A 64755-nucleotide genomic window follows, 5' to 3' on the forward strand; every position below is an offset into this window, starting at 1 on the left:
AAACTCAGGGATGCTCGGCGGATTGTTGAGGAGAGGAAGAGCAAGATTATGATTGATTATACTCTTGGTCCAGGAAGTTAAATCGACATTCCAAGGGAATCCATGGAAATCAGAAAAATTAAAGAAGAAAGTGTTGGAGTTGGAGGAGTCGAGGGAAACAGCCTCTGAAAACGCAGTTTAGGCGAAGTCATGAAAAGAAGACAAATGCAGCAGGTTGTAGGTAATGAGCTCTATTTCATTTCAGGAACTTAGGTTTATTTTATATATGATATTTAGCACTTGAAGGAAGTATTATGTTATTAGGGTTTTGGTACTGGCAATAGCCAGAGTTATGTTCGTTTCTGTTCAAGGGTTTTGTTACTGGCAATAGCCAGACTTATGTTCGTTTCGGTTCTATATTAGGGTTTTGTTATTGGCAATAGCCAGCGTTATGTTCGGTTTTGTTCTATCGAAGTTGTACGGATGATCCTCATGCTATCAATTTAATCTCTAATTATCTTAATTTGTCATCTCTGAAACAAGCTTTTGTTCTGCCAAGGCACAGTTTGGTAACATAAAAAACAAAACAAAAAAAGTTTACTCCGATCGGGTGGGGTCCGCAAGCTCATGTGGGTTTCGCCCAAGCCCACTACACTAGTCCATAAATTTGGACGTCGTACAGTAACATCTTCACTGCATCGTCTCCGTTTCCTTCACTGCTAAGTATTTCTTCTCTTTCATCCCTTCTTCTTCCCTCGTTACCAAAAAAAATGAAGAGCAATCTGTGGAAACTAGTTTTGCTGCGAGTTGGTGAGATAATGAGTGGAGTTACCCTTTCCTATGGTACCATCGAAGCAGCCTAGGTAACCTATCGTTTTCTGAGGGAACAAATCACCGGGGATGGAAAACTCAGGGATACTCGGCGGATGGTTGAAGAAAGGAAGTGCAAGAATATGATTGATTATGCTCTTGGTCCAGGAAGTTACATCGACATTCCGAGGGAATCCATGGAAACCAGAAAAATTGAAGAAGAAAGTGTTGGAGTTGGAGGAGTCGAGGGAAATAGCCTCTGAAAGCGCAGTTGAGGCGAAGCCATGAAAAGAAGACAAATGCAGCAGGTTGTAGGTAATGAGCTCTATTTCATTTCAGGAACTTAGGTTTATTTTATATATGATATTTAGCGTTTGAGGGAAGTATTATGTTATTAGGGTTTTGGTACTGGCAATAGCCAGAGTTATGTTCGTTTCTGTTCTAGGGTTTTGTTACTGGCAATAGCCAGACATATGTTCGTTTCTGTTCTATATTAGTGTTTTGTTACTAGCAATAGCCAGCATTATGTTCGGTTCTGTTCTATTGAAGTTGTACGGATGATCCTCATGCTATCAATTTAATCTCTAATTATCTTAATTTGTCATCTCTGAAACAAGCTTTTGTTCTGCCAAGGCACAGTTTGGTAACATAAAAAACAAAACAAAAAAAGTTTACTCCAATCGGGTGGGGTCCGCAAGCTCATGTAGGTTTCGCCTAAGCCCACTACCCAAGTCCATAAATTTGGACGTCGTACAGTAACATTTTCACTGCATCGTCTCCGTTTCCTTTGTTGCTGAGTATTTCTTCTCTATCATCCCATCTTCTTCCCTTGTTACCAAAAAAAATGAAGACCAATCTGTGGAAACTAGTTTTGTTGCAAGTTGGTGAGATAATGAGTGGAGTTACCCTTTCCTATGGTACCATCGAAGCAGCCTAGGTAACCTATCGTTTTCTGAGAGAACAAATCGCCGGGGATGGAAAACTCCGGGATACTCGGCAGATGGTTGAAGAAAGGAAGAGCAAGATTATTATTGATTATGCTCTTGGTCCAGGAAGTTACATCGACATTCCGAGGGAATCCATGGAAACCAGAAAAATTGAAGAAGAAAGTGTTGGAGTTGGAGGAGTCGAGGGAAACAGCCTCTGAATGTGCAGTTCAGGCGAAGCCATGAAAAGAAGAGAAATGCAGCAGGTTGTAGATAATGAGCTCTATTTCATTTCAGGAACTTAGGTTTATTTTATATATGATATTTAGCGTTTGAGGGAAGTATTATGTTATTAGGGTTTTGGTGCTGGCAATAGCCAGAGTTATGTTCGTTTCTGTTCTAGGGTTTTGTTACTGGCAATAGCCAGACTTATGTTCGTTTCTGTTCTATATTAGGGTTTTGTTACTGGCAATAGCCAGCATTATGTTCGGTTTTGTTCTATTGAAGTTGTACGGATGATCCTCATGCTGTCAATTTAATCCCTAATTATCTTAATTTGTCATCTCTGAAACAAGCTTTTGTTCTGCCAAGGCACTGTTTGGTAACATAAAAAATAAAAAGTAAAAGTTTACTCCGATCGGGTGGGGTCCGCAAGCTCATGTCGGTTTCGCCCATGCCCACTGCACTTGTCCTTAAATTCGGACATCGTACAGTTGCATCTTCACTGCATCGTCTCCGTCTCCTTCGCTTCTAAGTACTTCTTCTCCATCATCCCATCTTCTTCCCTCGTTAACAAAAAAAATGAAGACCAATCTGTGGAAACCAGTTTTGTTACGAGTTGGTGAGATAATGAGTGGAGTTACCATTTCCTATGGTAACATCGAAGCTGCCCAGGTAACCTATCATTTTCTGAGAGAACAAATTACCGGGATGGAAAACTTGGGGTTGCTCGGCTGATTGTTGAGGAGAGGAAGAGCAAGATTATGATTGATTTAGTGGCTGGTAATTGTCCATCCTTCATGCATAAAGAAAATAATAAAAAAATAATAGAAGTATCAAAGCTAATACATTAAAATACAAATTTGAAATACATTTCTCAGAAAATGACATGCCATGTTCAAGGCTGCTTTCCCTCAATCAAGCCATATTGAAGTTGCTGAAAACTTGGCCTCTTTTGCAGCCCTTTGTTCAACACTCAACTGAAGTCTAGGACTTTTCCTTTAAGGGTTGAAATTTAAACAAAACAAAAATTAAGAAAAAGAACAAATTTGAGTCATTTGACATATCATTCATTCATGCAAGTGCCCTTCTGTACGCCATTGCAATTTTTTGAATAATGAATTGGAATAAGAAATTAAGGATTACTAAATTTTATAGGAATATGAAAATGATTTTTTAATTTTAATTGTTTTTTTAAAAAAATTGTTCTACAAAATTCAATTTTGTAAACTTTTTTTTAAAAAAAATTATAGCCGTTAAGACGCTGTTTGTGTCAGCCAAATAGTGCCTTAATGGCCAAATGCATTGTTTGTGCAGAAATTTAAAATTTAAAACAAAACATTTTATTAAAAAAAAGGTTTTTTAATTTATTTTTGGCCTAAATAAATTTTTTTTAGGACAAACAGTTCCTAAACAATATGTTTTTTATTTAATGAATTTTATTTTATTTTTATTTTATAAAAAATAGCTCAAAATAACCTATGTTTAAGTTTTTGCCCAAAAAAAAAAAAAAAAGAAAAAAAAAAAAGAAAAAGAAAAAAAGCAGTTCTGCCAAGGCATTGTTTGGTAACATAAAAAACAAAAAAAAAAAAAGTTTACTCCGATCGAGTGGGGTCCGCAAGCTCATATGGGTTTCGCTCGGGCCCACTGCACTTGTCCATAAATTCGGACGTCATACAGTAGCATTTGCACTGTATCGTCTCCGTCTCCTTCGCTGCTGAGTACTTCTTCTCCATCATCCCATCTTCTTCCCTCGTTACTAAAAAATATGAAGGCCAATCTGTGGAAACCAGTTTTGTTGCGAGTTGGTGAGATAATGAGTGGAGTTACCCTTTCCTATGGTACCATCGAAGCAGCCCAGGTAACCTATCGTTTTCTAGGAGAACAAATCACCGGGGATGGAAAATTCAGGGATGCTCGGCGGATTGTTGAGGAGAGGAAGAGCAAGATTATGATTGATTATGCTCTTGGTCCAGGAAGCTACATCGACATTCTGAAGGAATCCATGGAAACCAGAAAAATTGAAGAAGAAAGTGTTGGAGTTGGAGGAGTCGAGGGAATCAGCCTCTAAAAGCGCAGTTCAGGTGAAGCCATGAAAAAAAGACAAATGCAGCAGGTTGTTGGTAATGAGCTCTATTTCATTTCAGGAACTTTGGTTTATTTTATATATTATATTCAGCATTTGGGGGAAGTATTATGTTATTAGGGTTTTGGTACTGGCAATAGCCAGAGTTATGTTCGTTTCTGTTATAGGTTTTTGTTACTGGCAATAGCCGGACTTATGTTCGTCTCTGTTCTATATTAGGGTTTTGTTGTTGGCAATAGCCAGCGTTATGTTTGGTTTTGTTCTATTGAAGTTGTACGGATGATCCTCATGCTATCAATTTAATCTCTAATTATCTTAATTTGTCATCTCTGAAACAAGCTTTTGTTTGATTGGTTTTGTGATTTTAATTTTCCTTTTGTTAGCTGGACTATTACAGTAGGGCATACATTGATTAGTTTGTTATACATTGATTGTGTTGCTTTTGTTATGTTCGATTGTGTCAATTGGGATTAATTTTTTTGTTAATAAAATGGGTTAGGAATCTTCGATTGTTGTGAGGAGGCCATTGCTTGTTTACTTGAGCTTAGAGAGGAGGATCATTCCGAGATGTTTGGCTTATCAGACACCTTAAACCAGGATTTTTAGTATCCATAAAGAGGAAAGCCCTATTTGTTGTATAAAATTAACTTCCACTGCTGGCAAGGCCTAAATGAGTTGGTTTTAGAATCCATGATTTTTTATATTTCTTTTTTATTTGAAAAGTTTCATACTCAATTTATTGATCATGAGTTGTACATTTTAAGTGGCTGGTAATTTTCCATGCTTCATGCATTAAGAAAATAATAAAAAAATAATAGAAGTATCAAAGCTAATACAGTAAAATACAAATTTGAAATACATTTCTAACAAAATGACAAGCCTTGTTCAAGGCTGTTTTCCGTTTTCCCTCAATCAAGCCATATTGAAGTTGCTGAAAACTTGGCGTCTTTTGCAGCCCTTTGTTCGACACTCAACCGAAGTCTAGGACTTTTCCTTTAAGGGTTGAAATTTAAACAAAACAAAAATTAAGAAAAAGAAAACAAATTTGAGTCATTTGACATATCATTCATTCATGTAAGTGCCCTTCTGTATGCCATTACAATTTTTTGAATAATGAATTGGAATAAGAAATTAAGGATTACAAAATTTTATGGGAATAAGAAAATGATTTTTTAATTTTAATTGTTTTTTTAAAAAATTGTTTTACAAAATTGAATTTTGTAAACTTTTTTTTTTAAAAAAAATTATAGCCGTTAAGACGCTGTTTGTGTCAGCCAAACAGTGCCTTAACGGCCAAATGCATTGTTTGTAGCAGAAATTTAAAATTTAAAGCAAAATTTTTTATTAAAAAAAAAGGTTTTTTAATTTATTTTTGGCCTAAATAAATTTTTTTTGGGACAAACAGTTCTTAAACAATATGTTTTTTATTTAATGAATTTTATTTTATTTTTATTTTATAAAAAATAGCTCAAAATAACATATGTTTAAGTTTTTCCCCAAAAAAAAAAAAAAAAAAAAGCCGTTCTGCCAAGGCACTGTTTGGTAACATAAAAAACAAAAAAAAGGTTTACTCCGATCGTGTGGGGTCCGCAAGCTCATGTGGGTTTCACCCAGGCCCACTGCACTTGTCCATAAATTCGGATGTCATACAGTAGAATCTTCACTGCATCGTCTCCGTCTCCTTCGTTGCTAAGTACTTCTTCTCCATCATCCTATCTTCTTCCCTCATTACCAAAATAAATGAAGACCAATCTGTGGAAACCAGTTTTGTTGCGAGTTGGTGAGACAATGAGTAGAGTTACCCTTTCCTATGGTACCATCGAAGCAGCTCTGGTAACCTATCGTTTTCTGAGAGAACAAATCAACGGGGATGGAAAACTCAGGGATGCTCGGCGGATTGTTGAGGAGAGGAAGAGCAAGATTATGATTGATTATGCTCTTGGTCCAAGAAGCTACATCGACATTCTGAGGGAATCCATGGAAACCAGAAAAATTGAAGAAGAAAGTGTTGGAGTTGGAGGAGTCGAGGGAAGCAACCTCTGAAAGCGCAGTTCAGGTGAAGCCATGAAAAGAAGAAAAATGTAGCAGGTTGTAGGTAATGAGCTCTATTTCATTTCAGGAACTTAGGTTTATTTTATATATGATATTTAGTGTTTGGGGGAAGTATTATGTTATTAGGGTTTTGGTACTGGCAATAGCCAGAGTTATGTTCGTTTCTATTCTAGGGTTTTGTTACTGGCATTAGCCAGACTTATGTTCGTTTCTGTTCTATATTAGGGTTTTGTTACTGGCAATAGCCAGCGTTATGTTCGGTTTTGTTCTATTGAAGTTGTACGGATGATCCTCATGCTATCAATTTAATCTCTAATTATCTTAATTTGTCATCTCTGAAACAAGCTTTTGTTCGATTGGTATTGTGATTTTAATTTTCCTTTTGTTTGCTGGACTATTACAATAGGGCATACATTGATTGGTTTGTTATACATTGATTGTGTTGCTTTTGTTATGTTTGATTGTGTCGATTATGATTAATTTTTTTGTTAATAAAATGGGTTGGGAGTCTTTGATTATTGCGAGGAGGCCACTGCTTGTTTGCTTGAGCTTAGAGAGGAGGATCATTCCGAGGTGTTTCGCTTATCAGACACCTCAACAACAAGTATAATTTACTTTTGTCTCTGCTCTGTTCAAGTTTGGTGGTTATGATTAGGGGTGCTTCAGTTCGGCTCGGTCCGGTCTGAACGGTTTCTTAAAAATGGAACCGGAACCGTAAGTAGTGGAACCGGACCGGAACCGAAAACGGTTTGGTTCGGTTCCGTTTCGGTTCCATGGAACCGTTGACCAAACTGAGACCAGAAGGTGAGGCTGAGACTGTGACAGTGAGACTGAGAGGAGGGGAGAGGCGAAGATCTGAGTAGAAGTGATTGAATCAGAGGCTGAGACAGAGACCGATCTGAGTAGAAGTGATAGAATCAAAAAAAGTCGTCGATTTCCGAGCACCGCCTCCATCTCCGATTGGCTCCAGTCGCCGATCATCGATCACAAACGCCGATGTTCTCACCAATTCTCTCGAACACTCTCTCCAGTCTCTACGTTCCGGACCTCATTTTTCCGGATCGAGTCTTCCCTCGCCAAAAATCGACAGAAAAGAGAAAACCCTCCTAAAATTAACTTAATTAAATCAAAGGTTGAGACAGAGACCGATCTAACCGTCCGACCGGTGATCTGAGAAGATAGAGACCAGTGAGAGGAGAGACAATTTGTTTTTGTTTTTGTTTTAATTTGATTTGATTTTTTTTTTTTTTTTTTTTTTTTTTGATTGAGTAATGCTTCTTCTAAAGCAAGAAAAAGTATTCATTAACCAACAAGAAAAAAAAAAAAAATGAATTTCGATGGAGTTTGACCACAGGTCAAAATACTGTATTACATCAAGAAAGGACAATTTTGTGACACGAATTATTTTTCACCACCATGATCCTTGCTAATGAATGTACTTCTTGTGTACATGTGTACAAACGATGGAGAAGTTGGCTGATAGAAGCATGACTATTGTAAAAGATGATGAAATTAAATAAAGGTGGATAAGTTATTTTGAGAAATTAGTAAATATAAATTATATAAGAAATTTAGATTTTGAAAAACTTTTTCTAACATATTTTTTTTCATAGGGTTAAAGAATGGAAGGTTAGAAATGCCTTGAGAAAAATGAAATCCAAAAGAGCTTCACAATCGAATGGCTTTCCTATCTAGGTCTAAAAATATAACATCACATTAACAGAAAATTTGGATAGGAGTATGCAGTTTACCTATTATTTTTTTCAAAAATAATTATTATAAACTACATGGTCTATAGTTATTATTATTATTAATTATTATTATTTTTTTAATAGAAAAATCAGATGCAAGTAGTAAAAGTGGGACTTGGGTAATGATAATTAATTATAATTTTGTGAAAATATTATATATGATGAGATGAAGATAACGAAAAGAAGATTGTCAGTGTGGTGTGCTCGGATAGTGTCTGATGAAAGAGGAAATTTGTGCGCCGTCTTAGTAATTTGTATCACTACGGTCCTTATCCTACCAATTTCATTATTTGTCTCACTACACAACACACAGTCACACACCTATCTCTCCCACACACATATCCACATAGGTAGATTAATAATTTGTTGACCCAAATCAATATTGATGAAACAATTCAAAGGTTGTTTTGGCGTTAAATAAAAAATAATAAAAAAATTGTTTTGAGACCTTATGGAATACATGTGGATCCCGCCAAGAACCATTTTTAAAGGTAACACCCTCCAGTGTGGCGTTTGGCTAATGGACTTACTTCTTTTTTTTTTTTTTTTTTTTCTAGTTATGATCTTTTGTTTCGAAAACTTATTTTAAAATAGAGTAAATTAAACATGTACTAAATAACACCGGCTTTCATTTTTATTATAAAATAATTGCCCTTACCTCTCTTCAAGAATATTCAAATAACATAAATATCTCTTGAGGTTTCAAAAATAACAATTGCATTTTTTTTAGTGTGAACTTTGATCAAAAAGTGATAAATAATTATTATATTCATGGTATTTTTATTTTCTTTTAATATAAAATATCACTTTTTAAAAAAAGATTAAGAGCATTCTGAAATTTTTAAATAAATATTAAAGAGTGTTAGATTTTATAACAGAAAAATCCGTATTATTTAAATAATTTTCAAATGATGTAAATGTAATAATCCCTTTATTAATTACAACTTTGGCGTTTTTTTACTTTTATACATTCCATATCAAATTGGTCCTTCCATACTAGAGTGATTAATTTCAATTTAGCAAAATTTTCATGGCTTGTTGTATTTGCATTTACATTTAGGCTCGTTGTTTCAACTTAAAATATTCTTTTTGATTTTTTTTTTTTTTGATAAAATATTCTTTTATTTTTACTTTGTCAAACACTGACAAAGGTTTACATATGAATAAGTTATTTTTGTTAAATTTTAATATATATTTTTTTGTAAGTATTTTACGACAACCAAACACCAGAAAATAAAAATATATATATATATATATATATATATATATATATATTTTCTGAAAAATATTTTACGTCTAAATAAACGTAGCCATAAAATTCTTAATCTAACTTTTTATTTTTATTTTTCATTTACACATTTAGATTGAAAATCCAACCAAGTACCTTGTAATCAATAAAAATAAATGTCGTGAATATATTATTGAAGTACAAGTTTAATCCAAATATAATTTGAAGAAAAAAATTTCAATACCACTAGAAAAGGTAAATTCACAAGTCTCTTGTCATTACAATGTTTAGAAAGGGTTCAATGCATCTGGTATTACCACTGTATGCCCTATTTTCTTATTTTATAAGATTCAGTTTTTTAGATCAAATCGAATTTGACACAAAAGAACTATTGAACCGACTTAGAGAATTACTTAGAAATTTGATGCGAAGTAATTCAACAAAAATAATACATTGATTGAATCTGAAAAGAAAAAAAGCAAAGTGACAAGTTTAAAGAGAAAGGGTAAAATGGTAATTAAAGGACTGGAGGGTTATGAATTTGAGGACAACGTGATCGGGTGGAAAGGAGTGGTAACACCTCATCCTTTCATTGGGTGCAGCAGCTGTTTAATCAAACCGACAAATTTCTCTCTCTAGCAGTAGTACCGTGTAGACCAACTTTCTCTCTCTAGGCAACATGTATCAAATATCCCAAACCCAAAGCTGACACGTATCTCAATTATGATTGGAGCAAACTCAATGACCCAATCATCCAAGGAGTTGCTAATTACGTATTGCTCATCAGATTGTCACAAAGCCCCTCTACCAGTATTGTGAAGATGGCAACACAATAGAAAGACACGTGTAGAAGATGGTATTTATGTATACATACATATATGTCATGTATATATAGAGAGAGAGAACTGACTGTGATTGAGGCTCTAAAACGAATGGTTCCGTGGTTTAAAATCATAACAGCAAAATTTTAATTCCAATTCTAATCAGCATAATAGAAAATTTAATGATTTGTCACAAGATTCAAAATAATGTGCTCGAATAATGTATCATTAAAAAACAATTAATTAATTAATTATTATATTTTTTTTTTCAGGCCGAAATGTTTTCTGGAGCTTTGAATTTTTGTTCAAACTATTTCTACCTTCCTAAAATTTGGAAGTACTAAAAAGTTCCCATTACAACAATTCCAGAAAATGTTAATTTTAGAAAACATTTAGGTCAATATTCTTTTTGCAAAATATATTTTTCTTTAGGTAAAATATTTTTTTATTTTTACTTTGTCTGTGTTTTGTAGAAGTTTACATCGAAGTTGAGGTCGAGTCCATCGAGTGGAGCATGTAAAATAACGAAAATTGATAAATAAGTTATTTTTGTTAAATTTTAATATTTTTTTCTTCGTAAATATTTTACTGACAACCAAATACCAGAAAATAAAAAAATATTTTCTAAAAAATATTTTACTTCCAAACAAACGAAGGTAACATTTTTTTTTTTCTTGCTGAATAATATAAAAAAAATAAAATAAAAAACTTCAATCATTTATACGAATCATACACAACTCACACACCTATTTTACGTTTTTGGAGGCTCGAACCCTGACTAAAGATAAAAGAAATACCACTTTACTTAATTAGTTAATTTCAAAAATATATATATATACTCAAAATATATATGTATATATATTCATAGCTACGTTATAACAATTTCAAATGGATATTTTGGACTGTGACCATTCAATCTTATTTGTTGATTAAAACTTTTCTGATAGAATTGGATGGAGGTGATCATCATATCATAGGTACATAAGGGGCATGGGTGGATTGTAATAATTTTAAACAAGGTAAATATATATATATATATATATATATATTTATTTATTTATTTATTCAATTCAAAATCAATGATTAATCAATGGATAAAACTGAAATTAGAATTCAATTACACTTTAATTCCAAAAGTTATCCAAACAGTGGATATGGAATTGGATTTGGTGGTATTGTAATACCATGAAATTACAATTCGAATGCAATCCAAATGTAATTTTAATTCGGCGCAACCAAAAGTAGCCTTAATAATTTCATTCAGGATTCAGACTTAAACTTCATTTTTGTTAAGCTGATGTGGTTCATTTTGAGTTATACATCTATGTAAAATGCCAAGAGTCAAACTCTCACCAATCAACTCACTATGTAGAGGAGAAACCATAATTTTGGGTCAAACATAGGGGAGGATGATAGTCAAAAGTTTGAGTAACACTTGCCTGCGTGTATCCTTCCTGCTGACGTGGTCCTCTAATATTAAGACACAAATCCAAAATTAAAAAATAATAAAAATATGAATAATGCCCATTTGTACGCGTTAAACCGTTTCTCCTTATCACTCCTCCCCCTCTCTCTCTCTCTCATTACCTGCGCAGGATGCAAGTATTATTCCAAAAGTTTTTGTTTGATTTCAGTCCTAAAGCCAACTTCTCAAACATTCCCAGCATCTATATGCATAAGCTCAAGTAGCAATTCCCACGAGTAATCAAACTCATAGTTTTTAAGTCAAATGGAGTACTAAGATAGGTAAGAGAAATCACCTATGCACCAGTCTTACGTCCACAATATTTACACAAAGTTTCCCGGTAGAAACTACATAAAAAAATGATCTTCACTTCCATTCCTACATAAAATTTCAAATTGAATTGTAACTGATTAAAATACATTGTGTTGCCACAAGACTATACAAGAGTAGTTAGCATTTAACATCCCAAATAAAGAGCATATATACCTCTTTGAAGAGCTTAGTAGCTTCATCGCATGCCCATATGTTAGTTTTCATAGTATAGTCATGGAAATTAGCATACTTTGAAGGACCTGCAAAGAGAGTTATCAGCCTGATATACACATGAATGAGAGAGCAACTCACAAAGAAAACATATGTAACCGCAGCCAAAAGAGAAAATGAAAAGGCCCAATGCAACAATTTTATATTGTTCTTGGATAATGACCCTAGCCTCCTCTAAGTTTTGTTATAATCGTCTGAGCCTTCCATTGTAGTTGCAGAAATAAACCTTACCTCCCTTGTCAAAGATAGTTTTCTAACTAAATCCCTCATTTGTCAACTGTCAGCCCAGTCTACAAAAGATTGCGTCGATGCCAGTAATTTCATAATGTGATTTGTACCATCAGATATCTAAGAAGCATGAATATGGATACGTGACGTTAAACAACATAGCATGGACACGGCAAACACTTGGCAAATAGTGTAAAAATAAAAATATACTTTTTTTTTATAATTTTTTTATAAAATGATAATATTACAAGAGTGATATATTTTTCATCAACTTTTTTTTTTCCTGATAAGTAGATTATTTTTATATCACCTAAGAATAAAAAAATTCCACAAATCACAATAACTATTGAACTACACCAACAATTCTCTCATTTAGGAAGAGAAAGAGAGAGACAGTGAGGACTTGAGTATAATATATAAACTTCCTTTGTAAAATTTGTTGAATCAAAAACCAAAACTAAACAAAATCTTACAAACAAAAACAGTTGTAGAACTTTTAAAGCCCTTGTAAAACTAGGCTTTGTTGCAGAAAAGGAAAGATGATTCTGCTAGGAGAAAGATAAAATAAAGAAAGAAGAAATAAGCAGAATAAAGATTACATTCCGGAAATGCTTTGTTGAAGCTGCAGAGGAATAAAGAGTTTTATGGGAACAGGACAAGAAAAGAGAGAGAGAGAGAGAGAGAATTTGTTGAAGAAGAAGAAAAAAGGCTTGCCAATAGTCAAGCTTTGATGATCGGTCATAGCAAGTTCAAACTTGCTTGCAAAAGAGAGCAATACTCTTGCCTTTCTTTTTCCTGTTTGTGATCTTTTACTCTTTAGACAATTAGAAATGATTGAGTAAATTAAACTTCTTGATATATTTCATTAAATAATAATAATAAAATTATTTTATGACCTCCATATAATTAAAAATTTCAAAGAATTCCACATATTTACATTTTGAACCATCTTTTCTTGAAGTTATTTAAAAATAAATAAATAATAATAATAATAATAATAAAAATCTATAATATACAAAAAAGGAAAATATTCAAGCATATTTTTTGACGTGTTCTATGCATTTTGGCCCATGTCTGACACGCGTCTGTGTTTGACACTTCAACCTTGTAGGCATGTCCATGCCTACTTACTAAGATAAAACATCTCCATCCCACATAAGTCTTATGAAATGATTTAATACCCTCATTTTGATTAAAACATATGGGGAAAAAAAAAAAAAAAAAAATTCCCTTAATTTTACCGTACAGATTATTTCCCTTTTTCCAACCCACTCTTGCATATCTCCTTCCTCACTTCTCCCCCACTAAAAAACCATATTATACATATACGCATATATAGAGATTCAAATATAATTTGTTGCCACCTAATACATATATATATATATATATGTACATATATATATATATATATTTTTTAATTGGTACTCACACACATATGCTTCTTCTGAGATTTGAATTCCTGACCTCCTTTTAGAAGGTAAGAGACTGATATGGCTAGGTCACTGACCCGTTAGTATATATATATATATATATATACATCTATATCGCTCGAGCATAATAACAGTAGGTTTAATTACAAAAATGGATTAAATACGAACTGGGATGCATCTTAGTAGTGTACATCATATGATTTACAAGGAGGAGGAGAGATCTGGCGGAGAGAAGAGCGAAGAAGTTTAATAAAAGGGGTATTATTGTAAAACCACATTTGATCTCTAATGAAATTTTGAAACGTTTCGTTTGCCAAATCGATGACAGTGACTATCAAGTACTGGTTTATTTTTTGAAAGGTACAAGGCTATGTTAGTGGTATCCAGAATTTAGTCGTGTCCTCTAGGCAGGTTCTTATCGCATGCTTGCTACGTATATATGTGTGTATATATATATACACACACTGGTTAAATAATTATTTGACGGAGTATAATTAGCAGTTATATATATTTATATATACTGATTAAATAGCACTTACAAATTTAAATGATTAAATGTCTTTAACAAATTGTAAACAAATTATTTGATGGAGTATAATTAGCAGTTATAATTAGGAGTTATTCATATGATTGTGTGTATAAATTTATGAAATAAATAATTTTTATAGCCAGTGACCAAAAATCTATTTTAGTGGGGACAACATACATTAACAATAAGAAATTTTGAACTAAAAAAATAAATAGTAAAAAAGGGGTTTTTTAAAATTTTGTGGGATCCACTAAGAATAAAATGACATGATTTTTTTTCAAATTTTGAAATTTTTGTTAGATAAATAAGTTGGAAAAATGAGTAGTGTTTTTAATTTTGACTTTTTAAAGACCTTTTGTGAAGTTTTGCGTACTGATCAACTTTTCAACCATTATAAAATGGAAATGTCTAAGACAAAGAGCTAGTAAACTCAAAATCATGAATTTTGCGATAATAAATGTCTGTTGGTTACATTAAGAGAGAGAGAGAGAGAGAAAAGCGGCTGATCGTATGATAATCGGGATGGCCCACCATCACCACTACAGTGGCACGTAGCATAGTGTTGGTGGGTCAAGAAACTTGCCACGTCCATTTTGATGTGTAATTGCACTTTTATGAGCATCACAATATTGCAGTGTGCAACGGACATTGGATCCCTTACTTGATCCACAAGTCGTTGGCTGTTTGACAGGGTCATTTTATTGTGACCTGGAGTCTTATGTTACTGTATACTATCAATGTAGAGAACCTTAAGACTATAGTAATTTTGAAACATTTCATAAATGGGCTAAAATCATAAAATCCCTTAACTTTTAATTTTTTATTATAAAATTTCAACTTGTTTCAAAAAACTCTAATATTATTACAAAGTTATCACACTGCCTCAATTATTATATTTGTTATTCAAAAAATACCCCTAAGTATGTTAAATAATAGAAGCCACCATTTACTCATCCACTGAAAATAATTGAATTTTAATATTTGAATTAAAATTTTAAATAATTTATGATTGGAGACATTAAAAGAATATTTAAAAAATTTGCCATCAAATTATGCATTTCTTTTTAAAACATAGATGAGGTCTTTCATTTAATTTATTTTTTAGAAATACAATAAATCTAACTTTAGAAATCTTCTTCCAATTGAGTTTTGAATCAATCATTTTTTTTTTATATATTATTTTTCAAAATAAGAATTAAACTTTTGTAATTAGAATTTTATTCAAAATTTAGTGGTTATCCAAAATCTATTAGTTTGTCATTTAAACAAATTTGAAAAAAATTATTAGCTATCCTAATTGTTGTCAATTTTTATATTTAAATTGTGTAGTAATTAATCAATTTTTTGAAGTATAAAAATGATTCAATTTTTAAAAAATATAAAATAAATAATGATATTTTTAATGACTTATTTATTTTTTTATTTACTAAATTGTATATTTTACAAAAGATTTTTTTATTTAAATTAAATGAACTAAATTATAATTTAATATATAATATAATATTCATAAATTAATTTGAATTAAATTATAATATTTAAGTTTGTGCCTGAGGGTAATTTTGTAACAAAATATTAATTTTATTTTTTAAATAAAATAATAAATTATAAGAAAAATTTAGTCATTTAACAAGTCTTTAAGAATTCATTAATAAAATTAAAGTAATGTGATAATTTTATAATAGTATTAAAATTTTTAGAAAAATAGTGAAATTTTTATGATTTTAGCTATACCTATCTCACCTGGGCCCCACCTACGGATACGGACTCTTTCTCTCTTCATATATATATATATATATATATATATGCTCTTCATATATGTAGTATATATATATCGGTCCATCAATTGTTGCGTGAACAATCCACGTTCTCTCTCGGTGGCATCCTGCGTAGAGGATTTGATTACTGACATGTCAATTCCATATCATCAAACAAAAAGACAGATTTCACCAAAAGTTCTTCATAATATCGGATCTACCCTTGATCCTTTTACATTTCTTACACGAATTGGTGTGAAGTTTGTCCAAATCATTTTTTTTTTTTTTTTTTGGGAAAGGTTTGTCCAAATCTTGAGAGAAGTTTAAAAAACAGATTAAACATCAGTTGGTTTTATTGAAGCATGTAAATTTTTACTTGAAATAGATTTTTTGAAAATAAAAAACAATTTTTAGAAAATTATAAAGATAATTTTATGAAAAACAGACTCCTTTTTTTTTCGTTTTTTTTAATTGAGTTTTGAAAAAACAATTCTTAAAACATTTCAACCTAAAAAAAGTTCTTAATTAGAAAACTATTTTTAGAGAATTATAAAGATAATTTTATGAAAAACAGACCTTTTTTTTTTTTTTTTTTTAATTGAGTTTTGAAAAAACAATTCTTAAAACATTTCAACCTAAAAAAAAATGTTCTTAATTATAAAACTTCTAATTGTATTAACTTACATTGTCGGAAAATGAGATATTAAGTCTGGAAATATTTTCTAATTTTATATTTTCTGTAATAAGCAGATATGATTTGATTCTATAACGAGTCAACATTAATTAGGGTAATATTAAGAATAATTATTACATGGTCCAAAATTATACGATCCAAAATTATACGATCATCACCAATCAAATGCGGCCATGTAATATTAATCAAAAGACGTAACAATTTCTCAATATCTAGACTGGACATGCCAAATGGTCCAAATCATCATCTTCCTGGAAGTGTTCTTCTTCAGTAAGCCTTTTTTTCGTGTTTGGTCAAAACTCCATTCCATGAACAGAATTAAGCTAAGAGTGTTACTTTGTCATTTATGTTTGGCACCTGCAGTATGCATTTATTAATTGTTTTGTTAATTTTTTCTAATTATGTTCCATAATTTTTTTATTTTTCATTTGTTGGTTATAGATGAAACATTTTTTATGTTCCTAAAAACTTCATATAACCTATGATTTTATTCAGTGGGTCCTCCATCCATTGTACTCCAGAATGCATATAGGTAATTTATGTTTAAATTCCTAATATTTATTTTTGGAAGGCGACAAAGTAGCATTAAGATATACTGCATTTGATTTTATATCACCTTATCACATGCAATATATATATACACCATATATATGGGCTCACAAAAAAATTTGGGGGGCGTTCAAAATTGGGGGCCAATGCGATGGCACCACTCACGCTAGGGGCGGAGCCAAAAATTAAATCCAGGGCATAATGTTAAAAAAAAAAAAAAAAAAAAAAATCAATAAACATGATAACAAATATAGATTTTTCAAATCAAGAGGCAAAGAAGAAAATAATATTGCAAAAGATAAATTAGTTTACAAAAATTTTAAAAATGAAAAAAAAAAAAAAAAATGAGAACTTTGAAAGGAAAACTAATTAGAGTTTGATTCAAAAAGGAAAATTTAACTTTATTAAGAAAATTAGATGAATTTTAAGAATAAAAGATGAAAGAAATAAAAATTTAAGAGACAATTTTAAAAAATAAAAATTTTAGGGGTTCATTATATGAAAATTACGTTGTATAAATGCAAAAAATAAAAATAAATAATAATAATTTAGTTTATATATTATAATAGGGGCATACACTAGCTTCGCCCCTGCCCGCACCTCCTAACTTCCTAAGCGCCGGCCTGCTTGTTTGATGTAGGGGCTTGTTTGATGTAGGGGCTTGTTTTATTAAGTTTCATACTATATTATTATTATTATTTGGTAACTTTTTTTTTTTTTTTGAAAGGTAAACAATTTTAGAAACTTTAATTTTAAGTAATTTTCTTGTGTTTTAAGTTTTCTTATCATATTAGGTTTGCTCGTGTTATTAGCTTTCTTATGGGTAGTTTTCTTGTAGTTCAAGCTTTCTTCCATTATTATAAATATATGTAGTACAAGAGCAGAATTCATTAGCTTTTTAATTAATAAAAATATCTCACAGCTTCCGCTCCATCATTGTTAAGTGTTTTGCCAAGTTGAATTTTATTTGTTAAACCATTCGTCGAATCAATTAGGGCATACAATATATAAATAAATAAATATATATATATATGTATGTATGTTATTTTGATACGATCGAGAGTTGATTAATTTTGTATAGGTTCTTTTTCATTTTTTTTCTTTGATTCTGATGTTATTAATTAATTTGGAATCTCTCTTGCAGGAAGATGTCCATATCTCATGAGCTTGACTGTCTTGTGGAGTTGCCAAAATCGTGTTCTGTTGTTGCCACGCTCTATAAAAAGTATATCTGAAACTATATGTGTGTGTGTGTGTGTGTGTGTGTCAATTAAGGTTGTTGTTCTTAATTTTATTTGCTTGTGTTTTACCTTTTAAATATATATAATATTTATATATATGTCTATGTATCAAGAAAAAATTATAAAAATACGTAGTAATATTTTTTAAGAAAATTTTAAATGTAAATGGAGTGTCACGTCTTCTTTAATAATAATAATAATAATAATAAATTTAAAAAGAAATTGTAAATATATGCATGATTCGAAGGTCGCTAGCTTCTTTCCCATTTACACGAGCTTAGTAATCAAGACAATCACACATTGAAAATGGATATAAATGTTGCTGTAGATTCAGAGTGAACCTATAACTGGGTTCGTGAATAATTTGTTGAACTACGACATTGTTTGTCGGTGCTTTTTTTAATTAATGAAGTGCAATATTCGTCTTTATAATCGATTTTACCCTCTTATTGATGCTTTTTATTGTTAGTTTATTTGGTGGTATTAAGGTTTTGGATGATGATGTTTTCTTTGTAAAATGAATATAAAACATGAAGCCGAGATTATAATAGAATTTGTGCAGCAATAATGGTTTACAACTATTGTTTGGTTTCCTTTGTTGTTGTGATGCAGTGTCTATACTATACTGGGAGCGATAGTAAAAAATATTGTGGTTCGATGTACAAAGACCTTGAACGATTCTGTTATGGTAAGAAAATTAAGAAATGGTGGCTATGACATATAGGTTTGCTTTATCGCGATTGTGTGTGTGTGTGTGTGTATGTATGTATGTATTGTCTCTATTCACTTCTTGATCTTGTTCTTGAATTCGCTCATCTAAATTCTATGGGGGGTCCAAAGTGAATAGTTATGGCATGGAAGTGTGTTAGATAGCATGTGATGTTAGAACAAAATATGGTGGCACATTTGGAATTAATTGAGTGTATCTCATGGATTATTAGATCCAGCCGGTCTAGGGCCTCAAATTTAGTATCTTAACATAATATAATAGTATAGGTGTGAAATACTATATATATGATGGTGGATGTCTCTAATTATTTATAGAATTAGATTTTGAGATCCCTGCTTGCATGATATTCTCTTTGCAAAATGCTTCCTCGTGCATTGGCACGCACATTATCACATACCTATAAATCTTGTTTTCAGGTTATTATAAACAGGCCATTCTTACCTTATAGCAAGTGCCTCTACTGTTGAGGAGGGGACGTCTGATCCTTTGTATGGAACAATCGTCAGATTCAACAAAGCACCATGTGGCTCTCTTTTCATGCTCTACAAACAGGTATATTTGATCTCTATTTGAAAACAACTAAAATATTCTATATAACTTCTTTTTTTTTTTTGAACAGAATTATAAATTTCTCATGTGGGTATGCAAAATTATAAAATTTTATTTATGCTCTTTTCTTCCTCAAGTATGTTGTCTCAGTTATACCTAGATGCTTTTCCATCTTTTTTTTTTTTTTTTAAGATTATATGGTTTGTTCCATTGTCAAAGCCATTGTACAATAGTGGTTAATATTCTGACAATGTTTGTATAGTTGAGGTTTGATGTTTCCGTATTGGGTAATGGTAATGGGTGTAATTTTCTTATAGGGGTGTTTAAAAAATTCGATTGATCGAAAAATCAGATGGTTCGATCCTGAGTCCAAAATTATGAAACCGTAATTTTTTGATCCAGTCCTGATTTAGGGTCGTACTGGACCGGACCAACCTGGACCAAACCGTTAATATGTTATATAATATATATATATATATATATATATATATATTTATATTTATATTTATATTTATATGTATATCATATCCTAAACCTAAATCAAGTAAAGTTTTCACGTGATCCATTTTTTTCTTTTCTTTTTAAATTTTTTTTTTTTTAAAAAGTCAAATTTTCCTTTTCAAATATATCTCAAATTTTATTTTATTATTATTATTTTTTAATTTGCCCCCTCTAAGTTAAAATAAAATAAAAAGGAAATCAACCGAAACCGACAAACCGAACTGAACCAAATCGGTTTTTCGCGGTTTGGTTTGGTTTGGTTCCATAGACATTATGGTTCGGTTTGGTTTCAAAAATAGCAGAACCGTTATAAATGATTTGATCCCAAAATACTCCTAATCCGGTCCAAACCGAATAGTGTGCATCCCTAATTTTTTATCCCCGCCAACTAAATAAACCAACTTCTTTTTTTCTTTTCTTTTTTTTGCATGATGATTTCTCTTATTTATTTTTTGTTTGGCTTGAACGCAGTGCGCAACAAAACTTACGCAAGATCATGTATCTTGTAGGTCCTTCAAAGAGAATTTGTCCCAAAATTGTGAACGGTATGGCACATTTTTAAGTTTTGAGTAATTTTTTTATTAATGTACTTTCATAATGTTACATTTTTTTGTTCTTTTCCCTTCATTTTAGTCTTCTTTTACAAAATTCTTTTTGCAATTGCTTGCTTACTGATCCCTACACTACAACAAAGGAGTTTTTAGTACGAAATATTTACTACGAAATTAACATATGCAACTTCACTTAAAAGACCATTTTCACTAACAAGGTTGGAAGACTGTCCTTTTGAGATCATCAGTAGGGTGTAGTGTTATTTGTACAAAAAGTTAAATTTAAGAGCATTTTAGATACTTGTTCTTAAATTTTTGTTGAAAATATATAATATTATTCGAGGCTTATTGGTTTTCTTTGTTGTGTATGCAGATTCAAAATGAGCTATGATGACTAGGTGGATCCTAGTGATTTCTCAAATCTTGGTACTAGCTAGCTGCCTTGAAGAACAATATCCTCAATAATTTAGTTTTTAATTATGAGTTTGATTAGTTGTGAAAATACTCCATATATTCCATAAATTTGTTAAGTGTGGGAAATAGTAGATATTGGGAATGTTTTGATGAAAAATATATCCCAATCTTTCTTTTTTTTATTTGGCTAAAATTATCTTCATTTTACATGTTTTTGCAAGAATGTTTGCGATTTGTTACGTACCATTGACGAATTTTAGAAGATCCTATAATCAACTGCCGTACACGTGCTCCCGTCCAACTTGCAAGTTGCAATGAATAATTAATTTACTGAAAAGTTATTTTTTTATGTGTGTAAATGATATTATATTTCTCACTTGAAAAAAAAAAAAAGAAAAAACAAAAAATATTATAATGGTCACTTTGAAAATCACAGAACTAAATCGGAATTTGAAAATTGTGATATGTCCAAACTATCAATTTAGCTATCAAGACTCAGAAAATCCAAATATTATCAACTTAGGATGAAATAGTTGGGCTAGCAAATAGCAATCTGCCTCTCAATATTTGTTTTGCCATACCTTAATCTCAAAGACGTGATATTTGCGATCCAAAGAGATACTATAGCGTTCTACTCATATTTTTGTTAAATTGAAATGATTAAAAAATTTATTAAATTGAAATGATTAAAAAGTCCCCTTTTCTCTCTCTCTTACTTCTCTTCGTGTCATGGTTTCCATCCTCTACAAACCCTAAAAACAGTCTTCTGTGATGGTTAAAACAGTCGTCTGTGATGGTTTCTATGCTTTACAAGCCCTAAATTGTCTTTTACTCAGTGGCCTCCAACACTAATTACAAGCGAATAAAAACGGTGAGACATCCATCACAATCACCTTATCAAAGGAAGATAACTTCACGCAATTTGTAATTCCAACGTCATGATGGAATTAATTGTAAATAAAATTGATATTTTAAAGTTTTAACCCCTTCTTTTTTTTTTTTTTTTTTTTTTTTAAGAGCATAATATTGTAAACTGGAGGAAGGAGAGAGACCACTTTGAATTACCTCTGTTAAAAAAATCTTTTGCGAAGAAAAATAATTTTTGAAATTTTAAACAAAGCAACTTACCGATTAATTCTCTAAAAATAATTTTTCAACCTCTCAATTTCACTTTTGATCTCCTCAACAAAAGTACATGGCTTCAAAAAAAGTCAATCAAGGGTTAAACAGTGACAAAAAAACAGTCTAAAAAGATATTGTAGAGAGAGAAAAGAATCATTTAATACTCTTAAAAAAAGAGCCAATAAGTCCAATAACACAATGTCAATCTCTTCGTTAACAATAATAATAGTACAATTTCCTAATTTTAACTTCTCTAATAAAAATATTTTTAAAACTTTTGCTAAATACTGAAAAATAAAAATTTTAAAAAAACATTCTACATAAAAAAACAAAAGTATTACTTAAAGCTCAAACATGAAAATGTTTTACTGTTATTTTGTTATAGTGAAAATGAGGATGGACTAATAATTGTTTTATAAAATTCACATTTCAAAAAGCAATCTTCCTTTTTTTTTTTCTGGAATTTAGCAATCTTCAATTTTAACTCTTTAATTTGACTAAGAATCTATGCTTTTTCCCATACTTTGAAAATTTCCCAACCAAAAGGATTTCTAGACTCAAAAAATTGAAAATTGTGTGTTTTTTTTTTTTTAAATACTAATATCATGAGCTCGAAACTCAACATAAGAGAAGTAAATCCACCAAAAAATAAATAAATAAATAAATACTCCGTAAATAAAACTCTAGATAATATATTCACTTGTATCATACAAATAACAACTTCTACAAACCCTCCCAACGGCCACCAACAACAACAACAGAGGACTAAAACATTCACATGAATCACATTCAAAATTTCTAATAAACCCCCAAATCATCCCATACTATTATTTCTCAACAGAGGTATTACACACCATAAATTGATTCGTTCATAGATTTGATAAAAACCCTAGAATTAGCCCCCAAATTACATGATAATCCCATACTTAATAATTTAATCCCATCATCAGAGAGTTTATGCTAGGTAGTGGTAGACTGATAATTAATAGTTGATACATACCATCTCTGAATCGCTATCACAATATTTATCTTCATTTTCAGATCAATACTCTCCATTTTAAAAAATATGAAGGAAAGACCAGATCTTGAAAACGAGCCCAGCGAATTACGACCGGTTGTACTAGGTCCAAATTGATTCCATATTTGAGTTTGTCGTCGTCTTCGATCAATCGAGTCTGAGCAAACGCCTCAGATCTCTGGTCGCAGAGTCCTCGACGATCTTCGAGACCTGTTTCTTATTGAAAAACGAAGGCAAAGGAAGAGCTCTCGGCGACGGCGACATCGAGAACGCCGATCCGGCGTACATGTCGGTCCGGTTTCCGGCGGCAATCGGAGACAAAGCCGATTTCAGGTCCCCGATCCGGATCTGCTTCGTGACCATTTCGGGATCCGGACCCAACCGCTCCGTCCCGCAGACGAGCAGGTCGTCGCCGTTCTTCGTCAACGGCCGGCCGGCCTTGATCTTCGAATCAAGCGACTCGCCTCGCCTCAAAATCGTGACCTGTCCCATCACGAGCTGGCCTTGATTGTAATTGTTATTGAAATTCTTTCTCAGATCGTCGTCAGTACTCGTCGAACGCTTCGGGATCAGCGACGTCGTCGTCTCCGGTTGGCCGTTGAACCGCTTCTTCTGCTCGGGCCGGACCACCGGTTTCCTGAACCTAGCATTTCCATTAGGATAACAACTTTTCCGGCTCGCCGGACCTACTCTGATCCGTTGGATCAAACAATCCTGCGGTCGCAATACCTCCGTTCCCATCAATCAATACCTACAAAACTTCTCTAACACATACAAAACGGGCAGACGATGCTGAGAAAGGAAGAGGAGAGAGAAAGTAGAGAGAGAAAACTGCCGGAAGAAGAATTGTTTATGAATTTTTTTCTCTCCTCTTCCTCTATGGGAGAGAGAGGAGGTTTTTTCCTATATTTTATATAAAATATAAATAATATAAAAAATCGTAGCTCTGTTGATGAGCATACGAAGAAGATGATTTCTATGGAGATATATAGTGAGTGTGTGGTTGAAAATGGTGGAGCTTTCGCAGCGACCTTCGCTCTTCGCGACGCGTGAAATGTAGAGAGAGAAAGAGAAAGACAAAGTTAGAGAGAGAAAGGTGGGGGAGGGGGGTTCGTGGTATGAGTGGGCTGACGGAGACTGGGTCGTACGTGGGGCCATACCTCTTTGTTTTGACGGTAAACGTTAGCATTTGGCTTGTTGATTTCCTTTTCCTTCGTTGGTGTTAACGGCGTTATAACTATTGGTGAGTTGTCGTTTTCTGTTTTGAGAGAAAACTATTTTTGTGAACCACAGTTTTGGGTTATCATGTAGGAAGAGTATAATAATAATTGAGTGGGTGGGTCCGGGTCGGGTTTTCCACGGCTCTCTTTCCCTGAAAATTACGTTTGCTAAATTAAAGTGAACGCTATTACCATTATTTATTTTGCTGTGTCAGCATTAAATTAAGATTTTATTAGTAATACTTTTGAATATCCGAATATAACTCAAAATGTGCGAATCAATCAATATCTATATATGTGTATTTACTTTCACGAGTAATCTATATATTAAGGTACAGTTTGGTTGGTGGGTAAAGGAAGGAACAAAATTAATAGGGAATGCATTAAAAATTAACATGATAATAATCATAATATATCTTTGTCTTAATTCTATATAAATGAGATTCAATATATGATTTTTTTTTTTTTTGTTTTTAAAGTTTTTATATGTGTTCCATCTATTTTGTTTACGTATTTAGACTCAAACCACCCCATTTTTAGACTCAAACCGCTCTCATTTTTTTTTTTTTTTTTTAATAAAGAGATTATGCATTGAACTAGATTTGATAGCCAACTATTCATATATAATAGCAACTTTAATTAAATAAAAGTATCTTTGGAAACAAAAAACCAAGAGTACAGTTGTTCTTAATTCCTTCATTTGTCATTAATCGTTCCTAAGATGGTAATATATTTGTTCAGACAGGCCACTTGCTTCTACTATATTTAATTGGATACAATCAAACCCCAATTATACATTTTTATATTTTGAAGCCAATAATTAGAGGTATAGCCCACTTAATAAAGCAAATAATCATTGAAGTCGACAATGTTATGGTATAAGCCTTGTTTAAAATTAAAACCTACTTTTCCATCTCTTATCTTTTTTATGCATTGATTTAGTCAACAATTCAACACCTAATCGCACTACTATAATGGTGACAACTGAGCTGCCCTCATCTCTCCTGTTTTCTTTTTTCAATGCTAGAGGGTATTTGGCATTTCACTTCTTAGTTAGTCAAAATATATATATATATATATACTTTAAAAATTTAAACACTGGTGTTCATTTTAAAAAATAAAAGAAATATCATTGAGTACTAAAATTTTTGGTCATCAATATATAAAAATGGCACAAATCAATTTAATTATATTATTTGCAATAATTGATAAAACAGAAAAGAAAAAGAAAACAAAAGCTGAGCGGACCTCAATTGTTGGGCGCCACGATCTGCATCCAATATTCATATCTACCTTATAAAAATTGCACCTTGGGGAGGGTTAGTGGAAACGTACTAAAAGAATTAAATAAAAAAGCATTATTAAAATTAATTAAAATTTGAGCAGTGAAACGTAAATTGAGGGAGTTGAACAGAATTCTTTGATCAAACACTCTTGATTGGTCAGGTGGAGGGTTGTATATATAACCAATCAACAAATTTTGTTCTAACTTCAATTAACAGCCATTCATTTTTCTGAGAAATCAAAACTAAAGTCAAAGATTGGTAGAACTACAGATTGAAGGAGAGAAAAATTAATGAAAATGATCTAATATGATATTTTGTGTATATATAAAAACAAAAAAACAAAAAAAAGATATATTCGAAGTATGTGTATATATATATATTATGTACTACGTGTATAGAATTGTTCACTTGTTCCCTAGTGTATAAAATAGTATATGCACACCTCAACTATTAATCGTTATATTTCATTAGGTAATTAAAATAAAATTTATTCTTTTATATTTAATGATTAAAATTTAATTCGTGCATAAATTCTTACACATCCATGATCAGATGAATAATTCTTTATATATGTATATATATAAAAATTTATTTAAATATGTTAATATGGGTGGGTTTGGGCGACGCCTTGCAAAGGATGCAAAAGGTTGATGGGTGTGATTGTTTTATGTGCTGTGAATGAGTAGTCATCAAATAATGAACCAGAGACGTGTGTTCAATCCACATCTTGCATGCAGATCATGGGAATTGCCTTCAAACCAACCACCACCGTCCAATAAATGAAAAATAAATAATATATCACCCTTTTTGACCCTTTCAAATATTTTAGCGTGTGTAATGTGTACAAAAATGTGTAAAGTCGTCTACGCATTTATATTTAGTTTCAACAAACGTTAGGCCGAGTATTGGAAGAGTAACTGCTGAACAAACATCAAGGTTAGGCCCATTCTAAGACCAAGGCTTGTTTGTCTCATCTATACACAAACCTTCCTAGGGACCCACATGTTCTGCCCAAACACCCCTTGGGCACCTAGCCAATCAATGTTCCCTGTAATGTAGGGGCTCTCTACTTCTCTCCCAATTCAATATACAGTCTTATGTTCTTCTACCTACATACAAACCCACACACATGTATTTATATATAGATAGATATACATAACTGTGTAAGCATAATATAAAATAAAACAAATATAATAATTGAGGAAAAATAGGAAATGCAAGTGTAACAGAGAGCCATTGATAGCCCAGAGATAGCCATTGCTTGGACTGTAGCAAAAGAAAGCGGCAGACACGTACACAATTGAAAACTTTTCCTCAAACCGGTAGAATATATTTTAATTTCTAATGATCCATGCAATACATTTTTAGCAGTGAGATAAAAATCAAGACTGAAAAACAAAAGAACAGGAAATGTCACATCCTAAATAAAATGAACTATTAACATAAGCAACAATGACCTTTTTTTTTTTTTTTTGTTTAACAGGAGAGATCATACACCATCAGATAATAGTCAAGCATTATTGTTCACACCAACACGTTAGTAATTTCCACACACATCTCCAAGTGATCCCATAAACAAGGTAGGAGCTCACCTATATGCATGCAGCATGACAAATCTCACGGGGTCATTAGGTTGAAAACAGGATAAAATTTACAGAGAGAAGAGCTTATAGTTCTGCTAGTATGCTTTCAAATGGCGTCGGTATGTAAGATCAGACTCCAAGCCACCTAGTATCTAACTATCACACAGTTTACTAGTGCCTTTATACTCCTTACTATATATATATATATATATATATATATTAATAATAAAGCAAGCTCTTATTAACAAAGCAACAACAAGAATACAACAAATTAAGAACCACACATCTAAAGGCTGTGGTCTAGCGGTATCTACTCTCTCTCAATGTAGGAGGTGAGAGTTTGTGTTCCCATGGAGACAAATGAGTGTGTAAGTTTCTTGCCAATGAAACCAAAAATTGAGAGCCAAACCCCTCTAAAACAGCAGCCTCAAACACCATTTCCAAAAATCAGAAAACAAAATAGAAAACAAAAGAATAAAGGGCAAGGAACAACACACCAAAGCACACAACCCAGAGCACCTCACAAACTACAAACAACTAAAGCGCATCAAATCCTTTATACTTCTTACTGTTTCCATCCATCTTGTCCCTACTCCACCCACCAAGTCCGTCCACAATCCAGCAACAAAAAATAAAAAAGAACATAAAAACATAAAAACATAGTTTTATGAAGTTGCAGTACAATTCATCTTGGATTCCTGATCAATGCAACTAAAACCCTAGCAAAAAAAGAAATAGAAAATTACTGGGCAAACATGTCTTAGCTAACCAGGGTTACAAAACTCTAAAATAAAAATAACAAAGCATCATCAAGACAAGGCAGGCTTAGAGTTATCAGTAAGCAAGAAAGAGCCAAGTTCAAAGAAGTACAAAACACCCCAAACTAAAATGTAAATATAATTCTACCATAGTGAGAGCATTTCAAACAATTCATTTGCATCTATAGATTTCGACCTCTTCATACTCATTCTCAGCAATATTGTAGTATCACAACTCATAAATACTCCACTATAATCAAGCCCACAACTAGCAATAAGTTTCTCGAACTGAACCGAGTCAACTTGCTTGAACTCTGAAGAGATACCATCCTGTGGTCCTACATCCCTTCCCTAGAACTATTCCCAGTCAAACTCTTCTCTTTGCATACATACCAGCATGCGTGTCTTCCTTAGTTCAATTGTCCTAAGAATCTGTTTGTAACTTTGAGCTCAACTTTAATGTGATAAAATTAAATAATTTCTGTTAAACACGGACTACCATTTTTCAAAAAAATGCGTCAAAGCCCCCTAATGGGCATTTTATCAAACACTTATCAGTAAAGTGTTTTGGGCTGCTTGTTATGGGCTTCAATTTGCCGGGTCTGTCTCATTTAAATGTTTAACCCTTTAAGTCAATCCATTGGTTCGGTTCGGAAAATAAGAAAAGTCGTATAAACTGATTTATTCAATTCGGGTCAATTTGATTCGTGCGATTTTATTCAGTTTTTATGTACGATCAGATCCGATAGTGTTGTGGTTCGGTCTAAAATTGGAGTTTAAAAAAAATATATATATTCCAAAATTTGTTGGAAATTAGATTTTAACTTATAGAAAATTTTCTCGTATTTAGCAATTGATTTGTATTTTGTTTGGATTTTTTTTTTCCTCCGTAAAAGCATAAATGGTCAAACCAAACTTATCCGATCTGTTCTCCTATAGTTTGGATTAATTCGATTTAAATGGTCGGTTCGATTCAATTTCAATTTTTTTTTTTTTTTTTTTTTTTTTTTTTTTTTATAAAAAAAAAAAACCGGGAAGATCATATTTGCTTCAATTTATTTAAAAATCAATCCCATCTACTTTAAAATTTTACATTTCACTTAATTTATAAATTGCTTTACTTTTCAGGCAAAAAAAATGTTAATACTGATAATAACATTTTTTTTAATACTCTTCTTATATGATTAGCATTCAAAAACAAGAGTAGCACTAGATGCAACTCATCTAGAATAAATCTAATAGTTTTTGCTAATGAATAATGATTAATTTGGGAAAAATGTTAATGGCTTACTACTTGGGAATCAAGAGTTTGGAATCTGAAGATTCGGGCTCGGCCCAGTCTTGATGGAGTTTAACTGCTCAAAACATCATCATGGTTAGGCCCATTTCTTAGACCATAGAGAGACCAAGGCTTTGTTTGTCTCATCTATCCACAAAAACCTTCCTCGAGACCACATGTTTTGCACAGACACCTTATCTATCTATATGATCTATCCAATTCTTTCACACTACATTACGGTACTATGTTCTTTATTCTATAATATATGTTCTATACAAACTACAAACTACAAACTACAAACATACGCATATAAGTGTATATAGATAAGTGTGTTAGTATAATATAAAAAACAAAATAAAGTGGAAATAATTGAGGAGAAATAGGAAAATGCTTGCCAAAGAATCGGCTGGTCCGAACTTCGATCTTCCCGAGGAGGTGCTGGAGGTACTTCCTTCGGATCCATTCGAGCAGCTCGATGTGGCCCGCAAGATCACCTCCATTGCCCTCTCCACACGTGTCTCCTCCCTCGAATCAGAGACGTCCGCCCTTCGCGCCAAGCTCAACGACAAGGATGCTCTCATCGCCGACCTCCAAACCCAGATCGATTCCCTTGACGCTTCTCTCTCTGACACCTCCGATAAACTCGCCCGAGCCGACCAGGAAAAGGTCCGACTCAGACCCCACCATATCACAGTGCTTTAACCCATGTAATATATACATATAATATATATATGACTTGGTGATATGTATGTATTTTTGCAGGAGAACTTGTTGAGAGAAAACGCTTCGTTATCCAACACTGTAAAGAAGCTAACTCGAGATGTTGCCAAGGTACGTGGAAGGTCAATTCGTTTAACTTTTGATATTTTAAGGTTAAAGAGAACTAATTACTTGAAGATTTTAACTTTGCTGATTCTAATTTTGACTAATTTTGTGAAATTTGAAATCATTGGCACCCTAAATTTGCCTTTAGGCCTATTTGTTTCCTGGGTTTTTATACAAAAATCTGAATATATAGAAACTGTTGCTTCATATTTGGCTGTTAATTTGATGAATTTACTAGGAATTACAATTGCTCTCGATTCTATTGGTGAAACATCATGGTTACAGTATTAGGAATTACTAATTCTTATGTTGGATGACTTTGAATACTCCATCTCATACTATTTTTATATTGGTGGGATTTATATCTCTCTAATGAACCAAACAGAATCTTAAAATAGAAGTCAATAAAAAGGACTTAGTAAAAATTATTACATGGTCCCAACCAATCACTTTACATGCAACTAAAAATCAGAATAAAGCCGACACATTTGCTTGTGTGTTAGTTACTGACTGGCTCGGGACCAATGGTTCTGGACCATGTAATAATTTCTTAAGACTTGAGGTATTTGGTCATTTGGAAAAAGAATTCATGTCATTGTCTACCCAAAAGGACTAAAAAGTCCATGTTCTGATGAGAGCCTCATGCACATTGGGTTAGCCTTTATATGTATGCATTTCAATCATCAAGGTGCAACGAGCTATTTAAAATCCATATAGGTAAGGAATCCAGTTCTAAGTTCTAACATCCCCTTGGACTTTGAATCCAACTTTAATAGCTAAAATTTTTATTTAAAATTAAGTTCCTTATTTTCAAATCTATTCTCATACACTATGGGGATGGTGAGAAGAGATATATTTTACATCCCAGAGGGGCTATAATTGGAGATACCATTGTTTCTGGTACAGAAGTTCCTATAAAAATGGGAAATGCCCCCTACCTTTGAGTGCGGTTTGAACTATTGATTTACGTAATTGGAAGTAACCAATTAGGTTTATGAGGAATGTATCCAGATGTTCCATAAAACTCTTGAGACTTGAACCAAGCTTCATATCGCTGTCATTTGTCCTGATTTATTTGTAAAAAATTGCTGCTAATATATGCATGTATGTGATGGAGATGACTTATTCTATCCTAATATATTCCTAACATAAATAGCATGAACTCATTACATGTTTTTTCTTACTAGAGCCATCAATTCAAAGCGCTAAGAGTGCCACATAAATCGATAACATAGATACTAATGACATACCAAATAATTCACCCACCCGTAACCTCATCTTTCTGCATAACGATAAAGGGGTCTAGCTGATTTAGTGTCTTGAATGTATGCAGTTGGAAAGCTTCAGAAAGACACTCATGCAGTCACTTCAAGAGGATGTAGAAAGCTCTGTAAGTTCTGTGCCAAGAGTTTCTGAGAGTTGAAAAATCTCTGTTTCTTGCTTGAGGTTTTAACAAGATCTTTTGCAACAGGCAGGAACACCTCAGGTTGTTAACAAGCATATACCAAACACTGCGAGTTTATCTTCGTCTCCATTCACTGAAGGTCATTTAGGTAGCTTATAAACAGCTCATTCATTAGTTTTCATATAATCTTGGTGAAAATCCAAGGCACCCGCTTATTTATCGTACTAATGGTGTAGCAACAGCATAAAGGAATAAATTTGCCATCAGGTGGATCACACTTTAACATGGGGAGTGTCATGTACACAAATTGAATGCAGAAGCTTGTCCAAAACCAGACGGTGGAAATGATTTAGAAAATGTCTTCCCTTGATGGTCGTGTATCATAATGCTGCTATGCTAGGCTTTCTTTTTCACTAACCTTAGGTTTTCTTCACCCATTAATTTTGGGGATCTGCAAAATATGCCAGAAGTGAAACATTCAAGTATAACCATGTAACTATTCTTTAACAAAAAATTTACGGAATTTGTTTCAGAAGATGATGCTACATTGCCACCTTCAAGAGCCTCTTCAGTACGGAGCCAGTTCTCGGAAATAGGAAATTCACATGCAGAGGATTCTGAGACAGATGGTAGGCCGTCATTGTTTATTTCCATTATACTACATCAATCACAGTTTCACAAAAATGCTTTTTTCCTCGAGTGAAATGATGGATATACAAGCAATTCATATTATTTGTTTAGTGAACATATTCTATATTGAGTCAAGGAATCATAACAACTGATCCATATATTCAGTCAAGGATTCAAAAATTAGCAATTGAATGTATAAAGTCTTAACAGTTTCTTTTTTCTCTTATTGTTATTATTATCATGGCAGCCTCAAGACCTCGCATATCACATGGCCTGCTGTTAGCATCCCAAGTTAGCACACCTCGGTTTACTCCTCCTGGTTCCCCGCCTAGTCTATCCGCATCAGTATCTCCAACAAGAACGTCGAAGCCAGTGTCCCCTAGGCGACATTCAATTTCATTTTCAACCACAAGAGGCGTATTTGATGATAGGTCTTCGGTATTTTCTTCTATGCCCTCAAGCCAGCACAATTCAATGTCAGGCTTGGAGACAGGATCACAATCTGGTTAGCTTTTAAAACTTTATTTTACAAATAATAAAGTGACCTTTTTGTGCATACTGAATATATTGTAAATTATAGTTATGGAAACTAAACACGGTCTGAGACTCTGATTGAAGAAGATGCTAGACACCATGCTCTTTCATATTTGTGCATTAGGTGCATTTATACTAGGAAATGGCTGGAAATCAGCTTCATTAATATTGTAATTGGGGTACTTGTGATGATATGACATTTGTCCTTTGTGTTTGTCCTCAGCGCGAACTCGGGTTGATGGGAAAGAATTCTTCCGCCAAGTCAGGTGATGGCATGTTGAACTTGAATCTCTTTTTGTTGCAGAAGAAACTATTTAAACCATAACATGGCATTGAATTATGTTGATGAATATTTACATTACCTTGGCCACGGGCTGCGTGTTAACTAAGAAAACATGTTGCAAACACACAATTCTTTTCCATTTTCACGTCCTAGAAATTTGTGCTTTAATCTACTATTTGACATTGAGTAATTGGTTCCTTAATGCATCTACTATGAATCACACTTCAAAGATTATGTCTCATGGCCCACTAAATTCAAGAGTTTCTCATCTGATCACTTTTTTGCCTCTTTAGGAGCCGTTTATCTTATGAGCAGTTTGGTGCGTTTCTAGCAAATGTCAAGGAATTGAATTCCCACAAACAAACAAGAGAGGTGTGTGACCCGAGCTTACCAACCTCCCACTTTCTTGAGGTAATAAATTCCCATTTTTGCTCGCTCTCATCTATCCATTTGTCTGGGTTGTCACAGGAAACATTACGGAAGGCAGATGATATTTTTGGTCCAGATAACAAGGACCTCTATGCTACATTTGAGGGCTTAATCTATCGTAATGTCCATTGAAGGGGTTAAGTAGGGACTGTACTGTAAGTCTGTAACCAATCATTTCACCACTCTACAGTTTTCTTTTGTAGCTTCTGTTGTAAATTAAATACAATCTTAGTCTCGAGGCTATTCTATTGAAATCTTTGTTCATCTTGTATCAAATTGCGAGTTTGCAATGTTCATGTTGAGATGCATCAAAAATTACTTGGTGGACTGAAAATTCTATCTTGGGCTCAAGAGGGAAGGCTATGAGTAACATATCAAAATCCTATGCAGTGCACTCCATAGGGTCATTTTGATAAATGGGTGATGTAGCTTGTTTCGCGTTGTTCGAACCACAAGCTCACAATGAATAGATTCCACATTTGTAAAAAATTACAATGATTTAGTGATTTGGAAAGGTATGTAATGTTATAGGAAACATGTTTGACTTATAATATATTATGATTTTGCAAATTTGAAATGCTATATAAAGTGTTGAATAATGGTTGAGAAGGGTGCTGTGTTGATGCATATATTCAAGATCTTCCATAATTGCATTGTGTGCACGGAAATCAAACAGTGAGATATGAAAATTACAGTAATGCTTCAGCCAAGTTACATTTCACAGAGGAATGGTAGTGGCTATATAATATATATCATGCATCAAGTCCTATGGTGGCGACTGCCAATTGTTGGATGCTTCTGGAGTTTCTAGCGAGGTCCATCTCATCCATCGGAGGACATTATACCTCAAGACGAAGAAAACGTCCAATTGTTGGATGGTTCCGGGGTTTATAGCGAGGTACATTTCATCCAACGGAGGATATTATACCCAAGATGAAGGCAACTTCCAATTGTTGGACGATGGGGTTTATAGTGAAGTCCATCTCATCCAATAGTTGATGGTGTCCAATACTGTGATTCATTTCATCCAACAGTTGATAGCATACGGTACAGAATTCGAAAAAAAAAAGTTTAGACTAAGATAGTTTCCACCTTTTGATCCCTCAAACTCTTCCCATAATTTAGGCTTTTCTCAATTTGAAGCAAGGCTTTTTGTTTTGGTGGTGCTCTTGTGTTTTTAAAGCTTGCATAATCCAGCTCAATTGGCATTGAATTATCAAATACTTAATCAACTATATATCTTTGCAAGCAACCCTTCCATTCAATATATGAAAAAAAAAATGGCCCAACAAGAAGGGTAATCAAATACTTTGGTGCCATGGTCAGATAGGTTTAAGCTTACCAAAAAACAATTTCTAACTACTTACTCTCTCAGTCCCATAATAATTGTGAGTTACAGTTTTTAAAACACCCCTTTATTATGGGAAAGGGGAAGTATTTTTTTATTTTTTATTTTTTATTCTAGATTCACTTTGCATTGATAAAGTATTTATAGCCATTTGTTGTACCACGTCATCGTTGCAATATGAATAATTTGTGGTACCGCTTGATCAGGTACGTTCATCTCCGATGTAGGACCAAGCTCAGTCACTGGACGAAAGGTCTCCCGTAGATAAGATTCATAGTTCATGTAGATAAGATTTCCTTAGATTTCTCTCTTCTAAAATTCATTAGGTTTCCTTTATCTGAATTACTCAAATACGGAGTAATATATATATGGTCTCCAATTTTTAATGTAGCCCCACAAAATAGCACTAAGAGCATGTCGCGAGCGTGTATATATATATTTGTAAATCTGACGTGTCAAAATAGATTTACATATTATTTTATATTTTTTGGATAAAAAAATGTAATGTGTCATGATAAATTTACATATTGTTTATACATTTGTGTAAAAAATATATTCCCAATAACAATCAACCAGTGTCATGTCTAGACCCACATAATTATTTTTACAAACCCACTTAATATAAAATTAATTTGTTAATGGGACTAGAAAAATGGATTAACAGATTGTTAAAGATAAATAAATGTACACATCATGCATGCACATTCTACACAAAAAAAATATATATATATATTTTAACAAATTACTTGATGCTCCAACATCTCCAATTCTCGGATTAGATACCATTGAATTATCCTTTTTGGATAGAGTGAACTGTCATTGTGATTGACTTCTACTTTAATTACACCTTTTCTCATTCTTCTCACTTATTATATTTATTATTATTTTTATAATTTCTACACAATTATATATATATAATTTACTTCCTTTTTTTTTTTTGTCGTTGATTGACAAATCAACTGGTTGAAACATATATAGTGCATAACACAAGGAATTAATTGCATAGGAGTTCATATTCGGCACGTTAACGTCTTCCTTTCTTTTCTTTTTGATGTAGGACAGTTTAATTAGGCTATTATTATTACTCCTCCGTATTATTATATTTTTATATTTTATAATTTTAAGAGATAATTTTATTTTATTTTCAGTTTTCTTATATTAGATTTCTTTGTGTTTTTAGTATTCTTAAGCAATTAGGTTTTTTCCTTCAGTATTAATTTTTTTTCTTTATTATAGATATACATGTAATCAAGAGCAAATTTTTATCAATATTATTATTTCGGAAGTTTTTGTGAATTTCTATAGTTTCTGCTATGTCATTTTTAGTTGGTGTCTTAAATAGATATTAGTAGTAGTTTCTTTATCAAATTTGATCTTTAATTTCATACAAGTTTATCTTTATATATTGACAATCTCCATGTGATACTGTCATTAATATATCTAATATCACATAAAATTAGTGAAATTTGTGAACTGTGTGACCTCTTATCATTAGTCAATTATTATTAATTATCCGTTACTTGTCTTCTGTATGGTGGTTCAGTTTTTAACGTTAAAAGGAATTCTTCTTATATGTGTTACATAGCGATGCAGATGCCAATATATGACTAAATAGATAAACTTCCTCAAAAGACAAACCACTCGTTTTCGTTCAAAATACATTCGCCTCTCAAATACGTGTGTATATATATATATATATCATCCATGGTGTTTTCTGTTCCATCACCTCTGTCAAGGACATATCCATGCTTCTCTACTTTTATAATAAGTTGAAGCAATTCGTCTATTTTGATAAATATATATAGGTACGTGTTTTGATTGATTATATATATAACCATACCAGTAGTACGTGTTTGGCTGTTTTTATGCGTATATGCAGAAGCACTTCAATTGTTTGATAATATGTGTCTGAATATATGATGTATTGATTTTACCTGTTTTAATTTCTCTGAGAGTCACATAAATTTTATTGGGTGAATTGGTTCTTATTCTTCCTTAACGATCACATGTTTTGGTTGGAATTTTTTTTTTTTTGGATAAGAAATAAGTGATGGATGTGTTATATGTTGAAGTTATCTCGTGATATTTTATATGCACTTATGGTCCCATCAATTCAATAATCCCCTTTTCTGTTTTTTGGCACTTCTACAATGGATAGGTTGTTTGTACTTGATTGTAGATTATTTCTATTTTGTCATATTCTATGTTATGTATTTACATTTAGTTTTATATATATTGTAGCAGCAACAAGGAGGACATTCTTAGTTATTTTAATTGTTCATACTTCATATGAAGAATCCAAGTCTTTTTTGTTTTCCATGTTTCTACCAAGGTTTTCATTTCTTTTTGTATGTTTTCATGGAAATCAAGTGAATTTTTATGTATTTTAATGCTTTATTAAATTTTAGTTTTGATCTTGTTACAGACTTGAGCGCTTTAGATATGGAGGAGGAGAGAACATGCAGAACCTCACTGAGAGGAGCGCCTGAGAATAACTCAGGGTTTGAAACACCATCTCCCAATGTCAGCACTTCAGGTTCAGAAGAAGCTCAACAAAATCCGAAATCTGATTCTCAACTGTGTGGATTCTTCTGTATATTCAAAAAAGGACCGTGCACGGGTTCTAATACATTCCATCCTAGCCCCTCTAGAAGAAAAACCAGAAACTCAAGACACATCAAGCCGTCACTGAGTTTAGATACTGAATTGTATTGCTCCAAGCCCTCCTGGAAGAATTTCCTCCTCTCGGAGCTCCAAACTGCAACCAACAATTTCAGCCGCGGTATGCAATTTCCTTGTACAAGAACTTGAATTTGCAGACTGAAAATTTCCTGCTCCATTTATACATTCACAACTTTTGTAGCCAATTGAAAAGAAATACACTTGCTTCTTTAATAGTGTGACCAAAATGCCATGCATGTCCTTGTTGGCTGATACACATTTTCTGCTTCTCTCCATTCTCGTATGAAGAAAATTTGATTGGAGAGGGAGGTTATTCAGAAGTTTACAAGGGACATTTACAAGATGGTCAACTTGTGGCAATTAAACGGCTCATCAGAGGTGCCCCTGAAGCGATGACGGCAGAATTCTTATCCGAGCTTGGGATTTCAGTCCATGTCAATCATCCCAATGTTGCTAATATTATAGGCTATGGGGTTGAAGGGGGAATGCACCTTGTTCTTCCTTTGTCTCCCCATGGGAGCTTAGCATCTCTACTTACTGGTTTGTTTATCGATTTGATGATGTTTATAAAATTTAATTTCTTTTCAAGTTCCAACCAACAGATAATTTACTTTGTTCGTCTTTGTCCCCAATTTTCAGGTGCAAAGGAGAAACTAAAATGGAGCATAAGATATAAAATTGCTTTAGGCACGGCTGAGGGCCTTTCGTATCTTCATGAGGAATGTCGGCGGAGGATTATCCATAGAGATATCAAGGCTGCCAACATTTTGCTTACAGAGGATTTCGAGCCTCAGGTGCACCTCCCAATCTATGTTTGATCTTTAGTCAAAAAAAAAAAAAAGCCCATTCTCTGCATATTTTTCATTTCTTAAAATGATTTTCTCCAAGTATAAATTCATTGAAAAATATTTATGATCTCATTGTTGCTCAATTCGATGTAAACCTAAAAAATTGGACTTTTAGTGGCAGAAAAAAAGTCTGCCATCAAAGGCATTGGTGGTGTTTGCAGTTCTTGAAAATTAACACTTTTGTAGCTCTAAAGGATCATGAAGTTTCAGCAGTACGTGAAAACAACATTCACACTTTTGTTTATTCAAATTTTCAGATCAATGTTTAACTCTATGTTCAATCTAGATTTCTGATTTTGGGCTCGCAAAGTGGCTTCCCGATCAGTGGACTCACCTCACTATATCGCAATTTGAAGGCACATTCGGGTTCGTAAACCTAAAAACTGTTGTGGTTCCCTCTATCGGTAAAAAGTACATTGCATTACTCATAAACTTGTTTTTTTTAAAAAAAAAATTTATCTTGACAGCTACCTTCCTCCTGAGTTCTTCATGCATGGTCTCGTGGACGAAAAAACTGATGTGTACTCTTATGGGGTACTACTTTTAGAGCTCATCACTGGACGGCTTGCTTTGGATAAGTCACATCAAAGCCTTTTGATATGGGTATGTAAGCTTTATCTGCCCCTTTTTAGTATTCACTTAAATTGGCAAATTAAATTATCTCTACTCTCATAAATTTATAATTTGGATGAGCAATGGAAATTCAAGCTATCTTGGATAAATTTGTTGCAGGCTAGACCAATGGTCGCTAAGAATGATATCAGGGAGCTTGTTGATCCATCTCTTGACGGTGCCTATGACTCGGAGCAAATGAATCAAATGATTTTGATAGCTTCTCAGTGCATACATCGGTCTTCAATAGAGCGACCTCAAATGAGCAAGGCATGTGTTTGTTTTAATTTTGGCAGCACAGCCGTGTGCTGGACCACCATGTGGTCTGTCCAAGACATACATTCAAGTCTTGAAAACATTGTTTCAAAATTTCTCCTACTTAATTCACTTGATCCTTAGTATTTTTTAGATTCTAATTGAGCTAGAATTACAAATTCTTAGAGAAAAAAATATATATATGTGAACGAGAAAATCAACTTCTGGTCAGTGTAAAATTCTTGTCAGAAGGTGGAAACAAACATGGTACACATTTTTGATGAATCTGTTTTTGCACATGCAACAGGTAGTAAGGATGTTGAAAGGTGGTGAAGGCGGCAGTTTGGAGGGAGTGTATAGATTTCAGAGAAGACCTGTCATCAGAAGGACGTATTCGTTGGAGGTTGTTGATGCAGAAGAATGTAATTCGCTAAAGTGCTTAACTGATATGAATCAACAAATGGAGATCTAACATCTTTGCCACATTATGGCTGCTGTCAACATTCAGTTGACAATACGGATCACGGAATTCACAGGTGCCTTGGAAGTTCCATTCCTGCATTGAAATAGGGGGTGTTTGGGTTGTTATTCCACTAGTTATTCTCAAAGTTGAGGGACTGGATAGTGTGAGTTGGCAGGGAAATTCAAAAGAAATGTTTAAGTGCAGAACTGAACTGCCGATATTCTTTCATTTCTCCTGTATGTGTGAATTCAAAAGCTATGTTGGTGAAGAAGATGGATAATAATAAGTTCTGGATGAAATTCAGAAACCGCCTTTATCTTGTTATCAATGAGAACCAGCATTCTGCGATACAAATTTCCTTTTGTTATTATTTATTTATTTTTCTTCATACATCTAAAACTTCCATTGTGAAAATGTTGGACATTTCATTTGATACACGTTATCTTGTTATCAATGAGAACCAGCATTCTGCGATACAAATTTCCTTTTGTTATTATTTATTTATTTTTCTTCATACATCTAAAACTTCCATTGTGAAAATGTTGGACATTTCATTTGATACACAATCATTCGATCGACTGCTACTTTTGCTAAGAGATTCTTGACGTCGACCAAGTGTTGGTCATTTTGTCTTCTTGCTTGAAGTTAGGACTGATGTGGGGTTAGCTCGGTTGACTCTTGGTGACGTGGCTAAACTACATCCACAACTATCCCTCAATTAAGTCTTAATTAATTGCCAGCAAATATAGTTATAGGAATTTTGTTTTCATAAGTTGTATGATCATAGGACTTATTTTAGATATTTTAGAAATTTAGAGGGTGTGAACATTCTTAATAACCTCCTTTCCCAAAAAGGACCGGTATATATAGGTTGCTAGTTCACTCTTCATCAAACTAGCCTTTTTTTTTTTCTTTTTTTTTTTAATTTTTTCCCCTCCAAACATTCCAATAATGTTGTGAAGCCAGATGGATTTGTAGTAAATATTTTACGCTCAAACAGTTCCTTCCAAGTTTCTATTCAAGAATTGATATTTCTTTAATATCCGAGTTTCTAATTTTTTTTTCCTCCTTCAAAACAAATAAAAAAATAAAAAGGGCCTCCTAAGCATGGTCATTCCAAGCCTTCTTACAAAATCGTCCGGACTATTTTCCTCCTCCAAAAAAACTCAACCCAACAAAATAATATCTCAAAGAGTTAATGTTATTTAGATCTATCGATTAGAAAATCAATATTATCAAATAATAAACAAATTAGAGGATTAACTTCTCTGATGTGAAATAAACTAAATCTTTGTTTGCTGTAAATAAAATAAAAATAAATAAAATTTTACTAGTCTTTTGTAAGCATCCTTTGTTTTTCGCTGTTGCAAAGTAAAGTTTTGTGTTGCTTGTGGTTGTTAATTTATTCCATATGATAGCACATGTTTTCTTTGAATGCTGCTATTTTGATCGATGATTAAAAAAGACTACCAATTTTATCTTGGAAAAACTAGTAAACTTATCATAATTTAAATATAGAAAGTAATGCATTACCACTTTCATTCCTATGTGTGAATTGATCATTAAGGGAGGATTCAAAAATTATTAATGGAGTAAGCTAATATTTTATTTGGTGGACAAAAATATTAGTAATAAATTATTATTTTTTGGACTGGGCTAAAATTGCTTATAATAAAAATTAAAAAATAAATTTTTTTGGTGGACTTGAGCCCACAAAAACATAAATCTAGGCCTGCCCTGATGATCATGATCGTCTGTCTTGATATCGACTCATGCATATTTGATAGATAGTTTTATTTTTCAATAACAAAGACCAATAACTCTTTGATATTTTTATTAATACAATAAACTTCTACATTTAATCCATATTTCTTGATATCGACCCATGCTTCTTGATAGATAATTTTATTTTTCAATTACAAACACCGATAACTTTTTAATATTTTTGTTAATATAATAAACTTCTACTTATAATCAATATTTCTAATTCTCACAACTATTATCTTTCCAATGTTACCCTTTATTACTAAAAAATATTTTTGACATCTTTCAGAGCATCTCCAATGAAATCTCTAAAATTTGTCATGTGAGCATTTTTCAAATGTCACGTTAGTATTTCAAGAGTTACGTCAGTGTTTTGGAGTCTTCAAATTTTAGCTATTGCATGTACTTCAATAGTGTGCTTTCGCTCTCCAAAAATTTTAATATTTTTAATATATTTTTTTAAAACTTTTTCCTAACCATATATTTCCAACGGGCTATATCATACAAAAAAAATGAAAGGTTGATGTATTTATAAAGAAAAAATGAAAAGTTTTTTTTTCAAATATATATATATATATATCTATATAAAAATTTATTTTAAAAAAATTCAAAAAATATTATTTTGTACCAATATAAACGTTAAGGCACTGTTTGAGTCCGTGCCTAAAACAGTTACAATGTCAGTAGGAACTTTGAAAAAAAATTCACTTTGCTCCAATTTTTTTTTAACTTTGCCCAAATTAGCCTTTAAGGCACACTCCAACAAAGCCTTAATGACTCTTTGGTTCAATTATGTAGAGGGAAAAAAAGAAGAAAAGAAAGGCAAAAAAAAGCAATAAAAACCGATTTCTGGAATTTATTTCAAGCCAAACACCCTTAAATAGATTATTGGGCTACAGTAAATCTAGGCTACAGTAAATTTGGCCTCAGAATTTAAAAATAAAAAGCAAAGCGGGTTCGCAATGGCCTGCCCGCGATCGCCATATGGTAATAGAAAAGACTCAGCAAAAGGAAGCCCATGACTAGCAGCCCAAAACAAAGCCCAAGTCTTAAACATAAGCAAACCCTCTCGTTGGTCTATTCAATTGATTATTGCTAAGATTAATTAGTTCTAATTTTATTTAAATAGGGGATTTTGGCGGGTCTATAATCCGGATAGGAGTATTAGTGTATGTGTATTCTGATGAGTGTGATTGAGAGAGTGTCTGATGAGTGAGTGTAAGTGAGAAGACTCCAAAATATTGACGTGGCTCTTGAAGTACTAACTTGATAAATTTTAAAAATTTCATTGGAGATGTTATTAAAGATGTCAAAAATGTTTTTTTAGTGATAATGGGTAACATAGTTGTGAGCATTAGAAATATTGATTAGAAGTAGAAGTTTATTGTATTAATAAAAATATTAGAGAGTTAGTGGCGTTTGTAATTGAAAAATAATATTATCTATCAACGCGTGAGTCGATATCAAGAAATATCAATTAGAAGTAAAAGTTTATTGTATTAATAAAAATATTAAATAGTTATTGGTCTTTCTAATTGAAAAATAAAATTATCTATGAGTCGATATCAAGACAGACGATCATGACCATCAAGGGCTAATCTAGGTGTATATTTTCGTGGGATCAAGTCCACCCAAATTTTTATTTTTTATTATAAGCAATTTTAGCCCAGTTCATAAAATAATAATTTATTACTATATTAGTCTACCAAAAAAAATATTAACTCGCTCCATTAATTATTTTGGAAACCTCTCTTAATAATCATCTACGCGTACGAGTGATGAGTGATGGTGGTCATGCATTACTTTCTATATTTAAATTATGATAGGTTTAGTAGTTTTTCCAAGATAAAGTTGGTAGTCTTTTTCAGAGAGAGTGTCCGATGAGAGTGCTAGTGTGAGTGTGAGTGTGAGTGAGAGTGAAGACAGAAGATCTGAATCAGAAAGGGAAGACTGAGCGGAGAGAGAGAATTAATGGCGGAAGAAACAGAGAAGCTGGAACTGTTTGTGAAGGCAATGACTACGCTCAAGGGAAAGGTGGTGTCGAATCAATCAATTCCAAAGGGGGTTGTGAAGCTCCATATAAACCCTGAGGATGCTGAAGGTTTGAAGAAGATGAAGAAGCTCTCGGACACGACAATGGATATGGTCGAGTTTCTGATGTATTGCGATGTGCACACTAAGTACTTGGGGAAAGAAGCCACGTAGCCACCGATAACCTAGTCCTCGGCAATGGCGAAGCCAGTAGCGATTCCGTTCCGCTGGGCTAGTTTTACCATCTATCTCTGTCTATCTATCTATCTATATATATATATATATATTAGAGTTCTATGTTCTTCAGTAACAGCGAAGGGACATGTATGTTTGACAATATTAGGGTTTATGACATATGGTGGAACTTATTAACCTTTTACTCTTTAATAATATAGTAGTTCCCCTTTCTTCTTCTTCATTTATTTATTTATTTTATTTTTTATTTTTTCACATACCCTCACAAGAACCACCCTTGCACATCTTCTTTGCCCTTACGAGAACTTGAATCCTTGATCTTCTAAAAGGTGATAAAGGACACCAAGTTGTCTCTTCCAATGCCGCTATCTAGCATTCGTGACTAATTAACTTCAATTTACGAGTTCTTTTATTTAGAAGTTTCTATGTTGTATATTGAATTTCCAGAGTCATGAACCTAAGCCTAAAGCATGACAGCAGAAAGGAACCATAAAAGCATATTTATGCTTTTTTTGGGACACATTTTTGAGCAGTAAGTTATATTTCAGATGCAGGTTCATCTTTTACCCTTTAATTTTGAGCAGTAAGTTATATTTCAGATGCAGGTTCATCTTTTACTCTTTAATACAATAGTAGTTCCTCTTTTTTTTTTTATCCCCTCACAAGAACCACTCTTGCACAAATACTTTGCCCTCACAAGGACTTGAACCCTTGACCTTCTAGAAGGCGAGAAAGTACTACTAGGTTATAACCCTTGAAATAATTATTCATTTAATTTGCAACAATTCCATATTGTTTCTGCATTCTGCATTACAGCAGCTAAGCCATGCAATTTTTGGTTTTTCGAATTTGAATTCCATCTGCAACAATTCCAAATTGTTTTTGCATTCTGCATTACAGCAGCTAAGCCAGTAATTTTGGTTTTCCGATTCATCTGCAACAATTCCAAATTGTTTCTGCATTCTGCATTACAGCAACTAAGCCAACAATTTTGGTTTTTCGAATTTGAATTCCCTCCAACAATTCCAAATTGTTTTTGCATTCTGCATAACAACAGCTAAGCCATGCAATTTTTGGTTTTTCGAATTTGAATTCCATCTGCAACAATTCCAAATTGTTTGTGCAGCAGCTAAGCCATGCAATTTTGGTTTTTTGAATTTGAATTCTCTCTGCAACAATTCCAAATTGTTTTTGCATTCTACATTACAACAGCTAAGCCATGTAATTTTTGGTTTTTCGAATTTGAATTCCCTCTTGTGGTGGACGGTTTAGTGTGCACATAGGATGGTGGAGATCCGCCCATAAGACACTAGAGAGGAAGTTTAAACTAGTCTTAGATTTGTGCTTTTCACTAGGGTTTAGGTTCAACTGATAGAGAGGACACATGCCTATTAACATGTCTCTTATATATTGTCTATTTTTCACAACTTAAATCCTGAAGTTACAATTTTCTTTTTACGCTTGCAAGTTGTGACTTGTGATATAATGATATCAAAGTTTTGCACCTTAGCCGACCCCCCAATAGTTGGAAGTAAGGCTTCTTCTTGTCATTATCATCTATTTTGCATCTGTATTGAATAGTTTTAAATTATTTAAGGGTTGTATTCGGCTGCATGAAATTGGAACCTTGAAATTGAAGAAAATTTTGGTTCAATTTTTTGAATTCCAAAGCTCTAATTTTATGCAACCTAATGTAGCCTAATTGTTTATAGTAATCTACCCAACATGAATTGGAAGTGGAAGCTAGGGCTTCTAATAAGACTTGGCTAAATAAAAATGATTGAATGTACAGGAATTGATTAGGCCTCCAAATGCACTAGTTTCATTAGGTCTCTTAACTTAAATTCCCATAAAATTTATATACCATATGTGATTAACCAAAGGCAGCAAGTAGTGTCAGTTTTAGGTGTCTGTATTGGGGAAAAGAAAAAGTGCCTGATCTCAATGTCCACGGTTATTTCAGCACCATATACTCGAAACTTTTAAACCCGGTTCCAGATTGTGTTGGCACTCTAGTCTAGGAGTGATATATCTATACACACACACACAAACATGCATATATGTATATGAATATAGAGGGGAAAAATCCTTCCCAAACTCCACTTTCCTTGAGGTAAAATAATTGAAATATAAGAAGTTCTTCTTTTGCAGTGTTTTTAAAATTTCAATATGATTGGTTGATGGTTATGTTCTAAATCATAATTTAAATCAAAGTGTGTTTCTGAACTTTTACTCAAAATTTGTGTTTTTACATGTTCTTTGTGTGAACATTTTTTTTTTTTTTTTCCCTCTCTTTATTTATTTATATTTCTACCTTTCTTCTTTATAATTCGGAAAAAAAAAAAAAAAAAAGTGCAGTAAGAAATACGGTTTTACTAGTAAGTATATGAGACGAGATTGAAGAAAGTTTCATAAATCACACTCAAACAGTGCAGAACCCCTCAAATGCTACCATTTCTCTAACAATGTCAAATCGTTTATATATCAAACACCATGATTATTAGCTATTTCAAAGCGGAAAACAAGGGAAAAATGAACATTATTCTATCTTGTGCTCAGGAAAGTTTTTGTTTATATTATTATTTTTATTTATAATATTTGGTTGCTTTTGAAATGTCAAGTTAAGGTTCCAAATCAGTGCCATACCTCCCAATGCATTGGTTTATTGTCGTGAACCTTTGACATTGGATGGGTCATTCAATTATATAGTATATCAATGACGCGGTGTGCACGAAACAACTAATACAATACGTGTTAATGGGTTTATTTGGCACTCTTTCAGTCGTTGGCCGGGATGCCTAACAAATTTAAAATTTGTAGTAGTATGTCCGAGAAGGGGTCAATTCTTCAAAAACGACAATAATCAATCTTCCAATGTTTGGTCGTGAAAAGATGTTTCGGCATCAATTATAGAAGAAAGATTGGAATATATTTAGTTCAACCTTAAATAACATTTTAAATATTGCCAGCATAAACATATCAAGTCGCAGTTCCTTAAACTCATAAATCAAAACTAAATTTTTGAAGTTGTTCTTCAAGGTAGTAGTATGAGATGGGAGAAACCACCTAGGCAATAGTCTTGAGATTCACCTTGCCGAAGATTCGTTTCCACATTGCATTCACAACAACGGAAATCGATATTATTGCCTGCCAAAACTTACTACTAAGGAGAAACTTCATCTAAAATACCATCAAAGAAGTTAAGAAAAACATATTATCAATAACCCCTCAATGCCCCGCCCCAAGCCATGCAAGCATTTCAACACATTTTACATTGGGAATTAAGAACATGTCCAAGCCAATACTAACGCAACTCAAGCCCATTCAAAACCCTAATGTTTATTTCTGTAGTAAGTTGCACAATGGGCAAACAACATTAGACATGTTAATGGATCGAATTTTGATCCGAAGCCAATCCGATTTTCTAGATATGGATTGGGAAAAAAATTCAAATGATCTGAATTTGACAATATGTTATCTTAACAAATTCAATATGAATTATAGGTAATCCTAAACATTATAATATATATATATATATATATATATATATATATATATATAATTTAATTAAAATATATTGTATAAGAAGAATGCTATACATATGAGTAATGATAGGTGAACCGAAAATGAATCACCAAATTAATATCGAATTTGAGTGGTTGGTCAATCTTATCACGTATTAAACAATTATTTTTGGAAACTGTTTAAGTAGATGAAGTGGACAAAAACACGTCATATTCAATACTTGTTCGAGGTTAATTCATCGATCTCCCTATCATTATTCTATACACATTAGTTATCTATTAGTATTAAATTTTATATATTATTATTTTATCAATATACTCATTTGGTTGCATATTTATACTACGCACCATCTTATATATTAACAATTGTCCATTCCATCTAACCTTATATATATATATACACATGTCATTTTAATCTTTATAAAAACATAATAAAAAATAATCCCAATTCAAATCTGATTTGATCCAAATCCGAACTAAATAGAATATAGATTATCTTTTTGTGCTTACCTGCTTTTACTTTTATATTTGTTATAACTTGTGTGTTGTGAATTCTGATTCTTCCCGTCACATTTTTATAGTACTATTGTGTTATGACATAAGAAAACAACTTCCTTATGCAAATTTGATATGCCTAATTTAGCTAAATATCTACAAGTTTGAGCTTTACACCATGAACTATACAATGCAAACATCAACGAAACACCAAATTGTCCAATGAGATGACCTTCTGGACTATATTTTTTTTTTTGAAGAAAGATGTATAGATGTATACATTAGGACACAGATAAACAATCTTTAAGGGAGGTCTATTAGTATAGAATGATCTATTTTTGTTGTATATGAAGAAAAAAGAAAAAAGAAAAAAATAGAGTGAGAACACTATATTTAAGGATTTCGACTTAAGAGAATTCATCAACGTAAACAATGATCCTAACTGAAACTAATATTTCAAATTAAAAAAAATAAAAATAAATCCTCTTTCAAATGAATGTATATAAAGAAGAACTTTTGAACTTTTTCAAAATTAAGAAGATTATGGTGGAATGGGTTTTCCATCTGTAAAGAAGATTATGAGAAAAATATGTCCATGAGTGAGAAAAGATATCAGGAACAAAGCTTAAGCAAGCGCAAAAAAAATATTATATAACAATTTCATAATTTATTTTTAGTAGATTACATCTTCTAAAATTTGTTATAATTACAAGAACCTCACATACAAAATTAGAAATAAGAGGCCTCCCTTGTCAAACATGGTTTTGTTATTCATTCCCCCATTAAAGGTCAGCACCACTGACCACTCAACTACAGGTTTTTGTCATAATGTCAAATTTACCCTTGGTTATATATAATTTGTAGCACCCTGAAACACACACTGTTGCTTAAACTGCGAACCCTAACTTTTCTGAATTGATTCCATCCGGCCATCTTAACGTCTCTGACCCATCACAGCATCAATCAAGTTCTACACTTTGTTTTAGTTTTTCCTCCCCAATTTGGGCATGGTCGACTGTTGTCTCACTTCAGTCTGGTTTACTCCTTTTTGCTGCTTTTTAGCCCTTTTGTAATATATATATACATATATATAAAGAGACATAAACATTAGATATATACAAGCTAGGGAAAATTATCCCCCCAAATCCTACTTTTTTTACAAATAAGTCATACAAAATTTCTTTATGCCCAATAAGTCTTTTGAGATTTTTTTTTCATTTAATTTCTAAATCACTAAATCTTTTATTTTTGCCCTTACTAAATGACATGTACTCTTTGCTACTATACTCAAACCTTCATATATAACCTTACAAAATTAGAGGTAAAATTTGAATTAAAAAGAATATATATATATGTTATTAATTTTTTTTATAGAAGGGATAAAATAGTAATTTTCCCTATGTAACAATTGTATGATTCCCTAGACGCAATCAGACGCAATCAAATATTGGATGTGTGTGTGTGTGTGTGTGTGTGTGGGTTTGTTTTTTCCCATGCCATAACAGAGTCGAACCAAGGACATCTAAGCTCACACAGTTCAACTTAGATCCTTATCTACAAGATATATACTTTTTTAATCTCAATTTTTTGAAAGAAAAATAAATATTTCTAAGATGAAGGGCCTCCGTGGTTGAAATAGGTACTCACGTATAGATCCCCAACTATGCTAGATGTATTACGGCGAGAAAGTGAGCAGAACATAAAAATAAAGTGTCAAAAATCAGGTGGCTCAATATAATTTGAAGTTGTAAGTGATAAAAAATAAAGTGACATTCTTGTTGTTGTTTTTCATAAAAATATTTTTATCACATGTTTGATTATAATTATGAATGAAGTCATTAATATCTTTTTCTTTCACTATTGTATAATTTTTTAATTAGTTGTTCATTTGCTTAATTTTCAAGGAAGTTCTTTTTATATATTTTTTTATTAATAGCTCCTTTTTTAGATTGATTTAATTTATATATTTTTCTCTTTTCTTTATATTTTTTATATCTGAATTCATATTTCTATAAGACATATTCAACAATATAAATAAAAATGATGACAACTAACAAACAAAATATATAATTTTATGATAATAAAAAAAAATTAAATTATAAAATAATTTAAGTTATAGAATAATAGAAATTGATTTTAAATAATTCGTCAATGCTCCAATAAATTTTCTAATAGAATAGAAGTGTAATTCAAATTATTCAATAGTATAAAAGTGTAATTCAAAATCTTCCAAATGAGTGGGATGGTAAGATTGTAAATTGTAATGAGTAGTGAGGGGAGCAAAATAGAAGATAAAAAGTTAATTTGAGTATTAGCTAAAGCTATGGAAAATTTTCCCAATTCCTACCACAATGGTTGGATAAATATTAAATACTTATGTAATCATAGATTCATAATGAGTAATATATATATATATACATATATATATATATATAGACACACGCGCGGCTAATGTCATGAGGATAAAAGAGAAAAAAATAAAATAAAAGTAGTAGTAGTAGTTGGTATAAGGATAGAAATATTTTGAAGCGACTATTAAAATTTTTTATTGGTTGAGGTTTAATAATAAAAGAAAATAAAAATTTTAGATAGATTATTATATGTATATATATATAATTTGGATTAAAAAAAGTAGGTAATATAGGATAGAAATTTTTTAGGATGAATTGATTGGGGTTTAATAATTGAAGAAAATAATTTTTTAAAAAAGTCATAATATATAAAGAAATAAAAATTTTTTAGGCCTTCATATTGAAATGACCATTAAGTGACACTTAAGCATCCAGGCAGCCTGGCAAAAACAATAAAGTCTATGAATGAAAAGAGTAAAAGCAACAAAGAGAGAAGGGCCACAACAATAATGAAACAAATATAAAATAATGAAAATGATAGGGCACCAAATGATTTTTTCGAATAAATCTTAAATATAATGTGTTTTTGTATATCTTATTTACTTAAACAATTACTAAAAAATAATTATTTAATATATGATAAGTATAACCAACCACGTCAAATTTAGTGTTAATTTGGGGATTCCTTTTTAATTCCCCTATCATTACTCATAAAATAATATAAGTGTTGTAGAGCTAAAAAAAATAAAAATAAAATAGCTATCACAAAATGTATAATTTCCCCGAATCTTGCTTGTACAATGCTTTCAAACCAAAGAGTAGTTATAGATCATTATTGAACAACAAAAAATAATTAAGGAAAACAATAATGCAAAAAAATAATAAGAAAGAATCGAGTTTGGTACATTTTTTTTGTCAATGATTAAGAATTAAACCCGTAACTGAAACCTCAACTTTACATACATTGTCAGAATATTAACCATATTTCTACGACGACTTTGCCAATGGAACAAACCCAATATAGATGTAACTGAAGCTTAGTCAAAACTACAATATTCTACTGTGACAATAACAATATGGCAGTCAATGAAATGTCTGTGCCGCTGTCTAACATATAAGGAAAGGTACATCGATCACCATTTTTAGGTTTCAACTTTGTCCAAAGTGGAAGTGCTATAGCACCACAGGGACGGATCTAAAATTCACACGAGAGGGACAAATTTATGTAGAGGAGTTTTTTTATAATTTCAGTGAGGGTAATTTCAAAATCTTATGGACATAAATACAAAAAAAATATAAATTTAGAGACGTAAAATACAATAACAAAAAATTTCAGTGGAACAGCTATAATCCGTGCCTGAGCACCCCATAAAACTTGTCGTACAAATTCTCAAAATTCCCAAATGCAAATGAACACATAAGTTTAATTCGATTTCCCCTTGCATCATGGACAAAAGTAGCAGCTTAGGTAAGACTCCAAGAATATTGTTGTACAAGATTCAAGTATACATTTTACAAAATTAGCATCTACAGAGTTGTTTTTATATTTTTATTTTCTTGAAATGTAACAAATCTACAGAGTTGTCCTACTTCAAGAAGAAATGAGTATCAAGGTAACGAGTAGAATAAAATTTTATATTTTCATTCACTTATCAAAACAAAATAAATATTTTGTTCTGAACCTTCACATATGAATTCCCTTTAAACAGCAAATTGAATTACGATTTACAATTTAAGGCTTAAAAATAAAATAAACTAATAACTCTTATAGAAAGTTTTAATTCTTTCTAAATAAATATCAAATATACCTATTCATAGATCTTGGTAAGAGCCTTGCATGGTGGTTCGTTATTTGACGGGATATTATCTTTCATCTCATCATTATTGGCGTACCGAGGAAGGCCTTCATAATCTGCAACAAGATTATCAGAAGGATATATATATATATATATATATATATATATGCGTGTGTGCACGCCAATGATAGAATTTTGCAAAGAGAATCATCATGCAAGAGACCATAGGAAAAGTCACAATGCAGCAATTTCACATCTTTAGTTTCTGCATTGCTTAAATATGCCCACACTTTCTTTACCCTAAGTATATTAGGATTCTAATCCATATTGAAGAAACCATATTTTCTACATGATACTTAACATTAATTCCATGCCAAAACTGTTCACCATTGTACCCCAATTATAGAATTTGGATGAATTCAAGAACAAAAATAATAAGAGAACAGAGACAATACATACAAACCCCTCCTAGCATATTCATATCAAAGCCACCATGGAAGCATATATATAGATGAATTAAAACTTACACGCAATTGAAGCATCCTTCCTTGGCCCGTCAGGGAATTTGGATAAAACATCGTATAACGATCCACAGTATTTATCAGCATTGGTACCAGAATAGCTTACACACTACTTGCATCGCAACAAAGACCATGCAACAGTCAGTTGTAAACCGTTAATTGCCGCACAAATACTTTTATAATGGATATTTACAAAGAAAACCTTATTCATAATATATATATATATATATATATATATACTTCTTCCGTTCCATAAACAAGTGTCCACTTTTTTATTTTTATTATCCCATTTGAAAAGTCAATGTATTATTTTATGTGATATTATCAATCTAACCATCTTGCATTAAACCTATAAAAAGATAGGCTCACCGGGAGTAAAGTTGATATATATATATATATCCTCAAACATTGTTTTTGCCGGGACAAACTCCAAACTAAAGATAAGCGTAGCCTAAATTATCTCGTGCAAGGTTAACACTCCACATCTAGGGTATGTATTATGCCTCCACCTACACTTGGACATTCAACCTCCCCCACATTTGGAGAGAGAAACTTACGACATCTGGGCTTTGATAAGTATTTTGGTGGTTGGGTCATGGTCTTGGTTAACTCTCGTGTTGATGATCATGCCCTGTTGTTAGGCTCTGGTTTGGGACTCAATCGTGTAATAAGCCTCTCGGGCTTTGGTAAGTCTTTTGGGCCCGGGTCATGGCTTAGTACATGACTTGGTGGGCTGTTGCAATTGTAACCTTGTTTTCCTCTTAAAATACAAATGTCTGAATTGTTAGAATCAGTAATTATATACTAACATTATTTGCATTTTCACTGGACATGGTCAATGGAAAAGAAGTGACTTACAAACTTTATTTATTTATTTTTTTTTTTTGTGGAATGATAATTTTGAACTATATGTACTGCAAACTATGAATAATAGCATATACAATATTTATGTCATATAACATTACCATTTACAAGTGAAATTTATAAAAAAAAAAAAATTAATATTAGTATGAAATTTTCAGATTTTGTAAAAAAAAATTATCATTCTAATTCTACGATAGTAGCAGCAGCCCACACAAGATTGTCAACTACAATAATAAAAAATAAAAAATAAAAATTAGGTGAATGAGAGAGAGAATGTTAATTGCAAATTAATATATTCTAATTCTATGCAAGCTTATACACTAATAATTATAAGCACAAGGTAAAACTTCCACAATATATATATATATATATATATATATATATATAACTAATACACACTATTTATCTATTTTAATATTGAAAAATTATAACCATATTTTCTAGATCTTCCCGAGTTGGTTTGGTGCACACAAATCAACTCCGAAATAAAGCACAAAAAGGAAAATTGGATAAATTGTGGGATGCTAAAAAAAAAATAAGAACTATAAAGGTGCGTTGTATAAGGTTTTATATATACATGTTTATACAAGGTTAATAGATATATATATATATATACACACACTGACACACAACAAACACACACGTAGATATTCGTGTGTCTATATATATATATATATATATATATATAAGGAGAAAGAGGATTGCGCTGAATAGTTTACCAGCCATGGATCCTTCCTGCAAGAGAGAATTCCAAATTAATAATTATCCGAATCAAAGCAAAATAAAAGAAAAAACATACTATACAAATTAATCAACTCTATCGCATCAAAATAACATATATAAATGATCAAATATGAAGTACGTTGGCAAAGATTCAATTAACAAGTTACTTACGTCTAGCTCTAGTGCAGTGAACCACGATTTCAGATGGAGGCCGTGAGCACAATCAAAACCAGAAACTTTGGCAGTATTGTATTTTTAAGTTTTTTCTACTCTACTTAACTTGTACAGAAAGACAGAAATAGAAACTTACCGAATAAATAAATAAATAATAGTGAAATTTTAACTTTTTGGCAACTTTTTCCAAAATAGAAATATAATTAACTATTTAGTTCTATTATATATATGTATATATTATAAGTGAGTGATAGTAAGGAGGGCTTTTTTTACAATTTGCCCAAATTTAAATAAAGATCAAACTTTTAAAATCTAAAATAATAAATAAATAAATAATTGTGAAAATAGAGGTAATGCTTTGACACTGTTCCCATTGGCATTACAAAGGAAATTAGGTAAAGAACACGACGTCGTATAAGTCTAAAAGCGTTATCTTTAACATGCGCAGGTCATTACAAAACGCGAATCGTCATACTCTGGCGATTTAGTTTGTCTCAATCTCAAGTGACAGTTGAAGACGAGACTCAGATACACCCAAGTTTTCCCGAGAAACCAATAAATATTATCACGGATAATTTTCATCCTTCCATTCAATTTCTCATCCAATTGATCCAACCTACTTCACCCATGATTCGGTTCTGCCTGATTTCACTTGTTTTCTTGCTTTCGATCTCGTCGCTCCTCTATGAATCTTCGAGCTCTTCTATCATCAATCCCTCTAAAGTCAAGCAAATTTCATGGAAACCTAGGTATTCTTCTCTAATCCTTCATTAACTACACCTTTTTGTTTACTTTCCGTTTGGCTGCTGAGAAAATACAGGAATTTGAAAGCTTGAATATTATGCTTTATGTAATTTCACCGGCTCAGCGAAATTTGGTAATTTGCAGAGCTTTCGTTTACCAAGGGTTTCTTACAGAAGAAGAATGCGATCATTTGATATCTATTGTGAGTGTAATTTGAATTGTTTTTGTTTTCAATTTGATGATCTAGGAAAAATTGATTAATGTAGGTTGATTTGATTGATTAGTAAGATCTGGTTATTGTGATTTGATATTGTTTGGAATTTGGGAATGTAATAGGCAAAATCGGAGCTGAAGAGATCCTATGTTGCAGATAATGAGTCTGGAAAGAGCAAGCTCAGCGAGGTTCGAACAAGCTCCGGGATGTTTATCAAAAAGGCAAAGGTTTGGTCTCTATGTACTTCGATCTAATTGTTGGTTTTTATATGCACAATGTGTGCGTGTGTACGTATATGTTATATATACTGCTCGTTGCATCTTATGATTGCCTGTTGTGGCTTCCTTTACATGTTTGACTGAAGTTCTTCCTCATTGTCGAATCCTTAATACAGTGATGAGTTGCAGCTTTACATCTGTGATGTTGAAAAGTTTCTAACAAGTAACAATTAATGAGCACCCTGTTGAAAGAAAAGCACTTATTGTGAAAAGACTAAAAATTTACATTCCAACATTTCCCATATAGTTTTTGGTACTTAAATTGGACAAACTTAGAAAGTCAAAACATAGTGTGTGTTGGGTAATATGGCAAGATGCCTAGCTGAGCCCATGCATGTAGCTTGAAACTTAATTTTTAAAAATAAATGGTTCAAAGTAAAAAAACTACGTCACCCAACTCTAACACCTAACTAAGAGAATAAAAAGGTAGTCATCTTAATCATAACTAGAAGTAATAGTAATGGATGTTACCTGCTTTTACGGCAATTTTGCTGGTTTCTGATAAATCTGAGTTTGTTTGAATTGCCAATTTCACTTCATTTTTCTGTATAAAGAAACCACTTTGGTTATTAGCCAAATTCCTCAGTTTTTACTGAAACATCCATCTGAATTTTTTCAAATGAAATAAGATATTTATTGGTCAATATTCCATTTTCTTCCTGATAGTTTTGACTTTCATACAGATTCCCAAGTATGCATTTGACTAAATTTTCTACCTGAAGTGAATTGTGCCTGAAAAACCATGTATAAGTGTGTAACTTCGTTTTCATCATGACTCATATGGTCGATTTCCATAGTTTGACACCAGTTAGTCCCTGACCAATTTTAGTTGCATACATCAGCTGGAATGTATATATTCACTTTTGCTTTACTCATTTTAAGTAAATAGGAAGTCTCCATACATTTACAGAATCCTCCTCCTTTTCTTTCTCTGTTAAGCTATTGCTATTACTCTGCGACTCTTTATCTATAACGGATGCATCTACTGAAAAGTTTTGCTTCATTTATTGCAATTGAAAATTGAAATTCCTTTCTTGCTAGATTTTAAAATTTCAACATTATACAGTGCTGCTTTCAATTGTGATTTTACTTATTCTAAATCATTTGGACCTGAGCAATCATACTATGTTGAGAAGTTGCAGTTGAAATGACTGTCAATAATGATGGATAGAAGAATTTAGTTTGATTCACTTTATTCTTACCTAGTTTTTAGGAAGATGGCATCGGGTGACCTTTCGAAAAAAAGAAGAAAAAAGATGGCATTGGGTGCATACTGGACAACTACTTGTTTCAATTTTCATTACACAGTTTTCCTGACTCTCTCTCTATCTCTCATTATTTTTTAATTTAGGATCCTATTGTTGCTGGTATAGAGGACAAAATTGCACATTGGACATTCCTACCTAAAGGTATGCCACATGTTGAAGAATATTGAAAACAAAATCATTTTACCAAATTTTTCCTTCTATTCATTTATTCTTCCATTGTAGACAATTGTGATTCCTTCACTTATGAAATAACTTGTTATTTAATTAGAGTTAGAGCCTGCTTCTATGCAAGAGTAGTTTGTTTCTAACAGATACAGGTTGCCTGGTGTGGTCCACATTGAGTGAAATGCTCGGTGGAGGAGAAGACTTAAACTAGCATGGATTGAGATAGTAAAGAAATGTTTTTTTTTTTTTTTTAGTTGGTACTCACACACACATGCCTCCACTGAGGCTCGAACCCCTAACATCCCTTTGGGAAGTAGGGGCCTGATACTGCTAGGCCACTGGCCTGTTAGTAAAGAAATATTTAATAGCTTATGATTCCAACTGATCTCATAGCCGTAGATAGATAGGAATGGTGGAATAGGATTCATCTAGTGGAACTTAAAAAATTGAAAAAAATACTTTGTTGAGTTGAGTTGAGATGTACGAAGACAGGGTTGCCTGAAGAGTTCTTTTCAGTTATAATATTTTCTTGAATTGACAATGATTTATACTTTATTGTTGGTAAAATGCAAAAGAAATCTAAGTAAATTCGAATAATTTTAGGCAAATTGAATAAAAGGTTCTGTTCTAAAGTGTTTATCAAGATGAATATATCTAATTTTAGTGAAAAATACTTACTTTAGCTACATCAGCCACTTTAAAAGATCTTGGTTCTATCTAACTTTAGAGATGCTTCAAGATCCCAAATTCTCAACTACTCAAATTGCTCGATACTCACTCATCTTGGCCAACCGGTCTAAAGAATAATATTTTTGGATTACAGATTCTTGTTTATATAATTCTGTAGTATTATTATTTTGTATTGTTCAATGAAAAATTCTTGAAGCCAATTTTATAACTAAATACTAGTATATATAAACAAATTTTGATGACCATCATCACCGTGGAGAGCTTCATGTCCATTTCACATACTTTTGGAATGCATCCATAGTTTTTTATAATTAGTGTGACTGTAACAGACTGAAAACAAAAAATATTATGATAAGTTGTGTTTCGTCCTGTTAGTTTTCGCATGTTTGTCGTCAGACACTCATCTTTGTGGAAGGTAATACCTATATCTATGCCTTGTTCTTGGAGATCCTTGGATGTACAAATGTGTTTCATGCCTTGTGTATGTAACATATAGATGTTTAGTATAAATGAGAATAGAATGTGACCAACACCAAAATATGCCCTAGTATACTTTCTTTTCTTTTCTTTTTTCATGTGCAAGAAACATATTCACACAGCCACATATCCCTATGGGGACTTGAACCCTCGACCTTGTCTTTTGAGAGGTGAGAAAGTACCACTAGGCTACAACGCCTTTGGCCCCTATTATACTTTTTTGCATCCTGCAAAGTTATAATGCTGTTATTGTAAAAATGATGGTATGGCAACTTAGAATAGATTGAAGTAAGAGTTTCATTTCCTGTGGATGTATACTCGGAATTGGAAGGCGAGGTTTAATATATTTATAGTTTTAGCTGTAAAATTCTAGAAATGAATAGAAACTTTAATTTAAATCTGCTGACTGATTAGGGAGATTTTCACCTCGATTTGCTTCTCTTACCATTGCTGATTAAATTTTCTGTAAATAACAGAATTGATGATCTGACACAAAAGGGGAACTGTGCACTGAATTAGTTGATGAATTATTTGTCATTGGCTCGTGTATTTTATTTGACTGGCAATGCAAGAAATATAATGTGTCGAATACATTTTTTGTTTTTTATTTTTTTGGGTACTACCATGGTTCTGTATCTCTTTCTGTTATGCCCTTTCTTGACTCTTTCCAATCTTACAAATATCTTCAAGATTGAAAGCAGCCTTGGGTTTTAGCACTAAGGTCACACGTAGTGTTCAAAGCTTTAAATGTTTGTCAACTAGTTTTGTTGTGTTTCTTATTTTAGAAAATGGGGAAGATATGCAAGTACTGAGATATGAGCATGGGCAAAAATATGAGCCACACTACGATTATTTTGCTGACAAGGTTAATATTGCGCGGGGTGGGCACCGCTATGCGACTGTACTTATGTATCTCAGTGATGTGGGGAAAGGTGGTGAAACAGTGTTCCCCTCAGCAGAGGTTAGTTGCATGTTCTTTTGCACTTCCAATAAAACTTCTCTTCCACAATTCTGTCCTTCAATAGTTTAACCAGCTCTTCTTTGCTAACACAATGTTCTACGTCCTGAAGTTCTGTCCACTTTCCTAAGTTTCCTTGCCCACACACTTGTAGATCTGCGTTGTCCTGTTTTTAAATTCTCTTGCATGAGCAACAACCTTAATATTAGATCCAGTAGAGACATCTTGCTCAATCATTTATTTGAAAAGTTCAGTGATAAGATGGCAGTACACTCGGGAAAACATTTCAAATCCATTGATAAGCTGGGAGAACACTGGGCAAGAAAATTTTCACGGGTCTCAGATAAAGATGCTAAATTTCTGTAGCTATTTATATTACTGTCAGATCTTTTTTGTTTCATTAAAAGAGTTTCTTAAATAAAAACTGTCAGCAGGAGTCTCCTCGTCGTAAATCTTCTACATCAGATGATGATCTATCAGAGTGTGCGAGGAAAGGTGTTGCGGGTAAGTCATTTTAGCCAATCGTAATTTGCTTCTGTTGATTTTGCTGATGCACACTGAATGACTTGACATGCTTTTGGTTATCTTTTGCTCCAACCTTGAAAATTGCTCAGTAAAACCGAAAAAAGGGGATGCTCTTCTTTTCTTCAGTCTCAGTCCAAATGCTATTCCAGACCCCATCAGTCTACATGCAGGATGCCCAGTGATAGAGGGCGAAAAGTGGTCAGCAACAAAGTGGATCCATGTGGATTCGTTTGACAAGATATTAGGAGCCAGTGGGAATTGCACAGATGAGAATCCGAACTGTGACAGATGGGCTGCGCTGGGGGAATGCACCAGGAATGCAGAGTATATGGTTGGAACTCCAGAGCTTCCAGGTTACTGTAGAAGGAGCTGTAGGTTATGTTAGCATGTTAATTTATGCTTTCCACTTTCGTTTATCTGTTGTCTGTTGTATTGTACTGGAGTTCTTTTGAGCTATTATATTATCATTTTAATATGTTTCCAATCATCGTTTACTAAGCCATTTTTTGTAAAAATTATTTTTGTTAATTATTGTTTTCAGTTTTGTCTTCATCTGTTATCGAGATGTTGCAGAGATTTTTTTATATGAATGCCAATACATACTTAGATAGTTATTATTGAAAACCAAAATATGATCTGAATCATCCACTAGAAACTGCATAACCTGGGAAATGAGAAGGATCATAATGTTTCGGCTCTAAAATTTTTCTTTTCTGTTTTCAGGTTAGAATATTTAATGTTTCTTGGTACTTTACATTTCGGAAATGGAAGTCTTCATTGGGTTATTGTTTATTATTATTTCCTGACATTTGTGGGTGTGGGTGAGTGGTAGGATTTTCTGATGCCACTCTTGCTCAAAACATCAGGGGTGATTTTGTATGCTTGTGTGTGTGTGTGTGTGTGTGAGAGAGAGAGAGAGAGAGAGGAGAGAGAGCCTGCATTCACTGGAGAATATTGTGGGCGCTTTTCATTTGTTGATGATTTGGCTACAGAAATACATGAATCATCACAGCATGCTATCTTACAGTGGTGGAGATACAGATTGATAGATTGTCCTATTGTTTAGGACCACAGATGTGCCCATCATATTCAGAAAGAAAGAATAAGTAACACCTTGGTCCATGTTGTATAAGTGATGCTTTTAGTATCTTGCTAAGCCTGCTTGCATGGTAAAATGTTCACTCCCAATAACACCATTATATTTCGTAACAATCTCATGTAGGAATAAGGAGGGCTAATCATTGATCAGAGACAAAAATGGTGATTATGTATGTAAGTGGCTCTCTCTTGAAATATTGGAGTAGCAACTAAAACCACTGCAGAAGTTTTGAGCTATTCTTGAGGGAATGAACATTGTTCAACAACAGGGAATGAATTCCACTTCATTGTGGGATCTAGAGAGGGTCAGATGTATGTAACATTACTTTCGAATGGAGATACCGTTTTCGATTTCGAACTCGTAACCTTCATGTCACAATAGAACAACTTTACTGTTATCTTCATGTCACAGAACAACTTTAGTATTACGTTAAGGTAACTTTCTCCAACCCATGTCTTTTAACTTTCTCCAACCCATGTCTTCATCTACTGAGTAATGGCTATTGAATTTACAATTTAATATGGGGATTTGTTATTCCTTTGTGAAAGTGTCACAATCTGATTAGGGTGATCAGACAATAAAGCAACCAAATCTCGAAGGAGCTGATACGGATCATACTGTGAGTAGTGGCTTTTAAAGAATAGTCAAATTTGATTCCCTTATATCTAACGCAATGTATAAACAAATAGTTTAGCCAGCATTATCTCACATGCTATCCAAAGTTGTGACAACCAATTCACAACTGTTTCGTTTTAATGCCATGCACAGAACACTTTTTAATAATAAACTCTAATGCATATGCTTCAATGACCAAGCACAAAATGGTAATTTACTACTAGTATGCATGTGGGTACGTGAATGTTTCAACCAAATGATTCATATAAAATTATGGTAAAAATTATGCTTTTGTGATTAAGGAGCTGATAAAAATAGGATCAACACAAGCTGAAGACGTCCATTGGGCGATTCCAAACTAGCTCTCTCACAAAAAGGGCATCCTATGATCTATCTGAACCACAAGATAAAAAGAGGATCATTCCTTCAAGCTATGTTTTTCCCGGTTGAATGATGTTGAAGTCAAGCTACGTTGTTCCCAGTTGAAGTCAATTGATTCCATGCATGAATGCAAGTTTTCGAATTTCAGCTGTGAAAGGTCACCAGCTAAGAATTTTAGACTGGGAATCTTTGAATTTTGACAGCATAATCAAATATAATACAAAAGAAAGATTCTATTTATGTTTAGCTTAATGGTACATCGTCTCAATTCGAACATATCTGTAATTGAAGGTTTTGTAAATGGGGCATATCACAAAACTCTCAACTCAGAATTCGGACGTCCTATCAATGCTATATTTTATAATAACGAGTCTCGAATAACAATGGCCAAACAAAATATTTGACATTTTACCTAAAAAGTCCAACTATTGGAAGGGCAAATCTTATGTCCAATTACCCCTTCAAGTAATTTAAGCCTAACCCACAAAAATTAAAAACCATTTATGAGATTCGGCATGCTATGGTAAGATTCCGATTCTCTTATAATTGAAAAAGGAAATTTAAAATGCATAACATGTCATGAAGTGAAAAAAGAACATGAATAACATAACAGTTCTTTATTTCTTTTAAAATTGTTTCTTACAAACTTCAAAGCAAATTATCGTCCACTTAAGAAAAGACAAAGCTATAAGAAAGTGGACTGAACTATTCATTCTTATTTACTGTGTTTGTAATTTGGCATCATTCATTGTCATTTTAATTAATTTTTTAACAAATGGATATGGTGAGAAAATGAGTAATAGTTTATCAATTAGAAATTGAGTAATAGTATTTTATTTGTCTTTTTTTAAGCGTGAACAAGAATTTCAAAACACCTCCAAGTATAAATGTGAATTGTCATTCCAAAAATTTAACTAAACCAATTGAGTGATGTGTAGTTGTACTTGTGTGAAAAGACCAATTTTATTATTTTTTTTAGCCGAAAATAAACTTCTAGTGTGAAAACATCATAATTTTCCATTAAACCGTACTATAATGAAAAGGAAGAACAAGCTTGACTTGGAGTCACCTCTAAGTCAACCTCTTGTGTAATTTCCTTTCGTTTTTGGATATCATGACCCAAAAATATGTACATATAGAAAAAAATATTATTGGAGTGAAATGTAAAAGAGGAATATAAAGCTAGGGTGTAATGCGCGCGCGTGTTAGAGAGAGAGAGAGAGAGAGCAGCAAATGGTAAGGGCAGTGAATCTTGACAAAACACAGCACAAATCCAGAGAAGGGAAATCCAAATAAAGGGTATATACTCCAATTTGTGCTAAGTTTACCCAAAAGCAGGGGAACTTTTGGATTTTGGTCTTCTGCTACACATTAAATTCACCAAACCCCTTTCAAGCATTTATATCCATCCTTGGATTGTGCAATTATTCCACAAGATTGCAATACCAACCAACAAGTTTTATTGGGTGTGACAGCTAATAAACCATAGAGGTTTGGTGTGTGTGTGTAAAACAGAGAGACAGTGAGAGAGAGCAAAGAATGGAGGTGGGTCAGTTGCAGAGACAGTTTGTGGAATACACAGCTTCTTTGTTTCGTGAGGTAAGGAACAAGAAATGTGAACAGGAGTTTGTTTTGTTTGTTGTTTAGCTTGGTCTTTTTTATCTGTTGGGTTGTTTTTGCTTCTTGTGTTTTGTTTTGGGGCGGCTGTGATTTGCATTGATTTTGGTTTTCAAGGGGGTCCTGGATGATCAGTTTACTCAGCTTCAGCAACTGCAAGATGAGAGCAACCCTGATTTTGTGGTGGAAGTGGTCTCTCTCTTCTTTGAAGATTCTGAAAGGCTTCTAAATGATCTCACAACAGCTCTGTGAGTATCTGTGTGTTTGGATACTAGTTTTTCTGGGTATGGTGTAGTTTAGGATGTGTTGGAGAGTAACATAATTTTTCATTGTGTTATTGGTGTTTTGTCATCCCTTTGCACAGAGATCAGCGAAGTGTAGACTTCAAAAAGGTTGATGCTCATGTTCATCAGTTGAAGGGTAGCAGCTCCAGGTATATACACAGAATCTCTCTCTCTCTCTCTCTCTCTCACACACACACAAACACACACGCACACACAGAGAGAGAGAGCATCATTTGCTATATGGTCTTAATGTGTCTGCTCTGCATTTATGATCTGTTTCAAGACTGATACTAATTTCCCATTTAGCTTCTGTTACATTTTTTGAGTGCTCCTGATTCAACCCATTTCCACATTTATATATGGAAAGATCACACCTTCACAAAATTTAAGCTAAAATTCATATCTGGTAATTGGTTAAAAAGAAGATTTTGATAGAATGGACAAAAAAATGGTTGTTCTTACCAACGGGCATTAGCCTAGATGGATAGTCCCTTTTCCCCAAATGGGAGGTTGAGTGTTCTAGTCCTATTAGGGTTAATATTGTGGTTGTGTGTGTGTTTGTTTGAACTTTCGGGAAAAGAAAAAAAATTGGTCTTTCTTTTTGTTAAATTCACTATATTTAATGAAGAAATCTGGGTTTTTGTGGTTCACAGCATAGGTGCACAGAGAGTGAAAAATGCCTGCATTGCCTTTCGCAATTTCTGCGATGAACAGAACAACGAAGCGTGAGTAATTTTACTCTCTTACATCTATAGATTCTATGCTTCTTTCTAATTTTCCAAATCAACCATCTTAAGAATCAATCTGGAAAGTGGAATTGGAAGTCCATGAAGGCCTGAACTAAAATTAGAAAAAGCTTCACATTATGACCGAGATGTTGGGTGTGTGTAGGTGCTTGAGATGTCTGCATCAAGTGAAACAAGAGTACTATCTTGTGAAGAACAAGCTTGAAACTTTATTCAGGGTGAGGACTCTAAGCTTTTGTTGTTGTTTATTTTATTTTATCCGGAAAGCGAAGCAAAATTTTAGTATATATTTTTGTTTACTCTCTTAACTAGTGTATTATTTTTTTGGGTGCAGCTAGAGCAACAGATTGTGGCAGCTGGTGGATCAATTCCTATGATGGAGTGAGAGGTCTGAAGCAAAGCAAGTGAATTTGGGAGCTTTTTGTCAAGAAGCTTTTGTGAGTTTTGTGAACCACTTAATTAATCATGCATAAGGTTCTCTTGGCTACTAACTAGTGCTTGTATGAATTCTGATGAATAGTGCCACTTCTTTTGTAAACCTATAAGCTTCTTGTTGAAATTGGTGAGCCTACATGCTCATATGAATTTGGCTTTTTGACGGCCTAAGTTTTCCCCCACTTCAAACT

The 64755-nt window shown here is 32.7% G+C and overlaps 5 protein-coding genes across 10 annotated transcripts in view; 4 read left to right on the top strand and 1 right to left on the bottom strand.

The window, feature by feature from the left end:
• Nucleotides 1-22844: 22844 nt before the first annotated feature.
• Nucleotides 22845-24217, bottom strand: LOC132275211 (uncharacterized). The gene has a single exon (XM_059776631.1). The coding sequence runs from the start codon at nucleotides 23929-23931 to the stop codon at nucleotides 23338-23340; it is 594 nt and encodes a 197-aa protein (XP_059632614.1). The 5' UTR covers nucleotides 23932-24217; the 3' UTR covers nucleotides 22845-23337.
• A 5293-nt stretch (nucleotides 24218-29510) lies between these two features.
• LOC132275212 (uncharacterized protein At4g15545) lies at nucleotides 29511-33698 on the top strand. 4 transcript variants are annotated; one of them, XM_059776635.1, is made up of 9 exons: nucleotides 29511-29982; nucleotides 30079-30147; nucleotides 31475-31531; nucleotides 31613-31694; nucleotides 32080-32175; nucleotides 32424-32681; nucleotides 32934-32976; nucleotides 33309-33365; nucleotides 33462-33698. In XM_059776635.1, the coding sequence occupies exons 1-8, from the start codon at nucleotides 29704-29706 to the stop codon at nucleotides 33322-33324; spliced, it is 900 nt and encodes a 299-aa protein (XP_059632618.1). In that variant the 5' UTR covers nucleotides 29511-29703; the 3' UTR covers nucleotides 33325-33365; nucleotides 33462-33698. The 4 variants fall into 4 exon arrangements, with proteins under 4 accessions (XP_059632618.1, XP_059632616.1, XP_059632617.1 ...); XM_059776633.1 differs by having other exon boundaries at nucleotides 29517-29982; nucleotides 32083-32175; nucleotides 33287-33365; XM_059776634.1 differs by having other exon boundaries at nucleotides 29517-29982; nucleotides 31613-31685; nucleotides 33287-33365.
• A 2472-nt stretch (nucleotides 33699-36170) lies between these two features.
• Nucleotides 36171-40020, top strand: LOC132275213 (receptor-like cytosolic serine/threonine-protein kinase RBK2). Of its 2 annotated transcripts, none has more exons than XM_059776637.1 (8): nucleotides 36171-36575; nucleotides 37196-37552; nucleotides 37741-37992; nucleotides 38092-38246; nucleotides 38587-38666; nucleotides 38768-38903; nucleotides 39033-39186; nucleotides 39479-40020. In XM_059776637.1, exons 2-8 carry the CDS (start codon nucleotides 37213-37215, stop codon nucleotides 39637-39639), a joined length of 1278 nt encoding a protein of 425 aa, XP_059632620.1. In that variant the 5' UTR covers nucleotides 36171-36575; nucleotides 37196-37212; the 3' UTR covers nucleotides 39640-40020. The 2 variants fall into 2 exon arrangements, with proteins under 2 accessions (XP_059632620.1, XP_059632619.1); XM_059776636.1 differs by lacking the exon at nucleotides 36171-36575 and adding an exon at nucleotides 36979-37102.
• Nucleotides 40021-54524: 14504 nt separating this feature from the next.
• Nucleotides 54525-59939, top strand: LOC132275214 (probable prolyl 4-hydroxylase 4). Of its 2 annotated transcripts, none has more exons than XM_059776638.1 (7): nucleotides 54525-54817; nucleotides 54957-55014; nucleotides 55149-55253; nucleotides 56656-56713; nucleotides 58690-58865; nucleotides 59294-59366; nucleotides 59477-59939. In XM_059776638.1, the coding sequence occupies exons 1-7, from the start codon at nucleotides 54696-54698 to the stop codon at nucleotides 59770-59772; spliced, it is 888 nt and encodes a 295-aa protein (XP_059632621.1). In that variant the 5' UTR covers nucleotides 54525-54695; the 3' UTR covers nucleotides 59773-59939. The 2 variants fall into 2 exon arrangements, with proteins under 2 accessions (XP_059632621.1, XP_059632622.1); XM_059776639.1 differs by having other exon boundaries at nucleotides 54527-54817; nucleotides 59297-59366.
• A 2696-nt stretch (nucleotides 59940-62635) lies between these two features.
• The window catches only part of LOC132275217 (histidine-containing phosphotransfer protein 1-like), a 2161-nt gene continuing 41 nt past the window's right edge, over nucleotides 62636-64755 (top strand). Inside the window, exons 1-6 of the mRNA XM_059776643.1 lie at nucleotides 62636-63081; nucleotides 63217-63347; nucleotides 63464-63532; nucleotides 64037-64108; nucleotides 64275-64347; nucleotides 64464-64755. The exon at nucleotides 64464-64755 is cut by the window's right edge and continues 41 nt beyond it. Of these exons, the coding sequence (XP_059632626.1) occupies nucleotides 63022-63081; nucleotides 63217-63347; nucleotides 63464-63532; nucleotides 64037-64108; nucleotides 64275-64347; nucleotides 64464-64514 (456 nt within the window). The 5' untranslated portion in view covers nucleotides 62636-63021 and the 3' untranslated portion in view covers nucleotides 64515-64755. The remainder of the gene's footprint in view (nucleotides 63082-63216; nucleotides 63348-63463; nucleotides 63533-64036; nucleotides 64109-64274; nucleotides 64348-64463) is intronic.

Source organism: Cornus florida, unplaced genomic scaffold (genome assembly GCF_030987335.1).
Source record: "Cornus florida cultivar Cherokee Brave unplaced genomic scaffold, ASM3098733v1 CherokeeBrave_3.0.0_Hap2_Chr09, whole genome shotgun sequence".
Classification (NCBI taxonomy): Eukaryota; Viridiplantae; Streptophyta; class Magnoliopsida; order Cornales; family Cornaceae; genus Cornus; species Cornus florida.

What these genes read in the sequence shown, in the direction of transcription:
- LOC132275213 (XM_059776636.1), top strand. Translation starts at nt 37,060, where the DNA reads ATGAAGAATCCAAGTCTTTTTTGTTTTCCATGTTTCTACCAAG. An exon ending in CAATTTGAAGGCACATTCGG is followed by an intron (nt 38,667 to 38,767) that starts GTTCGTAAACCT and finishes TTATCTTGACAG; the next exon opens with CTACCTTCCTCCTGAGTTCT. An exon ending in ATCAAAGCCTTTTGATATGG is followed by an intron (nt 38,904 to 39,032) that starts GTATGTAAGCTT and finishes AATTTGTTGCAG; the next exon opens with GCTAGACCAATGGTCGCTAA.
- LOC132275211 (XM_059776631.1), bottom strand. Translation starts at nt 23,931, where the DNA reads ATGGGAACGGAGGTATTGCGACCGCAGGATTGTTTGATCCAACGGATC.
- LOC132275214 (XM_059776638.1), top strand. Translation starts at nt 54,696, where the DNA reads ATGATTCGGTTCTGCCTGATTTCACTTGTTTTCTTGCTTTCGATCTCG. An exon ending in TGTTTATCAAAAAGGCAAAG is followed by an intron (nt 55,254 to 56,655) that starts GTTTGGTCTCTA and finishes TTTTTAATTTAG; the next exon opens with GATCCTATTGTTGCTGGTAT. An exon ending in TGCGAGGAAAGGTGTTGCGG is followed by an intron (nt 59,367 to 59,476) that starts GTAAGTCATTTT and finishes AAAATTGCTCAG; the next exon opens with TAAAACCGAAAAAAGGGGAT.
- LOC132275212 (XM_059776632.1), top strand. Translation starts at nt 29,704, where the DNA reads ATGCTTGCCAAAGAATCGGCTGGTCCGAACTTCGATCTTCCCGAGGAG. An exon ending in AGAGGATTCTGAGACAGATG is followed by an intron (nt 32,176 to 32,423) that starts GTAGGCCGTCAT and finishes TTATCATGGCAG; the next exon opens with CCTCAAGACCTCGCATATCA. An exon ending in GAATTCTTCCGCCAAGTCAG is followed by an intron (nt 32,977 to 33,286) that starts GTGATGGCATGT and finishes TTGCCTCTTTAG; the next exon opens with GAGCCGTTTATCTTATGAGC.